A 65,812-nucleotide genomic window follows, 5' to 3' on the forward strand; every position below is an offset into this window, starting at 1 on the left:
TAAACTTGTGTAACCTTTGTCCAATGTCACAGAACCAGGACATTCCAAAAAGACGCCCCAGTATCCGCCGTCCGCCCTGCAGAGGAGGTCTTTCTTCAGATTGCACCTCCCCCTCTACAGCTGAAAGAGCCGTACACGGCGGCTCAAGATTCTCACTGCAGACTCTGAAAGAAGCCAAACCCTGCTTGAGGGTATAGCAGCAGCAGCAGTATTAGTAATATTAGTAATAGTAGTAGTAGCAGCAGCAGCAGTATTAGTAATATTAGTAGTAGTAGTAGTAGTAATAGTAGTAGTGGTAGTAGTAGCAGCAGCTGACCTCAGCCAATGTACAAACACAAAAAGAATTGTCAAGGTGACATAAAGTTAACTTACCATTCAGAAACATACTGTTGAAGCCTAAATTGTCTAACTTGTTCGGGAGCCTCTTCTTGTTCAGGGTCTCTGTTTCAAAATGGTATGGGTGCACCACTGAGTCAAAGTCTCTAGCAGCCATATTTTTACCAAGATACACACTGAACAGTGGTATTTTGACCAAAGTATTTTACAGACATTTCATTAAGACCCCAAGGTACCATGTCAACTTGTGGGGAAATGGGCATACGATGAGTCCTTTAAGGTATTTAAAGTAAAAGCACTGCTTTGCTCCCTCGGATTGATATATTATTGTATGTGACATAATTAGATTATTGACACTAAAACATCAGTGTGTAAGTAGCATGTCACTGTTGTAGCTGCTGGTGGTGGAGATAGTTTAAACCTGCAATTTAACTCAAATCCTCTGCAAAATTAATATATGTGGCCATCATCGTGTGGACTCAATAGGTTACCGTCTACATTAGCTGGTTTCGTAATATGAACTGTAGCTCATTCAAATTGTTGAGATTGTTCCATGAGGCATTTCATTTTTGGTTCAGTAGAATACATACAAACCTGAAATCGTCACGAAAGGCAAGAACTGGATAAACCAAAACCTTTGATTGTCTTTATATTAATCTGTATTTACGAAGGCGTTAAAAGTGTTTGTTACCAATTAATGTTCTAACATTTTCGCATTCCCATTAAAGATGTGTGTCTGCTATGATGTCGGATTGGCTTGATGTCGGATGTCGGATTGGCACAGATTCTCACAGGGTACCTTATTACCGATTCTACGGGTTATAGAGATCCATGATTTGTTCTATTGCTCACAGAGATGCACATGCCATATGATTTTATTACTTTTATGGATGAGTTTTCCTCAGAAAACAAATATGGGTTGCCACGACGCCCCTGTCACTTCTACGGTTGTCTGTTCGTTAACACACGGAAAGGGGGAAAATAAAAGGTAATTTACGTTTGCTTTAAAGTGCAAGCTTTATATTGCTTTATATTGTTCTGTATATTTGGTATATTTATATATACTCTGTATATTGTATATTTAGTATAGTTAGTATATTTAGTATATTAAGCATACTTATTGTTTTCTACGTTAGTAGATGTTTATTATAAGTTTATAATATGTTTAGTATATGTTCAAAATATTTATGTATTGTTATGTTAGGTTGTTGTGTGGTTTGTTGTCACAAGCATTTCAGTGCCCAGTCTGACTCTGTGTTGTTCTGTGCATCTGACAATACAAGACTTGAAACTTGAAACAGTGGCCTATCAGTGTGACAGAACCTTTTGGCCTTTCGCTACTATTGTGAATGTGTAGATATCTGTTTAATAACTGGTTAACCCTTGCATTTCTGGTTTACTTTCTATGATGATGGTGGCAGAGCCGTTACCTCTTAAGGCCGAAATATGCTTCTATGAATGCTTGACTGCATGGTCAAGCAGTTGCTTTGACGGACTTGTGAACAGTTATAGATCTCCGTCAGGTGATGGGTGTCGCAAAGTAATAATAAAAAAAAAAGTCTGTAGTACAAACTCCGTAGTAGATGGTCGTATTTGTACATAAAAGTTGTTTGTTTGACTTTTTTTTTGCCCTCGATTTTTTTTAAAGTTACCGAGAAATAGACAATGCAATGTAAAAAACCCGTTATTGTAACTGAAAAATACGTCTGAGGGGATTTGCAAGGTGTCTGAACCAGATATCTAATGTACGTTACTACCCACAAGGTAAACAGCGATGGGTTGGACCAATCACAGCCCTGCGGCTTGCGTCGACTGGTCGGATAGTTACAAGATTTGGGAGACGCACGCAAGAAGTGCTCGGAGGGGGTTCGCAACGACGCAATGGGCTCTTGCGTGTCGGCGTAAAAGGCCGACCATAAATCGGTCTTTAGTCACCACATGGTAATGATGATACTATAAGCTAACATGAGCTATTATCAGGGTTAGTATGGGAGAATTAACCCTTCAGTGCGTTACTTACAACTGTCATTACGGCAACAGTCACTCATTATTCAAAACAGGGGTGGATAAAGGTTTTTCTGTAAATGTGGCAGACCTGCCAACCTTGCAGAAAGTTTTTGAGTACCAGGGGAGTTTCAGTTTGGCAGGGGCTTTGCACGCGGCCATTTCCCCACTCACCGCCATATCATCCAGTTATTCAACATAATAAATCAGCTATGAGAAAAACAATCCAATCATATATTCTTGACAAGGAGTGATGAGTTTAACTACAGTGATCATTTTAACTATGATTATTGATATGCTAATCAAGTTTAGCTGATTAAGGATTTTTATAATATATTAAGGAATTATACTAGCATTTACATTGGAAATAACGACCTGTCAAACACATAAAATGTGCAGGCAAATGCATACGCAAAACAACTTTAACAAGTCTAGGCCTTTTCATAGAGATTTTCGTCACATTACGTGAGACAGGAACTGAGAAATTATATATGTTACAACTCTCCCCTTGTTGTAACTGTACCCGGTCTCCCGTACATTGCTACAGTCACCGAAGCGTTTCTGTCCTATGAAATGTGTCGACATGTATTACAATATATATTTTCAGTGCTACTTCGTTCAGGCATAACGCATGCGGGTTAACGTGTCATGGTGACTAGGTGCATGTTCGCGCCAATACCATAATGGCAAAGTAGGATGGATGGACGAGGAGGAGTGTTTGTAGTCGTCAAATAGGTCCTCCTGATGGGAATAACAACTCGTACTACAGAATCAGAATCAGAATCAGAATTCTTTTAATGGCCAAGTATATTTACATATACAGGAAATTATCTTGGTGGTTGGTGCATAGGACATAAAACACATAACATAACAACAAAATAGCAAAAACAAGAATAAAAGACAAATACAGAATATTAGAATACTACAGTGTGGAAAAGTTACATTTCTGGAAACTGAGAGTGTAAAAATGAGTGGAAGAGGCAAGGGAGCGCCAGTCTGCTGGCATGTTATTGTTAACTGTATTGGCGCATGCGCCGTGTATCTTCCATCTCTGTTTTGTACCTGCATGTCTCCGGTGCGTTCGCCCGGTTTGCTCCGTGTACAGTAAAGTACCAACTACATACTTACTCTCGGTTGTGAGTTATTCCTAACTACTGGCGTGGTGGCAGCGCAAGGTCACCGAACCCAACCTCACGTCAACCATTCCCATCATAACTCGGACGCACGAGTCACCAACTGAGAAGGTAGTTGGCTAACTTATCTATCCATCTGCATAATGGCAGCTAACGTTAACCGCGCACCGAAACAGTGGTGCCAACAAGAGACTTTGAATTCTTTTGAAAACTGGAAGCAGAACTTACTTTACACACTGTCTTTGGATCCATTGTTTGCCCCGTTTCTCGTCGAGGGGGCGACGTGGACTAAAAAGAGTAAAAATAACGTTTTCAGAGGATTCAGAGATGACGGCGATAACTTGCCTGCAGCTCGTAGACGGAATGCTCAACAGAAAGTGAGTCATTTGGAACTGATGCTAGGTCAAATTGCCAACTATTGTCCCGTGATCTCACGCAACACTATTGTCAAAAATTCTATATCCATAGACAGTATCTGGCAAGCCATTCGCCTGCATTTTGGGTTTCAGACAACTGGCGCTCAGTTAATTGATTTTGTGGATATACACCTGGAAACTGATGAGCGACCTGAAGATCTATATCAGCGCCTTATGGCCTTCACAGAGGATAGCCTTCTCAAAGCCAATGTATTGACTCACCACAGCGAAGTTGTGTCTGAGGACGAGGAGCTATCCCCCTCCCTCGAGAACTTCATAGTTGTGACATGGTTACGTCTAATACACCCTGAGTTACCCAAACTCATCAAACAGCGCTATGGCACTGAGTTACGCACACGCACACTGGCCTCTATTAAATCAGAGATTTCTCAAGCCCTTGACTCTCTCCCCAACGAAATCCGCTCTGCCGACAATGCTAAAATCATGCGTGCTGCTGCCACTAGCCGGGCATATAGTAGCCCATTGCCACGCAGGCCCTCATATGGTCCCTCTGCTAGAATGCCAATAAGAACTGGCTCCCACGAGAAATCAGGTCCCCTTTGCAAACAAGCAGGACGCCTGAGCAACACACACTTCCTCAGCACATGCAAATACTTACCTGAGCAGGATCGAAAATTCTTGCTTAAGGCTAGGCAAATTGTTTCTGTGCTTGACGGAGACCCTGATGATGACACACTTGTGTGCCATGACTTCCCTGATGAGCCACCTCCTCATGAATTCCCAGAGCCCACACAGCCTCACACTGCTCGCTCTGTTCAAGTCCGTCAATCTCCATACATTGACACTTTCTGCAAACACCACCATGCACGCATCATCCTTGACAGCGGTGCAACGTGCAACATGATTAGACTATCTGCTGCTCGCCGGCTTGATGTCCACATCACCCCCAGCTCCCAGTCAGCCCACCAGGCTGATGGTTCCTCTCCCATGAAGGTGGTTGGCGAGACCCGCCTCACATTCTGTCGCGACTCAAAGTCATTTCAGTTTGATGGCCTGGTAGTGGAGAACTTGGTACTAGCAGGCACCCCCTTTATGTCCACAAATGACATTTCTGTGCAACCTGCTAAAAGACTTGTCACCTTGGGCGATGGGACAGCATTTCCCTATGGCTCTACTGGTAGCCATCATGACATCAATACCGTCTGTCGCACCATTGTATTGCGTGCTCCTCCCACGTCCACCACAGTATGGGCGGGTGAATTTGTAGAGATTTGTCTCCCACCTGATGCCCCATCTGACTCTGCATATGTCATGGATGGATGCACAACGTGTACGCAGGTGTGATGTGGCACAGACCTGGCCTCGCCCTGGGGTCGTATCCAGTGTCGCAGGGAGGATCCGTATCCCTAACCTCTCTAATGAGCCTCACATCCTGAAGCGCCACCAACACTTTTGCCAAGTGGATCTCCTCTCATCCCCTACCACTCCTCACCCAGTACCTGCTCCTTACACCAGCATGCCAATAGTCAGACACCTTTTGTCACCAGCTACTGGACCTAAGCACTCCCAGAGCGTCCAATTGGATCCGGACAACTTGTTCTCTCCTGCCATCAAGCATAGGTTCCGTACATTACTGGACCAACATGATGAGGTATTCAACCCTGCTATCCCTGGTTACAATGGTGCCCTAGGCCCTTTTGAAGCCAAAGTTAACATGGGTCCTGTTGAACCGCCCCAACGCCAGGGCCGCTTACCTCTGTATGGCAGGGACAAACTTACTGAGTTACAACAAAAGTTTGATGAGCTAGAGAATCTCGGGGTCTTCCATCGTCCAGAGGATGTGGATGTGTCGGTGGAGTATCTCAACCCTTCGTTCTTAGTGAGGAAACAGAGTGGCGGGTATCGTCTGGTGACTGCCTTCACGGACGTTGGCCGATATTCCAAACCCCTCTGATGCCTGACGTCGATAGCACCATACGACAAATAGCCCAATGGCGACACCTGATAGCAACTGACCTAACCAATGCCTTCTACCAGATACCACTAGCACACAAATCCATGAAATACTGTGGCGTCGTCACCCCTTTTTGTGGAGTCCGTGTCTATACACGCTCAGCCATGGGCATGCCTGGTTCAGAGACGGCTCTTGAAGAACTCATGTGCCGCGTGCTAGGAGATCTACTTCAAGCAGGTGTCGTGGCAAAGCTTGCTGACGATTTATACTGTGGCGGCAACTCCCCAGAAGAGCTGTTGAAAAACTGGTCTTCGGTTCTACATGCGCTCAGCCGCTGCAATTTACGCCTTTCAGCATCTAAGACTGTCATTAACCCTCGCTCCACGACTGTATTGGGGTGGGTGTGGTCCCAAGGTAAACTTCAGCCTAGTCCCCATCGAGTGTCCACACTAGCTGCTTGTGAGCCTCCGAAAACTGTGGTCCTTCATCGGTGCCGTCAAAGTAATGGCCCGTGTGATTCAACACTGCTCTGCCCTCCTTGCCCCTCTGGACGATGCCATAGCCGGGAAGGCATCACAGGAGAAGATCACATGGACTGACGAACTACACTGCTCCTTCAATAAGGTGAAAGAGTCACTCTCCTCGAGCCGTCCTGTCACTCTGCCGCGTCCAGATGACCAGTTATGGATTGTCTCTGATGGCGCTGTGAGAAGACCTGGCGTAGCCGCTACCCTGTATGTCATGCGCAACAACAAACTTGCTCTTGCTGGCTTCTTCAGCGCCAAATTGCGTAACCACCAGTTGATGTGGCTGCCCTGCGAGGTGGAGGCCCTCGCTATTGCAGCGGCTGTCAAACACTTTGGCCCGTACATCATCCAGTCTTCACACAGAGCATGTGTCCTGACAGACAGCAAGCCATGCGTACAAGCCTATGAGAAGTTGTGCAGGGGTGAGTTCTCTGCGAGTCCCAGAGTGTCTACATTCCTCTCTACGGCAAGCAGATTTCAAGTATCAATCCGACATGTAGCGGGCGCTGCCATTCTCCCGTCTGATTTTGCCAGTCGCAACCCCCCTGACTGTACTGACATGGCATGCCAGGTGTGCATTTTTGTGCAAAACACACAGGCTTCAGTTGTGCGCCTACTGTCTAGTGAGGACATCTGTCTAGTGAGGCTGGTCGCGCAAGACTTCCATTCACGAGCAGAACGGCATGGAGATCTCTGCAGTCTGAGTGTCCGGATTTGCGTCACACCCATGCACATCTTATTCAAGGAACACGGCCATCTAAGAAGCTTACCAACATCAAGGACGTCAAGAGATATCTCAACATAGTATCCATAACCAGTGACGGTGTGCTCATCGTGAGACGTGACGAGCCCCTCTCCGCTTCACGTGAGTGCATTATCGTTCCTAGGCAGGTTTTGGACGGTCTGTTAACTGCTTTGCACTTGCAGCTTAGCCACCCCACAGCGAACCAGCTGAGAAAGATTGTAGGGAGATACTTTTTTGCCCTTGACCTTGACAAGGCTGTCAGCCGTGTCACTGATGGCTGTCATTCGTGTGCGGCCCTCAGACATACACCCCAGGCCATTGTAGAGCAGTCCTCATCCGACCCTCCAGCTGCCGTCGGCATCACCTTTGCCGCTGATGTCATGAAACGTGCACGCCAATTAGTACTGGTAGTACGAGAGTGTGTGACATCCTTTACCGTGGCCATGCTTGTGGAAGATGAGTGTCACCAGACTTTGCGGGATGGACTCATCAGGTTATGTGTGGAACTACGCCCCCTAGATGGCCCCTTTGCCGTGATCCGGACAGATCCGGCCCCTGCCTTTATGGCCCTGGTAGCTGATTCGCTTCTCGTTCAACACAGGATTTCATTAGAGCTAGGGCGAGCCAAGAACCCCAATAAAAACCCTGTCGCAGAAAAGGCCGTGCAGGAGTTGGAGGAGGAACTGCTCAGGCAGCAGCCACGTGGTGGTCCAGTATCAGCGAGGCTCCTAGCCATAGCAACTGCTTGCCTGAACTCCAGAATCCGTTCACGCGGCCTGTCCGCCAGAGAGATGTGGACATAGAGAGACCAGTTCACCTGCACTCAGTTGCCTCTGGCTGATGAGGAGCTTATACGGCTGCAGCATGACAAGCGGGTACAGAATCACCCTTATAGTGAGAAATCTAAAGCTCCTAGGGGGAAGACCCTACTCCCCACTTCAATCGAGGTTGGTGATCTTGTCTACCTTCACGTGGATCGCAACAAATCATGCAGCCGCGACCGATACCTCGTTGTTTCTGTCAAGGGCCTCTGGTGTGGTTTGCGCAAATTTGCAGGTTCACAGCTTAGAGACCTCACCTATCGTGTCAAGACAAGTGACTGCTACAAAGTCCCAGCCACCTGCCCCGATGCCAGCCGTGTCTCCAGCTTCGACGACGCATCAGATGACGACGACATGATGGCTTCAGCTATGCCCCAGGTGGTATTCCCCCAGATACCCCCTCCTCCCGCCATCCCCCCCGAAATAGCATCAGTGCCCACTCCAATGGGTCAACACCCCTACTCCACAGCCGTATCCTGTGAGTTGCAGGAGGCTCCTGAGTCTACACAAGCTGACCCTGACGTTGCGCCCCCCTCACCAAGGCGTTCCACCAGGCAGCGTCGCCAGCCCTCTCGTCTGAGTGACTATGTCATGGACTTGTGATGGACTCTTTGCGTATCCCTTTTCATGAACCTTACTTCACTGCTCCTTGTATGTGTAATGCCATACTGTTCTCATTCTCATGTGTATAGCTGGTGTAGGTTTAACACAGCTCGTTTTGAGTCCTGCCCATATAACATTTAGCTAGTTTGCCTGTATGGGTGGTCATTTTCAATAATTGTGTGTTACAGTTTGAGTTATTGTGTTCTGTAATGTAGTGATCTGTTGACATGCTCTCTCACACAGGTAAGCGGTGGGAAGAAGAAAGGTGGTCACGCCAGTCTGCTGGCATGTTATTGTTAACTGTATTGGCGCATGCGCCGTGTGTCTTCCATCTCTGTTTTGTACCTGCATGTCTCCGGTGCGTTCGCCCGGTTTGCTCCGTGTACAGTAAAGTACCAACTACATACTTACTCTCGGTTGTGAGTTATTCCTAACTACTGGCGGAGGTAAAGGACTCGGAAAGGGGGGCGCAAAGCGTCATCGTAAGGTTCTTCGTGATAACATCCAGGGTATCACAAAGCCCGCTATCAGGCGTCTTGCTCGTCGTGGTGGTGTGAAGCGTATCTCTGGCCTCATCTATGAGGAGACCCGCGGTGTGCTGAAGGTGTTCCTGGAAAACGTTATCCGTGATGCCGTCACCTACACCGAGCACGCCAAGAGGAAGACCGTCACTGCAATGGATGTCGTCTATGCTCTGAAACGCCAGGGTCGTACTCTGTACGGTTTTGGAGGTTAAGAATCAATCATCCCCTTCTGAAACTAAAATCAACGGCTCTTTTAAGAGCCACCCAAATACTTACGTAAAACATGATTCCAAGTATGTTTCTATTGAAAATTAATTGTTTATTACAGATTGGTAGTGTTAAATGACTAATACTAATACTGAAAATATTAGATAATGTACAACATACCGCGCAACAGCCATTATAAATGCGTAATGCTTTCTTTTAGTGAACCATCTCGTTTTAGGTTTTCATTTAAATGTACTTTCACTGATAACAGCCATGCTTACCATTAAACAGTAAAACTATATCTATATTAAGAATCAGTCCCCTTCTGAAACAAACCAAAGGCTCCTTTAAGAGCCACCCAAATATTTGTATAAAAGATTATTCCAATTTGGAAAGTTACTTACAAGTTGGTGGTAGAAGTTGTCCACCTTGCCTGACTAATTCAATTTGGATAAATTATCAAACACTGAAATCAAATAATACATAATGCACAATACAACACGACGAACAGCCTTGAATGTCTGATTGTAATGAAATGTTACCAGTATTTAGATTTCCTCGCTATAAAACAACTCGTTATGAATCAGCAATTTCCCCGCATTTTTAATGGTATTCATGTTCTTTGATGTGTTGCTGTAGGATGGCCGGCCTCGTGGCAATGTAAAATGAACTGGAGGCAGTGTCTCAGGCGTTGATTAGAAAATGGCAACTGTTTATTGTCCAGTGGTAGCCGGCAAAACACGCCAGAATGGAGAAAACAAAACGCAAAGAAACAAAAACTCCAAACAATAATACTCAATAACTCCAAACAATAATGCTCAATAACTCCAAACAATAATATTCAATAACTAAATCCAAGAACTAATTCAGCGGCAAACTCGTAAAGTTACTCTCCAAAATCGTGAGTCAAACTTCACCCTGCCGCTCTCCAATCTAACAATTTACCTGTCACGTCAAAAGGGGTGGGAAGTTGTTTCCCCTCTCACTCATTGCTCTCAAGATCTGTTCTGCGCGGGTTTTTTATTACCCCGGCCTAAACCAATACACACATCATAATAATCAATCATCATTCGCACTTCACATAGTCAAACTAAATATAACTCCATAGCTTATCTAGAGCAATACCCACAGGTTTTCTCACAGACAATAATTGAATATATTTTCTTTATACCCTAACTAATTACCAATGATCAGACACCATCACAACCCCTTTTATCACACCCACTTGGCATGTCCCGTGTGACGTTCCGTACCCACAGTTCAAAGGTCTCTCCCGACTTTCACTCGGGTGGTTCCCCCGTCCTGCAGACCGACGTCTACACGCCACCGTACAGCTGCGTACACCGCCTGCCACGCCATGACTGGCAGGCTCTTTAGTCACAGTATGTATGATGTGTACATCCTTACGGATGCCGTCCTGCTCGCGGAGAAATCCGCTAGTGGTGTTTCTGTGAGTTCTGTGTGAATAAACGGTGTGCTCGTACCGCGCAGTGTCCAGTGTGTTTATTTGTACCTTGGAATGGATTACCGGTGTGGTAACAGGCAGCCGCACCGTTACATTTCCCCCCTCCTCTACAGACGACGGCTGTCGTCCCAGGGAAGAACACAGCCCTTCGTGTCTAGCCGAACAGACTGGAACACTTCCGCCAATCTGGCCTTGAAGTTGATGGAGATTAGGATGTCTCGTCTTCCATCACGGGTCCAGGGACTGCACCACTTTATCCGATCTTTGATGTTGTTGCTCTAGTTCCTGTAGCCGTGTCATCAGCGTCGTCAACTCTCCCACTGCCCCTTCTGCTGGGTTTGTGGATGCCGAGGCCTCACCTTCATCCACTGGCTTTGAGCTGGTGCCCACCTGCTCCTCTGGCTGTGGACGGGCATCGCCGTCTTTAGTTGTCTTGCGTCTCGGTCGCATCTTCGACACTGCCCCCGGTTGAGGCTCCCGTTACTTCTGACACCAAATGTAGGATGGCCGGCCTGTAGCCAGGATGGCCTCGCGGCGATGTAGAATGAAATGGAGGCAGTGTCTCGGATGTTTTGTGGCAATGGCAAATGTTTATTATCCTTTCACAGAAGTACGGTGGCCGAGAGGTGCAAACCAACATTACAAAATCTGAAACACTTTTACAAAGCTTGAGACAAATTTACATTTTGGAAAAAAAATTTACATATCATAAAACAAAATTACATTACTATAAAATAGGGTGATATTTGAATGAGTAAACCCAAAATAACTGTATTACTGGTAAATGAAATAGGTGACAATCGCCACAGGTCTGTCCGGTTAGAACAAGAACGGATGTCAAGTCCCAATGATGATTGATTTATTTCCACACACACACTCGAGACTTGAATTGAATGATAATGAACTGTGAATATGATTATCCGTGTAAAGGACTCATATCCACACTTGACTCCTTGAATGACCGTGATTGAACCGTGAATGACAGTGAACTGACTGATAGAATCCGTGGTTTCTATGGAAATATATAACAAATATATACAAATATTAACAATCAAATACGACAAGAATGAAACAGTATATACACTATGAATATTACGGCTATGATTAACTACGGATATGTTCCTTTCACACCGTGCCGCGTAACGGTGAACATTCCATTTATCCCGTAATAACAGTTACTGATTGAAGTGACAGTAACAAGTGAAAGACAAATTATACAGATGACACATATCACAAACACTCACATTCTCAATGACGCACGGCAAGAATGAAAGTGAATGTCTCTGATCGTGATATTGTCCGATGTGCTCCTTGATGATGACTTCTCCAACTCCGCTCGACTTGACCCACAACATGGCCATGAGGAGGGTCGGCCTTATATAGTGGAGAGATGACGGGGGGCCTTGAAACTGTCTTGAAACTGTTGAAGTGGCCAAATGGTCAGTGAAATTCCACTGTGCACGAGCCCCACGGAACTCTGGGATCAACTGATAGGCTGACCTCTGCCTGGACCCCAGGTCCCGTGAATGGCCTGCACAGTGGGGTGCCCCAGCTGGGTGCAACTGGTGGCCTTTTTAACAATTACCATAACACATTTACAAGTCCTGAAACAAATTTACATTTCAGAAAACAAATTAACAAGACGCAAAACACTTTTACAAGTCCCGAAACAAATTTACAAATGACATTAACCGGAAAGGGAATGTACCAACTCCATGATTGACGTGGAAGTGATCATAGACATATATAGGTATATGTCGCTACACAATGGTAGTCCTTTGGAGGATAGTAGTCCCTCACATTGCGCATGTGTCATATTGCGACACTGTCGACAGCGAAGCCGCGCATGCGTCACAACGACAGATCCGTTTTCAATCATGGAGAAAAGGTAATACTTGGGGACTTGTAAATGTGTTATGGTAATGTAATTTTGTTTTATGATATGTAAAAATGTTTTCCAAAATGTAAATTTGTCTCAAGCTTTGTAAAAGTGTTTCAGATTTTGTAATGGTTTGCACCTCTCGTCCACCGTACAGAAGGCCAAACACGCCAGAATGGAGAAAAATCGAAAAGAAAACAAAAACTCCAAACCATAATTCTCAATAACTAAATAAACCCTAAACAATTCAGCTCCAAAATAAACTACTAAGTTAAGTAAACAATTCACCTTCGTCGTCTACAGGGGTGGGAAGTTGTTCCCCTCAGACTCTCCCTTTTCTAAGACATGTTCTGCGCCGGTCTCTTATTACCCCGGCCTAAACCATTGCACATCGCAAATCAATCAATAAAAATAACAATCTTCCGATTCTACAATAAATACTTTTGCCTATAATGATACCCACAGGTTCACCCACAGACAATCATTATATCGAATTAATACAAAGCACTTCAAATAACCCACTAACTTGGCGTGGGCACGTCTGACGTTCCATGCTGAACAGTTCAAAGATCCTTTCCCGACTTCCGATCGAGTCGTTTCCTCCGCCCTGAATTTGGAACTCACTATGAAACCGCACGGCAAGTAGGCTACTCCCGCCACTGTACATCCTTGTTCAACGTTTGTATGCGTTGAATGGAAGGCCATTCAGTCCCGGAATGTTCGGTGTGGATGCGGTGCTGATCGCGGTGAAATATGTGGTTAGTGTTTGTGTGCAAATAAAACATGTGTTTGTAATCCGCGCTGTCCAGTGTGTGTTTCAGCCAAGGGATGCATTTCCATATTGGTAACGGGCAGCCGCACCGTTACATTTGCATTACGGGGATGAACTGCGTCAATCGCACAGTAGGAGTGTTTTTAGATAAAAGCGTTTAATTGCAAATCTATTAAGCTCATTCTTGCCGTCTGTATATGATATGTATAGTTTTACGATCATGCTTATGTGCGTACTACAATGCGTATTGCTTTCTTTTAGTGAGCCCTCTCATTTTAGGGTTTCATTTAAATTGACTTTCACTGATAACATAGTCATGCTTATCATTAAGCAGCAAAACAAAAGTTCAAAGAACAGGGGCCCCCTACGTAAGCATAAACGCAAAAACGTTTTATTTTTTTACTCATCTGTTTGGTATAGTATAAGCAATACAGGACATCTCCTAAGGGAACTGTAACTCCTAACACGAAGGCACGCGCACATGAAAAATCATGTATGTCTAAAGAAGGGGAAGTGCGGGCTAAACTATCTTTCTGTAGGCAGAGCCGGCTTATTAGACGGACCCGCCCCTGCGCATTGAAGTAACCAACCATCGCCTGGAATTTCGGTTGTGGCTGGCCTAGGTGACGTATTAGCATAGGGCGCTATATATATATTGAGGTGGCACGTCACCATGCAGTACCGCAGTTCTTTTTGAGTCCTTATAGAGATAAGATTGAATCATGCCTGAGCCAGCAAAGCCCGCCCCGAAGAAGGGTTCCAAGAAAGCCGTGACAAAGACCACCGCTAAAGGAGGTAAGAAGCGCAGAAAGACCAGGAAGGAAAGCTATGCCATCTACGTGTACAAGGTCCTGAAGCAGGTCCATCCTGACACCGGCATCTCTTCCAAGGCGATGGGCATCATGAACTCTTTCGTGAATGACATATTTGAGCGTATCGCTGGAGAGTCTTCCCGTTTGGCTCACTACAACAAGCGCTCCACCATCACCTCCAGGGAGATCCAGACTGCAGTACGTCTGCTTCTGCCCGGTGAGCTTGCCAAGCACGCCGTATCTGAGGGAACCAAGGCCGTCACCAAGTATACCAGCTCCAAGTAAAGCGTTCCATCGCGCATTATAACCCAAAGGCTCTTTTAAGAGCCATCCACATTGTCTTTGAAAAGCAGTTTCAACAATATCAAAATTACCATGATTTTTTTTTCAGTATATTCGACAGAGTGTTACGCTTATATAGTTTCGGAAAATGAAGTAGCAGACTTCTATATGAAATATGTTTGCAATATCTGAAGGATTTATCAAGGCTGAGGGTTACAAGGTGTCAGCAACAGTCTACCTAGTGCGACAATTGAAACGGCAGCCTTCAATGTGAGACATACATAAGATGCGATACACACGGCTAAATCAGATTGAGTTATTAATTGCGTGCTACAAAAATAAGTGTGTATGGTGCAGATAATTTAGCATCTGTCAGTCCGAGGAGAACCAGTGTCGGCCTGAAGTCCAGGACAGTAAACCCAATGTCTTTCAATCGTGCCCGCACAACATCAGCTATAATATAATTGTCGTAGGGTCTATAACAATGAAACGCAAAAAGCAACCGCAAAGCTTTTCGATATCATTAGGGTGTTACAGAATATTTCGCAGTGTCTAAAACAATGTAACCGTTTAGGCGTAAATATAAGTTTTGCGTAGAGTGCCGTCATCTACCAGTGGTTGTGCACATTGATTAGCAAAAATTAGTTCTTAATTAAATGCCACAAAAGTGTGTATGGTGAAGGAAACAAACCCAATGCAGGTCAACCGTGACTACTAAGGGGGGGGGGGTCTACGTACTGTATATGCCAAACGGGTGAGGTATTACCGTCCACTCAAATCATGGGCGCGCCAAATACTTTGAATACTGAATTACAAGACTTGAGGGAAAAAGTGGCAATTTCAACAACATGGAATGTAGTTTTTAAGTAATTGGGTGGCTCTTAAAAGAGCCTTTGTTCGATATTTTAGAGGTCAGATTTATTTGGACTTCTCGGTCTTCTTGGGCAGGAGCACAGCCTGGATATTGGGCAGCACACCACCCTGAGCGATGGTCACTCCGCCGAGCAGCTTGTTCAACTCCTCGTCGTTGCGCACAGCCAGCTGCAGATGGCGGGGAATGATACGACTCTTCTTGTTGTCACGGGCAGCGTTGCCGGCCAACTCGAGAATCTCAGCAGTCAGATACTCGAGCACAGCAGCCATGTACACCGGAGCACCAGCTCCAACACGATGGGCATAGTTGCCTTTGCGGAGCAGCCTGTGAACACGGCCCACGGGGAACTGGAGTCCAGCCCTAGATGAGCGAGTCTTGGCCTTAGCTCTAGCCTTTCCTCCAGTTTTGCCTCTGCCGCTCATTTTAGAGTTTCAGTCAGTTTTCCTGAAGACTGAAGTGTGGAGGGCGAGTGAGAGATGGGTGTGGCTTTATTCTCCACTAGCTCAGCGGTGCTCATTGCTTCAGTGGTTTTGGCAAGAATGCTGAGAGCCAATCAACGTGTAGGTCTGTGCTGGACGCCAAAGTCACTTCAATTTGCCGCCTGCTGGATTTTCTTCTTTCTTTTAGCGCGTGATCTCCAAAATCACTGAATATTTGAACGCATGAAATAGTTAAAACGACACATTCCAGTTTAGGTTGCAGCTTGGTTTCCAGATATGTCACTTCAAAGGTCACAATAAACAGGAAGTCCCAAAATCTCCATGTATTGCGAAAAATATTAAAATGAAACAAACTGAAGTGGTTTGGTGATACAAGTCTATTAGATACTTTGTATCATGTTTGATTTATAAAAAAAAGAAAGATGAGCAGAATTATGCAAGCCTATTTCTATTATTTTGGGATAACATCAGCTGTATGTTGTTTACCAAATATAATTGAATAACGTATTTGAGTGTGATTAATTAACACCACAGTGTTTATTTATTATCAGTAACTCTGGCTAAACTTAACTTAAAGATTAACTTTCCTTTCGGGCCCTCAAGCAGGTGAATAACTACTGTCATACCATGTGTGTTCATTGCGAGCATAAAATATGACTTGTTGATTGGTGGTGATTTAAAACCTTGATAGACTTAACATCAACTCAAAATATTGAAAACGTAGCTTGAGCTTGAAGCATAAACTATTCTTTACCACGTAATTTTTTTAATGGAACAATGCGTTTCAAAGACCGCACACCATCACGGGTCGTTGGATAGCGAGAAAGAGGGTTACATACACGACTACTATAAAGAAAGATCCCGTAGCCTTACTATGAAAACAACTATAATAAAGTTGACTGTATGACATTAAAATAATGGAGCTACCAAAGGCCATGGATCCTTCTAATGTTTAGATCGGCCATAATAATTTCATTGCAGACAAAGAGGATTGGGTATTACCGACCACTCAAATTATATGTACTTTGAATACTGAATGACAAAATGTGAAGGGGGGGCTTTTGTGACCTTTACAACAACTTGGAATGTACTTTAAAAAAAATAATTGGATGGCTCTTAAAAGAGCCTTTGTTTGAGATTTTAGGGAGCAGATTTACTTGGATTTCTCAGTCTTCTTGGGCAGCAGCACACAGCCAATACCATAATGGCAAAGTAGGATGGACGGAAGAGGAGGAGTGTTTGTAGTCTTCAAACAGGTCCTCCTAGTGGGAATATCTACTCGTACCACAGTGTGTAGTTGTTACATTTCTGAATACTCAGACTGCAAACATGAGTGGAAGAGGCAAGGGAGGTAAAGGACTCGGAAAGGGGGGCGCAAAGCGTCATCGTAAGGTTCTTCGTGATAACATCCAGGGTATTACAAAGCCCGCCATCAGGCGCCTTGCTCGTCGTGGTGGTGTGAAGCGTATCTCTGGCCTCATCTACGAGGAGACTCGTGGTGTGCTGAAGGTGTTCCTGGAGAATGTCATCCGTGATGCCGTCACCTACACCGAGCATGCTAAGAGAAAGACCGTGACTGCCATGGATGTCGTCTATGCTCTGAAACGCCAGGGTCGTACTCTGTACGGTTTTGGAGGTTAAAAATCAATCATCCCCTTCTGAAACTAAAATCAACGGCTCTTTTAAGAGCCACCCAAATACTTACGTAAAACATGATTCCAAGTATGTTTCTATTGAAAATTAATTGTTAATTACAGATTGGTAGTGTTAAATGACTAATGACGAATACTAATACTGAAAATATTAGATAATGTACAACATACCGCGCAACAGCCATTATAAATGCGTAATGCTTTCTTTTAGTGAGCCATCTCGTTTTAGGTTTTCATTTAAATGTACTTTCACTGATTGCATAGCCATGCTTATCATTAAACAGTAAAACTATATCAGGATATGTAATACCAAGTTCAAAGTACAATTGTATGAGCTGATCCATACCATTCTTATGTAAAGTAGTATGTATTGTTACACCACGTTCTATTGCTCGTAGCTTGACTATTCTCTCCCTTGTACGTCGCTTTGGACAAAAGCGTCTGCTAAACGACTAAATGTGAATCCATGTTGCATGTAGGTGGCGAATAGACCAAGAGTAGTGGGTTTGCAAAAGTATTGTGAGGTAATGCAAAATGTAGGCTATTGCGAGGGAACGCAAAGGTAAATGAAAAGAAACCAATCTCACCATCAAAACCCCACTATGATACTCAGGGGCTCCCTACAAAAGCATACACTGCAAACCTTTTTTTAGTTTTTCCTAATCTGTTTGGTATAACATACAGGAAAACTGAAGATAACTGTAACTCCCGTAATACAAAGGCGCACGCACATGGAAAACAATTATGCTTATCAAATTCACATCTTAGTATTTCTGACATGTAGATATTTTAACTGAAGATAATAAACATTCGGTTATTGAGTCATATGCTGCAACTCACTTTCATGGATGCACGTATAGACTACTTTCATCTTTCCTATACAGACTTTGTCAGTAATAACGATGAACATTTATTGAAAATATTTATCACTTAGAATAAGGCTTAATTAATGAGGGAGGTATGGTATATTGACTTTATTTTAGTCATGTCAAGGTAGCTCAAAACGTGCGGGAAGATAACAAAAGAAGGGGAAGTGCGGGCTAAACTATCTTTCTGTGGGTGGAGCCGTCTTATTCGACGGACCCGCCCATGCGCTTCAAAGTAACCAACCATCGTCTGGGATTCTGGTCATGGCTGACCTAGGTGATATATTAGCATAGAGTGCGGTATATAAATAGGTGGCACGTCATTATGCAATATTTCAGTTCCATCTGAATCCTCATACAGATAGCATCATGCCTGAGCCAGCAAAGCCCGCCCCGAAGAAGGGTTCCAAGAAAGCCGTGACAAAGACCACCGCTAAAGGAGGTAAGAAGCGCAGAAAGACCAGGAAGGAAAGCTATGCCATCTACGTGTACAAGGTCCTGAAGCAGGTCCATCCCGACACCGGTATTTCCTCCAAGGCCATGGGTATCATGAACTCGTTCGTGAATGACATCTTCGAGCGTATCGCTGGAGAGTCTTCCCGTTTGGCTCACTACAACAAGCGCTCCACCATCACCTCCAGGGAGATCCAGACTGCAGTACGTCTGCTTCTGCCCGGTGAGCTTGCTAAGCACGCCGTCTCTGAGGGAACCAAGGCCGTCACCAAGTACACCAGCTCCAAGTAAAGCGTTCAACGCTTTCTAACACAAAGGCTCTTTTAAGAGCCACCCACATTGTCTTTGAAAAGCAACTTCAACATTATCAAAATTGCCGCGTGTTTTCAGGATATTCCGTTAGAGTGGGGTATGCTATCTACTTTCGGAAAATGAAATAGCAGACTACAATTAAACAGCATTGCAATATCTAAACGATGAATCATTTTGGCTGAAGTTTAAAATGGAACAGCCTACCTAGTTTTGCAATGTCACCATACTATGTGAGTAAGTGTAGATGACTCTATACAGTGTCCGCAACAAAAAAAGCAACCCCAACGCTTTCAGATGTCTTTTTCGTTAACAACAGGCGTGTGGCAAGGAGTTGCAGAGTCTGTTTTATTTTCTGTTTTTATTTGATGCGCATGAAAGTAGACATCACTGTGCACGTACATTCTTTGCTGCTGTAGTGTGTATGGTATATAGAGAATTTAGCAGGAAATAGAAACAGACCACTTAATCTCGGTTATTCTAGTGTCGGCCTTAATTACGTCCTTCCTGAAGCCGGTCATGCTTTTGACTTGTGTAGGAAAACCAGTGACGACCTCAAAGCAGCAAACCTAGTGGGTTTCAACCGTGCCTTCTACTAGGGGGCTAAACGTAATGTAGGATAGTATAGCATGTGCGTGGGCTATTATATAGCGTGTGTACAACACTGGAGGAAATTGGCCTTTTTCAGGAGTTATTGAGGTGGCTCTTAAAAGAGCCTTTTGTTTTTCTTGACGTTGTCGGGATCAACTTAAGCACGCTCCCCGCGGATGCGACGGGCCAGCTGGATGTCTTTGGGCATGATGGTCACCCTCTTGGCGTGGATGGCGCACAGGTTGGTGTCCTCAAATAGACCAACCAGGTACGCCTCGCTGGCCTCCTGAAGAGCCATGACAGCAGAGCTCTGGAAGCGCAGATCGGTCTTGAAGTCCTGGGCAATTTCCCTGACCAGACGCTGGAAAGGCAGCTTGCGGATCAGCAGCTCAGTGGATTTCTGGTAGCGACGGATCTCTCTGAGAGCCACTGTGCCAGGCCTGTAACGATGAGGCTTCTTCACTCCTCCAGTCGCTGGTGCGCTTTTGCGAGCAGCCTTGGTGGCGAGCTGCTTTCGCGGAGCCTTTCCTCCGGTGGATTTACGGGCGGTTTGCTTAGTTCTTGCCATTGCAAAGTCTGCTTCAGTTAAGGAAGTGGCCGTTCACAAGCAAGCACGGTATTTAAAGGTTACAACCTCGACCAGCCCCCTGATGACGTTTACTTGTTGGTTGCCGCTGATTGGTGTTCAACGCCCGGCTTCTGGTGGCGCCTAAAAATCAAAGTACAAAGCCCTTCTCCTACTTTACGAGCGTTTTTGCGATTATTCATCTACAGAAATTCGTTCAGTACATAGGCATGACGTACAAAATCTATAATCTTATCCAGCAATTACAAGCAGTGCTTGCTGCATTTTTTATTTACACGTTTGTCAATATCTTTATATATAGGCAGTCAATGCCGTATGCTATTAAACCTTAATTATATTGGTATTATCGAAATTATGAAACCAAATTTCAAAGAATAAAGGGTCGTTATGATAGGCAAAAAAAGGCGGCAGGGAGACAAAAAAATCCGGCTACTAATTTATTTGCCCTCCACCAGGTGAAAAACCAAAGGAGAGGAAAATAAACAAAAAGACTGATAATCTGAATTGCAAATATATCTCATACAGCTTATACTTACAAAACAGCTGTATATGTAAAGCCAGTAGCACAGCTTAGGACAAATGTCCCTAAACACAGATGACAAAATTATATTAGAAATCACACATCTCTGAATATACTATCGCAGAGCACACCCTACACATTGGTATGTATGACAGGCACGGCTTTTGTGGTGTGCCAGTGTGAACATTTTGGTTAACATCATCGGCTTTGGCTATTGATATAATATTTGTATATATTAAATTATGGGTAGTCTGTACAGCCCATTGCGTATGGAAAGGGGGTCATACTTAACGACTGCACTACTACTAACAGCTTTTTCTCTGTCGGCATAGATGCATTCAAATGAAATTGAGTGGCACTCAAGGAGCCTTTTTGATTGCAATATACAACGACGTGCAAAATCTACCACTTAGATTTTACCACCACCAGTGTAGAAAGAGATGAAATCATATGAAATGTTGAGTTGCTCTTAGAAGAGCTTTGACTGTAACATACAGTATGACATGCAAAATCTACTTTTTCTTAGATTTTACCATGACAAGTGTTGGAAGAGATGCATTCATATGAAATTTTGGGTGGCTCTTAAAAGAGCCTTTTTTTAACTACATTGAGCAGCACGTGAAGTGCAACATTTACTTCTTTTTAGGGGCAGCCTTTTTCGCTTTGGTGGCTTTAGGCTTGGCCACCTTGGGTTTCGCTGCTTTAACTTTCTTGGGGCTCTTAGCTGCCTTCTTGGGTGCGACGGGCTTTGTGGCCTTCTTGGGTGCGACGGGCTTTGTGGCCTTCTTGGGGCTCTTCGTTGCCTTCTTAGGCGTAGCGGGTTTCTTGGCTTTCTTCGGAGACTTCTTTGCAGCAGGTGCGGGCTTCTTCGCCACTGCCTTCTTGGGCTTCTTTGCTACAGCGGGCTTCTTTGCTGCCGGCTTCTTGGCTTTGACGGGAGCCTTCTTCGCAGGCTTCTTCACCTCTGCCTGTTTGTTCAGCTTGAAGGAGCCGGACGCGCCAGTTCCTTTAGTCTGAACCAGTGTACCCTTTGAGACGAGACTCTTGATGGCCACCTTGACACGAGCGTTGTTCTTTTCCACGTCGTATCCACCAGCAGCCAAAGCCTTCTTTAGGGCAGCCAGAGAAACTCCCTTCTTCTCCTTGGATGCAGTAATAGATTTGACGATGAGCTCGCCCACACTCGGTCCGGTTTTTTTGGGCCGTGGTGCCTTCTTCTTGGGAGACTTAGCAGGCGGGGCAGCTGGGGCAACTTCAGCCATAGTAACGTGATGTCTTACGATCAGAGTACGAGACAGTTGTGTGAATGAGTACCACGAGTAGCCAGCGGGTTGTACTTAAAATCAGCATGAGAACCGTTGAGACTCAACTGAAAGAGCTCTCCGTTCCTCTCTTCCGTGATGGACTCGCTTGTGTTTTCTCCACTCGCATTTTGTAACAAAATATGACTAACGAAACAAAATGTAAGGATATGAAGATGTCGGTTGTAAAGTTCACGGCTTGCACTTTAAAGCAAACGTAAACTACCTCGCATTTTCCCCCGTTCCGTGTTTTAACGAACAGACAACCGCAGAAGTGACAGGGGCGTCGTGGCAACCCATATTTGTTTTCTGAGGAAAACTCATCCAAAAAAGTAATAAAATCACATGGCATTTGCACCTCGGTGAGGAATAGAACAAACCTGCACCTATATAACCCGTAGAATCGGTAATAAAGTACCCTGTGCGAATCTGTGCTTTTCAGATGGGATCTGTTTGGACTTAGTGAAACACATGGATGCCAGACATATTCAGCCGATCCGACATCACAGCAGACACACATCTCTAATGGGAATGCGGACATTTAGAACATTTATTGGTAACAAACACTTTTAACGCCTTCGTAAATACAGATTAATTTGAAGACAAGCAAAGGTGTAGCCCATATTGGTTTATACAGTTCGTGCGTTTGGGACGATTTCAGGTTTGTAGGTCAACACTGACACTTATCCTGAAAAGACATCAGGTTCAAATGAAAAAACTTTATCTGTACTGTATTTTTTTTTTTTTTACTCTAATTGTAACCTGTACTGGATACAGAATGTTATGTTTGTCTGATATTTTCTGAGCTTACAGTGTTATGCACACTACTGTAGTAGCATGAAAACTGGGAACTGTTTTGTTGTGATTCTCCATGTTGACTGCTTTGGTTGTATGAGAAATTAATAATATTTTCTGCAGCATTGGTCTTGTGTAATGTTTAGTGAATTTATTGTATATTTGCACTTTCTCTGTGTACTTCACTTACACTACTCTAATCACTGAGAAGTAGAATTGCAAAAAGTGTGAGGTTGCTTATAGTGGTGCAAATCTGGGCCGATGTTTTGCTCCTTGAGTGTAAGGTTTTGATAATTGTGTAATACTTTTGATTTTAGTGTTTATGCAATCGTAAAAAACTGTATTGTATATTTGCACTTTTTCTGTGTACTTCAATTACACTACTCTAATCACTGAGAAGTAGAATAGCTAAAAGTGTTTTAGGTTTGCAACAGCAGTGTGTAACTTATTCAAACAGAATGAAGTCATATGAAACGTGTGTGTATGGTAACATATTGGTTTTGATAAATGAGTGTATAGTTTTTACAAGAGTGTTTCATTTAGCAAAGGATGTGAAGTGTTCTGCTAATTTGGGTGTGTGAATGTGCTAATTGTGTGTAGTGTTTTGGGCCCTTTTTTAACAAATGTGCTTAAGCAATCGAGAAAAACTGTAATGATATTGTTCCATATATCATGGTATAGTGTAGGCGTGGATAGGTTGCAGGACTGGGAGGAAGTTAAACGATAAGAGATATTACTTACTACAGGTGTACATGTTATAAGATTGCATGCCTTTGCATCATCCGGTATTTCTGTTGGATTGCCTACACACTAAACCCTGGCCTTACTAGCAAGGCACAATAGACTTACAGTCTAAACTAGAAGTCCCACTTAGTCCAGGTCATACTCCATCATCTGCAGTTGGCTGTACGTAACGACGATGAGTTGAACAAATTGCTTGGTGGAGTCACCATCGCACAGGGTGGCTCAGAGCTGGTGGTTAACTTACATTTTCTACTCCCCTGACGTTTGATGGCAGTAGTTACTAGTTACGATTTTACACAAGCTTTTAAAGTACAACACATTGTTAAAGAAGGCTTCACAGAGACCCTGGCCTGAACAACAAGAGGCTCACGAAAAAGGTTAGACAATTTAGGCTTCAACAGGACGTTTCTGAATGGTTAGTTAACTTGATGTCACCTCGACAATTCTTTTTGTATGTTTATGCATTGGCTGCGTGAGGTCATGTGGTCTTTCTGGCTGTATCGAGGACAACCCAATGATAGTGACTTCGAGTGTCTAAATATAGTGTGTTTATGTACGAGTATGTACAAAATACAAGTCACTGGCTGTGAAAAGCTAGGTTTCTGGTGTTTACATAAATGCAAACGTCATTGAGCCATGCCTGCACTTGTAAAAAAAAAAAAAAGCAATATAAATGTAAACGATTTAAAATGTATTTGTGCCAATTGGGGGGAAATGCGTGGGGGAGGGGGGTAATGGCACTTTCAGCAACTTGGAATGTACTTTTAAAAAGTAATTGGGTGGCTCTTGAAAGAGCCTTTGTTTGAGATTTAGGCAGGCAGATTTACTTGGATTTCTCGGTCTTCTTGGGCAGGAGCACAGCCTGGATATTGGGCAGCACACCACCCTGAGCGATGGTCACTCCGCCGAGCAGCTTGTTCAACTCCTCGTCGTTGCGCACAGCCAGCTGCAGATGGCGGGGAATGATACGACTCTTCTTGTTGTCACGGGCAGCGTTGCCGGCCAACTCGAGGATCTCAGCAGTCAGATACTCGAGCACAGCAGCCATGTAGACTGGGGCACCAGCCCCAACACGATGGGCATAGTTGCCTTTGCGGAGCAGCCTATGAACACGGCCCACGGGGAACTGGAGTCCAGCCCTGGAAGAGCGAGTCTTGGCCTTAGCTCTAGCCTTTCCTCCGGTTTTGCCTCTGCCGCTCATATTAGGGATTCAATGGGTTCTTCTGAATACTGAAGTGAAGCAAGTGAAAGAGGGGAGTGTATTTATTCTCCTCTAGCTCAGCGTTGCTCATTGCCTCAGTGGTTGAGGCGAGAATACTGAGAGCCAATCAACGCGTAGGTCTGTGCGGGACGACAAAGTCGCTTCATTTTGGCGCCTGCTGAATTTCCTTCTTCCTTTTAGTGCGTGATCTCCAAAATCACTGAATATTTTAACGCATGAAATAGTTAAAACGACACCTTCCAGTTTAGGTTGCAGCTTGGTTTCCAGATATGTCAGCTTAATGGTCACAATAAACACGGGAAGTCCCAGAATCTGCATGTATTGCGAACACTATTAAAATGGAACAAACTGAAGTGGTTTGGTGATACAAGCCGGTCTATTAGATACTTTGTATCATGTTTGATTTATAAAAAACAAAAAACGATGAGCAGAATTCTGCAAGCCTATTAATATTATTTAGGGATAACATCAGCTGTATGTCATTTACCAAATAGAATTGAATAACTTAGTTCAGTGTGATTTATTAACACCACACTGTTTATTTTTTATCAGTCACTCTGGCAAAACTTCACTTAAAGATTAACTTCCCTTTCGGGCCCTCAAGCAGGTGAATAACTACTGTCATACCATGTGTGGTCATTACGAGCATAACATATGACTTAATTGGTTGGTGGTGATTTAAAACCTTGATAGACTTAACATCTTCAACTGAAGATATTGCAAACGTAGCTGGAGCTTGAAGCATAAATGACTCATTACGACTTACTTTTTTCTATTGGAACAATGCGTCTGGAAGAGCGCACACCATCACGGGTCGTTGGATAGCGAGAAAGAGGGTTGCATACACTACTTAGAAATATCCTGTAGCCTTACTATGAAAACAACTATAATAAAAATGACTGTATGCCATTAAAATAATCGAGCTACAAAAGGCCATGGATCATTCTAGTGTTTCGATCGGTCATAATCATTTCATTGCAGTCAAAGAGGATTGGTATTAGCGTCCACTCAACTTATAAGCACTTTGAATACTGAATAACATGATGTGAAGGGGGCTTTGTGCCCATTACAACTTGGAATGTACTTTTAAAAAGTAATTTGGTGGCTCTTAAAAGAGCCTTTTCTTGAGATTTAGGCAGGCAGATTTACTTGGATTTCTCGGTCTTCTTGGGCAGGAGCACAGCCTGGATATTGGGCAGCACACCACCCTGAGCGATGGTCACTCCGCCGAGCAGGCCTGTTTACAGTACTGTTCTCTGTGAAATAAAACTTTTTTTGCTGCATATTTGTGTTATGTTTGACTATGAAAAAAGTAGGATTACACTACACAAGGAGAAATGGCTCATTCTCCAGAGTCATTGTCATTCATATGGTGTGTTCCATTTTCTATGATTGTGTTTTCAATTTCGCACATCAGTGTGCTGTAAATGCTTGGGAGTGTGCAGCAAATGCTTAGTTGTGTGTACTTAATGAATGGTATGTGTGTGCCATTTGTACCAAATGAAAACACGAGTTCCATTTTGTGAACAGTTACAGTTTTTCACGATTGCTAAAACACATTTCTTGAAACAGTCACCCATTTTCTCGAAACTGTAAACACAAAACCTCATCTTCAAGCACTATTTACAAAACCTCTGAATCCTCTTGCAAAATGAAACTTTCGCCTCAAAACTGTTTTACCTGTGCTCAAAATCAAACACTGCTCTCAAATCATAAACAAAGTGATCAAAATGATATACACTTTCAAGCAGTCAGTAAACAATACACCAAAAAATAGAAAACACATTGTTCAAAACACAAAGTTCTCAGGGAGAAGTACATTTTTAATCTCAAAACAAATTTCATATTTATCCGTCATTGTCTTTTGATGAACAAAAACATGTTCTCTCATAGTAGCTACAAATTTATCAGAAATTACTACTCTGCTTTGCTCTAATTTTTGTTGGTTTTCTCTCCTCCTTGTACCCCTATAGTACTGTACCCTGCATCTCACTACTCACACTCACTCTTGTTCTTTGTTGATATGAACCTGCAACCAGTCAAAATCTATTGAGTCAGTACTGTTACTGTAACAAATAGAAAGCACAATGTTCAGGGCCATACAACTTGTTTATTGTACATTATACAGCCTACAATGCACTGTAGGCCTACTACAGTATACACTACTATAGTAAAAGGGACAAAAATCAAAGGAGTCAACATGTCATCAATGTGCTTCTTCTTGTCTTTGGGCTGGGTCAGGCCAGAGAACTTTGTCGACATCACAAGCAATATTTTCTCTCCTGAGGCAACGGGGGAAGAAGCCTCTAATTTCATCAGATATTTCCACTCTTTGTCTTCCTCTGTACTCATCTTCCTCTTTCTTGCCCTCTTCCTCCTCGTCGCCCATCTCGCATACGCACTCGTCCTCGTCCTCTCACATTGTTTCTTCTATCCATTCTCAGACTTTCTCCTTCCCACCCTCAACAACCTACTTGCTCTCTTAACTGGCTTATATTGGTTGTGTCACATCATTTGATACAAGTGAAATCAATTTTGAGTGGTTGTGTTTAATCAATGACATGTTTTCTCTATTTGTATTTGATTGTTTCCACTTGTGTTTACCAGTATTGATGACAAGTGCATTAGAGTGCAGAATGTGTTTTGAGACTAAGAATGTGTTTAGAGTTTTGCTGAAAAGTCTAAGTGAGATCTGAAAATTGTGTTTTACCATGTGAAATAGTTTAAGGTATTGACAACAGACTCCACAATTAGCTAAATGAGTTCAGGCAACTGAGAACTTTTTTCAGCCAATGGATTTTAGTGTTTTAGCAATTGAAAAAAACAGTTACAGTTTGATGGCAAAGAGTCATCTTGCAAAGGGAGTGTCAGGTTTAGCATTTTCTGTGTGAGGTTTTCAGTTTTGTGTGTGCAGTTTTGAGAAAGCCTTTATTGTTTTGAGAAACGTGTGTTAACAATTGTAAAACACTGTAAAGCTTTGAGAATGTAATTTCTGTTTCAAGAATTGAGCCAAAGCTATAATAATCAAAGTTTAACTCATTATTCATCACTGTAGTTAAACTCATCACTCCTCGTCAAGAATATTGTTTTTCTCAAAGCTGATTTATTATGTTGAATAACTGGATGATATGGCAGTGAGTGGGGAAATGACCGTGTTCAAAGCCCTTGCCAAACTGAAACTCCCCTGGTACTCAAAAACTTTCTTCAAGGTTGGCAGGTCTGCCACAGCTTACAGAAAAACCTTTATCCACCCGGGTTTGAATAATGCATGACTGTTGCCGTACTGAAGTTGTAAGAAAGGCAGAAAGAGTTACAGTTTTTCTCGATTGTTTACACACAAAAACTGGAACTTATGAGACAATGACCACAACCTGTAACTCATGTGCCAACTCCCTAAACCAATTCTGCTAAACTATAAGCACAATTATCTGCTTTAGACCCAGATTTTAATTGTTAGCCACACTTTCTTCAAAACACAACACACAATTATCTGCTTTAAACACAGATTTCAATTGTAAATCACACTTTCTTCAAAACACAACACACAATCCTCTCTACTTTGCACACTTCATCAATGCCAAAACCTCCTTGTGTTCAGACAGAACACACTGCTATTCAAATGGCAAAAATTCCATTTCCAAGGCTGTGCAATTTGAAATCAAAGCTTTAGCAATATAAGGGCCACAGGTGAGCTCCTGTCCAGTTTGGAGAACAATGGATGGCAACATGAAAGGTAGAAGAGATCAGAGAGGCAGAGGAGTGAGGGTAAGAGGACGAGGACGAGGACGAGGAGGACGAGGAGGAAGAGGAAGAGGAAGAGGAAGAGGATGAGCAAGAGCAAGAGCAAGAAGGAGAGCCATTATCTCTGATGAGATTCGGGCCACTGTGGTTTGACCATGCAGGAGGCTGGCCAAAGGGTTCAACCAAACATAAGCCGCTTCTCAGTTGCATCCATTCTCCGGACATTCAGAAGAGAGAATAGGAAAAAAACACTACTATGACAGGAAAACACTAGTTTGAATGCCTTATCAGGAGCATAGTGTTCTTGTTTTTAGAGTATTTTACATTGTACTGTATTTGTAAAATTAAACAAATACAAAGTGCAACCATCGATGACCAAGACATATTCCTAAACATAAATACAGTGAGCCTAGCCACAGTGGACCATGTTCTAAGGCGGAACACCGCAAGAATGAAGCAGGTGTACAGGGTGCCTTTTGACAGAAACTCCGACAGAGACAAACAATTATGCGATGACTATGCGCAAGTAAGTCATATACATTTCCACAACGGATTGCGTCCTATCAGCACTGACACATTATTTTTAAGTGTTTCACAACACTGTGTAGGTCTATTTCTGATACAATATTGTCATGTTTGTTTCAGAGAGTTCTTGAGCTAGAACAGGATGCAGCCTAGTTTTTTTTTGTCCTTTTTTTATTTTACATTTTTCTTTCTTTTTTTTGTTGACTGTACTGGCCTATATCCTATTGTTTGTTCTGTGCAAATCATTTACACATTCAGTTGTGTTTGCTGTGATGTATAGGCTACAGCACTTTTGGAAAAAATAAAGAAATATTTTTGTTGTTATTGTATATTTGTTTGTTACTTTATATTTGAGTAAGAACATACAGTTATATTTTACAGGAGTAAGCGTACAGTAACACTGAACATGAAAAGGCATAATGCTCCTGATAAGGCCTTCATAGTAGTGTTTTCCATTTACAGTTTTTCTCGATTGATTACATTCAAAAACTGGAACTTATGGCACAATGACCACAACCTGTAACTCATGTGCCAACTCCCTAAACCAATTCTGCTAAACTATAAGCACAATTATGTGCTTTAGACACAGATTTCAATTGTTAACCGCACTTTCTTCAACTCACAACACACAATTATCTGCTTTAGACACAAATTTCAATTGTTAACCACACTTTCTTCAAAACACTAAACACCATCCTCTCTACTTTGTACACTTCATCAATGCCAAAACCTCCTTGTGTTCAGACAGAACACACTGCTATTCAATTGGCAAAACTTCCATTTCCAAGGCTGTTGTGCAATTTGAAATCAAAGCTTTAGCAATATGATGGCCACAGGTTAGCTCCTGGTTTGGAGAACAATTGATGGCAACATTGAAGTGAGAGGTGATCAGAAAGGCAGAGGAGTGAGAGTAAGAGGAGGAGGAGGAGGAGGAAGAGGATGAAGAGAAAGAGCAAGAAGGAGAGCCATTATCTCTGATGAGATTCGGGCCACTGTGGTCAACCCTGTGGTCAACCATGGTTTGACCATGCAGGAGGCTGGCCAGAGGGTTCAACCAAATATAAGCCGCTTCTCAGTTGCATCCATTCTCTGGACATTCAGAAGAGGGAATAGGTAAGAAACACTACTATGACAGGAAAACACTAGTTTGAATGCCTTATCAGGAGCATAGTATTCTTGTATTTTCCATTGTACTGTATCTGTAAAATTACGTAAACAAATACAAAGTGCAACCATTGATGACCAAGACTAATTCCTAAACATCAATACAGTGAGCCTAGCCACAGTGGACTGTGTTCTAAGGCGGAACACCTTGAGAATAAAGCAGGTGTACAGGGTGCCTTTTGTCAGAAACTCCGACAGTCAAACAGTTATGCTATGACTATGTGCAAGTAAGTCATATACATTTCCACAACTGATTGCGTCCTATCAGCACTGACACATTACTGTACTGTATTGCAATCCAATCCAATGTTACAGTTTTTCTCGATTGCTTACACACATGAAGCATGCCTCGTTTTCTCAAAACTCTAAACACAAATCCCTAAACCACTCACACAAAATGCAACAACATTCACAACACTGTGTAGGTCTATTTCTGATAGCACATTGTCAATATTGTCTTGAGCTAGAACAGGATGCAGTAGTTTTTTGTCCTTTTTTATTTTACATTTTTCTTTCTTTTTTTGTTGACTGTACTGGCCTATATCCTATTGTTTGTTCTGTGCAAATCATTTACACATTCATTTGTGTTTGCTGTGATGTATAGGCTACAGCACTTTTGGAAAAAATAAAGAAATATTTTAGTTGTTACTGTATATTTGTGTGTTGTTTTATATTTGCGTAAAAACATTATACAGTTATATTTTACTAAAGGAGTAAGCGTATAGTAACATAATGTTCCTGATAAGGCCTTCATACTGGTGTTTTCCCATTTCATAGTAGTGTTTTCCATTGAGCACATCAGTGTTGAAATGGACAAGGACCTTTGATTTATTCTTTAGGAACCATGCCGATGCCTGACTTTTAATGTTGTGTGACGTTGTTGAAGTTCAAGTTCAACATTAATAGCGATTGAATTACCCTTGTGTCGTGTAATCGCTAGCGGTAAATAAGCGTTAATAACTTGAATGACTGATTAAGGATATATGTTACACATCACAAACACACGTAATCGATGGGTTTTGGGGGAAATTAGGTAATTGGTTAGCTTACATTTACATTAACATTTAGTCATTTAGCAGACGCTTTTATCCAAAGCGACTTACATATGTGTGACTTACAATGTATACACATTTTACATTTTACATTTACACTGATGGCACACTGCACATCAGGAGCAATTAGGGGTTCAGTGTCTTGCTCAAGGACGCTTCGACAGGGAATTGAACTAGCAACCTTCTGATTACTAAACGACTTCTCTACCACTGTACCACTGTCGCTCCTGCCTAAATTGCAGTATCTTAGGCGAGCTAATTGACCTGGCTAGCTATAGCGGAACTAACAGTGCTAGCTTTGTGTTTGGTCATATAGCTTCGTAAAAGTTCAGTTAACAAGTTACTTGTGTGTTTAGTTGTATGACTTCGTAAAAGTTCGTTTAATAAGTCAATTGAGCATTAAGCCACCTGACTATAATGGGTCTATTCATATCAGCATGCTAACGTTAGACTTATTAGCAGCCAGGCTAGCTAGCTACTATGTGTTCCAATGGATTGTTGGTCTAAGCGTTAGCTTCAGTTAAGACCTACGTGTACCACATGAACAACTAACCGAGTCAATGTAGACATATAAAAAGTTGTGTAGATAGCTTTATTCACATAAGCCGTATAACTTCACAAAAATAATAATAATTTAAAGAAAACCGATCGTTTGCATGTGAGGCGATCAACACAACTTCTCAACTAAAAAGTAAAGGTCCTTGTCCATGTCTGTTGAAAAGTTTTATCCAACCAGAGACCGGATTAAAGTGACGACATCCGGTTTTAATACACATTCCTTAGCCATACGTTTTCCCTACCGACAGTATTATCAGGAACATGTGGTGACTAAGAGATACCGGCTCTGCCACCATCATAGAAAGTGAACCAGAAATGCAAGGGTTAAGTCTAGGCCTTTTCACAAGGATTTTCGTCACATTAAGTTAGACAGGAACTGAGAAATAAAGTATGTTACAACTGTCCCCTTGTTGCAACTGTACCCGGTCTCTTGTACATTGATACAGTCACCAAAACGTTTCTGTCCTATAAAATGTATCGACATGTATTACAATATATCTATTTTCAGTGCTACTTCGTCAAGGCATAACGCATGCTGTGGCGCATCACAGTGACGTACTATGTGCTGCATGTTCGCGCCAATACCATAATGACAAAGTAGGATGGACGGAAGAGGAGGAGTGTTTGTAGTCTTCAAATAGGTCCTCCTGGTAGGAATATACACTCGTACCACAGAGTGGAGTTGTTACATTTCTGAAAACTCAGACTGCAAACATGAGTGGAAGAGGCAAGGGAGGTAAAGGACTCGGTAAGGGGGGCGCCAAGCGCCATCGTAAAGTGCTTCGTGATAACATCCAGGGAATCACGAAACCCGCCATCAGGCGTCTTGCTCGTCGTGGCGGTGTGAAGCGTATCTCTGGCCTTATCTATGAGGAGACCCGTGGTGTGCTGAAGGTTTTCCTGGAGAATGTCATCCGTGATGCCGTCACCTACACCGAGCATGCTAAGAGAAAGACCGTGACCGCAATGGATGTCGTCTATGCTCTGAAACGCCAGGGACGTACTCTCTACGGTTTCGGAGGTTAAGTCATCCTGTTCTGGAACAAAACCCAAAGGCTCTTTTAAGAGCCACCCAAATACGTCTGTGAAACATGATTCCAATTTGAAACGTTACTTAAAGGCTTATGGAACAAGTTGTACAACATTTTTGGCTGATTTAATTTGGAGAAATATTCGAACACTGACTAAGTAATTATACAACAGCCCTCTATCCATTTTATTTCAATAAGTGCTGACCAGTATTTTCTCGATTTCCCCGCTTTTGAAATGCATTCGTTATCAATCAGTGATTTCCCCGCTTATTTTCTTTTGTTCTCACTAAGACATAAAGCTTTAGGAATTCCCTTTGTTTCGAACTTCGGGAATGAAATGCGTTAATTGCACAGTAGGAGTGGCTTTGGATAAAAGCCTATTAATGCAAATCTATGACGCTCATTTTTCCCGTGTATACAGTATATGTATAGTTTTACGATCATGTTTATGTTTTGCCTCCTACATCACTTTAATGCGTAATGCTTTCTTTTAGTGAGCCCTCATTTTAGGTTTTCATTTAAATGTACTTTCACTGATTATATTGCCATGCTTATCATTAAGCAGTAAAACTATATCTGCATATTTAATGCCAAGTTCAAAGTACAATTATATGAGCTGATCTGTGGCGTTGCATGTAAATTGCAAATAAACCAAGAATAGTGGGATTGCAAAAGGATTGTGAGGTAATGCAAAATGTTAAGAGATTGGAACGCAAAATTAAAACAATCTCACCACCAAAACCCCACTATAAGCATCCCTACATAAGCATACACTGCATAAGGTATAACAAGAAATACAGGACAACTCTCAAGATAACTGTACCTACCCTAACACGAAGACACGCACACATGAAAAAGCATGTATGTCAATTTGGAAAACAATCATGCTTATCAAATTCACATCTTAGTATTTCTGACATGTAGATATTCTAACTGAAGAAAGAAAATGACATGCGGTTATTGAGTCATGTGCTGCAACTCACTTTCATGGATGCACGTATAGGTCACTTTAATCTCTCCTATAGATACTTTGTCAGTGATTACGATAAACATTAATTAAAAATATTTATCACTTAGAATAAGGCAAAATGAATGCGTATATTGACCTTATTTTAGTCATGTCACAGTAGCTCAAAAAGTGCGGGAAGATAACAACAGAAGGGGAAGTGCGGGCTAAACTATCTTTCGGTGGGTGGAGCCGGGTTAGCAGACGGACTCGCCCCTGCGTTTCAAAGTAACCAACCATCGTCTGTGATTCTGGTAATGGCTGGTTTAGGTGATGTATTTGCATAGAGCGCTGTATATATAGAGGTGGCTCACCAATACGCAGTACCGCAGTTCTGTCTGAATCTTCATACGGATATCATCATGCCTGAGCCAGCGAAGCCCGCCCCGAAGAAGGGATCTAAGAAAGCCGTGACCAAGACCACCGCTAAAGGAGGCAAGAAGCGCAGAAAGACCAGGAAGGAAAGCTATGCCATCTACGTGTACAAGGTCCTGAAACAGGTCCATCCCGATACCGGCATCTCCTCCAAGGCCATGGGTATCATGAACTCGTTCGTGAATGACATCTTCGAGCGTATCGCTGGAGAGTCTTCCCGTTTGGCTCACTACAACAAGCGCTCCACCATCACCTCCAGGGAGATCCAGACTGCAGTGCGTTTGCTTCTGCCCGGTGAGCTTGCCAAGCACGCCGTCTCTGAGGGAACCAAGGCCGTCACCAAGTACACCAGCTCTAAGTAAAGTGTTAAACGCTTTTTAACCCAACGGCTCTTTTAAGAGCCACCCACATTGTCTTTGAAAAGCAACATTCTCAAAATTACTATGTTATTTTCAAGAAATTCGACAGGGGGATACGCTTATCTAGTTTCGGAAAATGAAGTAGACTCCTGTATGAAACAATATTTTCAATACCTGTACGATGAATCGAAGTCTGAGTCTGAAAATGAAACGACAGGTTTCAATGTGCGACATAATTGCAATACACGGCGTGTGACATGTCTCACATGTCTAGGCCTAGAACTAATTTTGTATACGGTGCCGTCATCTATCAGATTTGGTTCTTAATTATATGCCATGAAAATAAATGTGTATGGTATAGACATACCACACTCTCGGTAAGGCACTGTTTAGGCCTACAACTAAGTTTTGCATAAGGTGCTATCAATCGTGTGCATGTCTTACAATCGTCCCTGCACTGCAGTGATTCATACTTTATATACATACTTATATATATATATATACATACTTATATATATACACATACTTATATACATACTTTCATTACTAGGAAAAAATACACGTACTGTAGCATAGGTTGAAGCGTACAACTTCAGCTATAATTTGCTATAATACAATTGTTGCCGGGTGTAAAACAATGTAACGCAAAAAGCAGCTCCAACGTTTTCAGATACCACAAGGGTGTTGCAGAATATGTCGCACTGTGTAAAACTATGTAACGATCTTCGTGACGCACTTTAACTGTTTAGACCTACAGCTACAACAACTATTGCGTAAAGTGGCCACCGGTGGTCATGCACATTTTTTAGCATTAATTACATGCCACAAAAAGTGTATGGCATAAATAACTTAACCCAAGCCTGAAATGTAAACAAGCAATACCCTCTGTCATATGTATGAAAATCAGTGCCTTCCTCAAAACCCAAATGGTTTCAACCGTAATTTCTAATGGGGGGAGAAATATACGTACTGTAGCTCAGTACAGTATACTATAATATTACGTGTGTGCACTGGACAGAAAATTAGCTTTTTTCAAGAGTTATTGAGGTGGCTCTTAAAAGAGCCTTTTGTTTTTCTTGACGTTGTCGGGATCAACTTAAGCACGCTCCCCGCGGATGCGACGGGCTAGCTGGATGTCTTTGGGCATGATGGTCACCCTCTTGGCGTGGATGGCGCACAGGTTGGTGTCCTCAAACAGACCAACCAGGTAAGCCTCGCTGGCCTCCTGAAGAGCCATGACAGCAGAGCTCTGGAAGCGCAGATCGGTCTTGAAGTCCTGGGCAATTTCCCTGACCAGACGCTGGAAAGGCAGCTTGCGGATCAGCAGCTCAGTGGACTTCTGGTAGCGACGGATCTCTCTCAGAGCCACTGTGCCGGGCCTGTAACGATGAGGCTTCTTCACTCCTCCGGTCGCTGGTGCGCTTTTGCGAGCAGCCTTGGTGGCGAGCTGCTTTCGCGGAGCCTTTCCTCCGGTGGATTTACGGGCGGTTTGCTTAGTTCTTGCCATTGCAAAGTCTGCTTCAGTGAGAGAAGTGCCCCTAAGCAAGCAAGCACGGTATTTATAGGTTACAACCTCGACCAGCCCCCTGATGACGTTATCTTGTTGGTTGCCGCTGATTGGTATTCATAGCCCTGCTTCCGGTGGCGCCTAAAAATCAAAGTACAAAGCCCATCTCCTACTTTACGAGAGTTTTTGCCATTATTCATCTACAGAAATTCGTTCAGTATATAGGCATGACGTACAAAATCTATAATCTTATCCAGCAGTTACAAGTAGTGTTTGCTTGCATTTTTTAATTTACACATTTGCCAATATCTTTATATTTATAGGCAGTCAACGCCTTATACTACTAAACTTTAATTATATTGGTATTATTATCATTGGTGAGACAGAGACATTGCATTGTGATAAAGATGACTAATTAATTAGTGTGAAACAGGCTCATACTTTTTACTCATATTTGTAGCCTACTAATGGCAATTTATTATAATTACATTACATTTAAGACGAGGAGCCACCACAAGCCTCGAGACCAGAGGAAAATGTGGACCAGGAGACGAAGATGAAAGGACCATGCTAGAAAGTACAGGGATAAAGAGCCACATGCTAAATAATTGTAATCTTAAAAAAAGTATAGGCTATTTTAGAGATCCTTTCAAAGATCTTGCCTGAACAAAAATAACATACCACTGCTTCTAGTGGGCCTTACAATAGTAATGATAATGGTAATAACAATAATATATAATTGGACAGATGATGAGCCAAGTACATCAACTGCAGACAAAGACAAAGAGCCAGAGCCAGACCTAGATAAGAACAGAACAGACTTGGAAAATAGGGAAAGGAGAGACGACACAGAAAGTCAGGACAGGATGCCAACAAGGGAGGATATTGAGATGGAGAGTAAGGTAGAAACCATGAATAAAGATTTAGATTTTTTGCAGAGATTGAGTAATCCATCAGATCCAGCTCATGTACAGAGCAGTAATCTTAAGTACAGTCAGGCCTTTATCACATTTCCACATTCAGTCGGGCCTTGGCGTCCTATTGTGAAGTTACCAAAAATACAGAAGGGCACTCTTTTCAAGCCCACTGATATGATGACTGGCTGGAATATTCTCCACAGAATGATACCATGCTCAAATGAATTGCTGTATTTGAGTGTTTTATTTATTACTATTAATAAAGACCCTGTTCTCAGTTCTCCATACAGTCTGTGTGATTTTTTTTTGCCAGGGGAGGTTGCACTTTTTTCAGGTCAGAGCAATGGCCCTTTAAAATTCCTGTGAACGTCCCTGCTATCTGCAACATACACCTCTCATTTCTATTTTTACTTCACTGTATGTAGCTTAAGTTTTCTGATACGTTAATTTAAATGCAGTCTGTGCAGTCGTAGAACATCTCTAGACAAAGAGTTTGTCGAAACGCGTACCCTTTATTTACAACATGCAAACAGAGGGGACCTAGTTAATTAAGTGTCTTTAACCATCATTGAGTGCATATTTCAACATCACTTGTCACTGTTTGCACTATATGTTTAGTATATTTGACATTGAGTGCATATTTCAACATCACTTGTCACTGTTTGCACTATATGTTTAGTATATTTTACATTGAGTGCATATTTCAACATCACTTGTCACTGTTTGCACTATATGTTTAGTATATTTTACATTGAGTGCATATTTCAACATCACTTGTCACTGTTTGCACTATATGTTTAGTATATTTGACATTGAGTGCATATTTCAACATCACTTGTCACTGTTTGCACTATATGTTTAGTATATTTTACTCTATATTTAGTATATTTATATATACTCTGTATAATGTATATTTAGTGTAGTTCGTATATTTACTATATTAAGCATATTTATAGCTTTCTACTTTTGTATAGGTTTAGTATTTGTTCAGAATATTTATGTTAGGTTATGTTAGGTTGTTGTGCGGTGTGTTGTCACAAGAATTGCAGTGCCCAGTCTGACTCTGAGCATCTGACAATAAAATACTTGAAACTTGAAACAGTGGCCTATCAGTGTGACAGAACCTTTTGGCCTTTCACTACTATTGTGTAGATATCTGTTCAATAACTGGTAACCCTTGCATTTGTGGTTTACTTTCTATGATGATGGTGGCAGAGCAGTTACCCCTTAGTCACCACGTGTTAATGATGATACTATAAGCTAACAGGAGCTATTATCAGGGTTAGTATAGGAGAATTAACCCTTCAGTGCATTACTTACAACTGTCATTTTGGCAACAGTCACGCATTATTCAAAACAGGGGTGGATAAAGGTTTTTCTGTAAATGTGGCAGACCTGCCAACCTTGAAGAAAGTTTGAAGGGCAGTTTCAGTTTGGCAGGGGCTTTGCACACGGTCATTTCCCGACCTCCATATCATCCAGTTATTCAACATAATAAATCAGCTATGAAGAAATAATAATACAATAATATATTCTTGACAAGGAGTGATGAGTTTAACTACAGTGATCATTTTAACTATGATTATTGATATGCTATACAAGTTTAGCTGATTAAGGATTTTTATAATATATTAAGGAATTATACTAGCATCTACAGTGGAAGTAACCACCTGTCAAACACATCAAATGTGCAGGCAAATTCATACGCAAAACAACTTTAACAAGTCTATGCCTTTTCACAGAGATTTTCGTGACATTACGTTAGACAGAAACTGAGAAATTAAGTATGTTACAAAGGTCCCCTTGTTGCAACTGTACCCGGTCTCCTGTACATTAATACCATCACCAAAGCATTTCGGTCCTATAAAATGTATCGACATGTATTACAATATATCTATTTTCAGCGCTACTTCGTTCAGGCATAACGCATGCAGGTTGACGTGTCACAGTGACGTACTATGTGCTGCATGTTCGCGCCAATACCATAATGGCAAAGTAGGATGGACGGAAGAGGAGGAGTGTTTGTAGTCGTCAAATAGGTCCTCCTGATGGGAGTAAGAAGTCGTACCACAGTGTAGCGTCGATACATTTCTGAAAACTCAGACTGTTAAGATGAGTGGAAGAGGCAAAGGAGGTAAAGGACTCGGAAAGGGGGGCGCCAAGCGTCATCGTAAAGTACTTCGTGATAACATCCAGGGTATCACAAAGCCTGCCATCAGGCGTCTTGCTCGTCGTGGTGGTGTCAAGCGTATCTCTGGCCTCATCTACGAGGAGACCCGTGGTGTGCTGAAGGTGTTCCTGGAGAACGTTATCCGTGATGCCGTCACCTACACCGAGCACGCTAAGCGAAAGACCGTGACTGCCATGGACGTGGTCTATGCTCTGAAACGCCAGGGTCGTACTCTGTACGGTTTTGGAGGTTAAAAATATCGCATCCCATTTTCAAACTAAAACCAAAGGTTCTTTTCAGAGCCACCCAAATACTTATTAAAACATGATTCCAATAACATCTGAATTTGAAATGTTAATTACAAGTTGGTGATGTAAGTTGTCAATTGTAAAGATTAAGTCAATTACCCCGTTTCGCAACACAGCTAGTTATGAATCAAAGCTTTTCCTCTGTTCTCATTAGTTGTTTACGATTAGATAAACATTAGTCAAAAGTATTACACAATTTTCTAACCTTACTCAAGGAGCAAACATCAGCCCAGATTTGCACCACTGTAAGCACAATGTCAGCTCACACTTTTTGCAAAACAATACACACAAGTGATTTGCTAAACACTTAGACACAGAAGTATATCAAGATGTCACTTCCTTGCAATTCCAAAGCACTGACTGTCAAATTATCACACCTATCAAGTGCCCAAACACATGATTGCTTAATTGTAAACACACCAAAATAGTTTAAGCACTATAGAAATGCAGCAGGTGAGTTCACCTGTCTAAAACCAAAATGGAAAGAGTCAGAAGAAGAGTGAGGGTGAGAGGGGGAATCCACGGAGGAGGAGGAAGAGGCGGAGGCCGTGCCAAAGGCCGAGGTGGAGGTGGAGGTAGAGGCAGAGGAAGACCTGAAGCAGGAGGAAATAGTGCTCAAAGAAGAAGAGGACCAAATGTATCAAATGTATTTTTAAAGGAGGAAGAGGGCCCATATGATATTTGCTGAGCTAACAGTGTTATGCACACTACTGTAGGGGCATGAAAAGTGGGACATGTTTTGTTGTGATTCTCCATGTTGACTGATTTGGGTATATGGAGAGAAATACAGTAATTATATTTTCATCAGTCTGCATCATTGGTCGTAAGGTGCCATTATCCACCAGTCTTATGTTAAGGGAGAAATATACGTACTGAATGTGCCAAGTGGATCTGTTACCGTCCACACTCAAAATTAGCGCGTCAAGTACTATTACTGAATGACAAGACGTGAACAAAAGAGAGAAATAGCAATCTCAACTAAATGGAATGTACTTTCAAAAAGTAATTGGGTGGCTCTTAAAAGAGCCTTTGTTATTGATATTTGTAAGGACAGATTCACTTGGACTTCTCGGTCTTCTTGGGCAGCAGCACAGCCTGGATATTGGGCAGCACACCACCCTGAGCGATGGTCACTCCGCCGAGCAGCTTGTTCAACTCCTCGTCGTTGCGCACAGCCAGCTGCAGATGGCGGGGAATGATACGACTCTTCTTGTTGTCACGGGCAGCGTTGCCGGCCAACTCGAGGATCTCGGCAGTCAGATACTCGAGCACAGCAGCCATGTACACCGGAGCACCAGCTCCAACACGATGGGCATAGTTGCCTTTGCGGAGCAGCCTGTGAACACGGCCCACGGGGAACTGGAGTCCAGCCCTAGATGAGCGAGTCTTGGCCTTAGCTCTAGCCTTTCCTCCGGTTTTACCTCTGCCGCTCATTTTCTAGCTTCAATGGCTTCTTCAGAACACTGAGTGTAGTGATACTTTGAGGGGTGTGATTTTATTCTCCTCCAGCTCAGTGTTGCTCATTGCCTCAGTGGTTGAGGCGAGAATGCTGAGAGCCAATCAACGTGAAGGTCTGTGCGGGATGCCAAAGTCACTTCAATTTGGCGCCTGCTGCATTTCTTTCTTCCTTTTAGCGCGTGATCTTCAAAATGTACTGAATATTTTAACGCATGAAATAGTTAAAACGACACATTTCAGTTTACGTTGCAGCTTGGTTTCCAGATATGTCCGTTTAATGGTCACAACAAACAATCAAACATGAAGTCCCAGAATCTCCATATATAACACTATTAAAATGGAATAAATTGAAGTGGTTGGGTGCTACAAGCCGGTCTGTTAGATACTTTGTATCTTTTTTTAATTAAAAAAAATATATTAGCTGTATGTAGTTTACCAAATAATATTGAATAGGCTATTTTAGTGTGGTTTATTAACACCTCACTGTTCATTTATTATCAGTCACTGGCTAAACTTAGATTCCCTTTACTTTCGGGCTCTCAAGCAGGTAAAATTACTACTGTCATACCGTGTGTTCATTGCGAGCATAACATATAACTAAATTGCTTGGTGGTGATTTAAAACCTTGATAGACTAATATTTTCAACTGAAAATATTACAAACGTAGCATGAGTTTCAAGCATAAATTACTCTGCTATCACCACTGGTATAGTAGGAACAGATGCATTCAAATGATTTTTTTGGGTGGCTCTTAAAAGAGCCTTTCCGTTTAACGTGACAACATTGACAGGGCAGGGCGCGCAACATTTACCTCTTCTTAGGAGCAGCCCTTTTAGGTTTAGCAGCTTTAGGGGTTGCCACTTTGGGTTTAGCAGCTTTAGGCGTAGCCGCTTTAGGTTTGGCTGCCTTGACTTTCTTGGGGCTTTTTGCTGCCTTCTTAGGTGTGACGGGCTTTTTGGCCTTCTTAGGACTCTTTGTTGCCTTTTTAGGGGTGGCGGGTTTCTTCGCCTTCTTCGGAGACTTCTTGGCGGCCACCGGCTTCTTAGCCACTGCCTTCTTTGCTGCAGCGGGTTTCTTCGCTGCTGGCTTCTTGGCTTTAGGTGCTACCTTTTTAACGGGCTTCTTCTTCTCCTCTGCCTGTTTCTTGTTCAGCTTGAATGAGCCGGAGGCGCCAGTTCCTTTAATCTGAACCAGCGTTTCCTTAGTAACAAGACTCTTGATGGCCACCTTCACACGAGCGTTGTTCTTTTCCACGTCGTATCCACCAGCCGCCAAAGCCTTCTTAAGCGCTGCCAAAGAAACTCCTTTCTTCTCTTTAGATGCGGTAATAGCTTTGACGATGAGTTCTCCAACACTAGGTCCAGTTGTCTTGGCACGGGGTGCCTTCTTCTTGGGGGCCTTTGCAGGGGACGCAGCGGGGGCTGGAGCAGCTTCTGCCATTCTATCGTCTGTCTTGAGCACGGGCTACAACAGGATGAGTGAAGTAAAGGGGAGCCAGAGTGAACGGTCTTTATTAAAGTCTACATGAGAACCGTTTAGGCTCACTCGAAAGCGCTCTCCTTGTCCTGCCTCTTCGAAGGGATCGCTTGTGCTTTCTCCAAGCGGGTTCGGTGAAAAATATGAGCGGAGAAACAACATTTACGAATATAAAGATGACGGTTGAAAACAGTCCAGCCTATACTTTAAGGAAAACACACGTGGGTTTATGATTTGCCTTAATCCCTGTTGCAACGAACTGGGAACTACGTAAGTCAAGAGGGAGATGTGGCAGTCCGTCTAAGTTTCGTGAGGAAAACATGCCCATAAAGACAGTTAAATCGTGCTTTGTATCTACAACAATGTGCCCTAGACCCAGATATGAGCCCCATTAACGCGTGTATATAGTGACGGGGTTGTTTATGCGAATCTGTACTTTACCAACGGGAGCTATTTGGACACAGCGAAACACAGTTGACAGACGGTTCAGTCGATCCGACTACGTTGCACAGACGTGTAAATATTAGAGGAGCAAGCTCTGTGAAATGGAAGGCATTTGGCAATGAAAAACACTTTAAATGACTAGGTGAAGCGATATGGACTTCAAGACAAAACCAGTAAAGAGTAGTCATGTTTGGAGCCCGTCTACTGCCTGTGCCGTTACATGTGTATTATGCGGAATGGGTTTTAAAATACAAATCTAGGTGAAGGATTTACTTGAAAAGACACAATTTGTAGACTTGTTTTGCTTTGCACATTTTGACTAACAAACACACAAACTAATACAAAACCACATAAACAAAACACCAAACTTGAGAGCAAGTATCTTGGATCCACACATAAATAGCTGTTAGCTGTTAAAGATCATATATTTTAGTTGGAATGCCTTCACACAAAGCCTTTGACTGAAATGTGACAGAAGGACTTCAAAACTATCTCCTCTCAAGCTCAGGCTTAGTCATACCCCTCTGGAGAATACGTTTAGCTACTGTCCACAAATTAAACTAATTCTAGTCTGCATAGGTGAGTGTGTGTATGTATGTATGTATGTGTGTGTTTGTGCGTGCATGTGTGTGTGAGAGAGTGTGCGCCTGTCTGTCTGTCTGTCAGACAACGTTTTTGTCAACACTGGCACCACATAAGTATCGTAATTTGAACGTCCTTATACGTTTTTAAGGAGGGGTTGTAAAGGTACTCATATCTTCGGACCTCTTCTGTTATGTTTGTTCATAGTCAACAAGAATAAGCTTGTGAGACAGTCTGCAGGATATTCATAAAGTATGTTAGTATGTACAGTTGAGACAACGTATCGTCTCTTTCGTCTTCCGGGTCACGACCTGGCAGGGAGGGAGGGAGGAGGGCGGCGGGATCTCAAGCATGCGCAAAGACGCAAAGTCCAGTTCCTTATCCAATTCACCGTTACATGCCGCAATAGTCGAACTATCAACTGGATCGGATCGAGTTATCCAGGGGTGTTAGTCCGACTATGTGCGGTCCGACTACGATCCGACTAAGGTGCTTACATGAAACGGATAATGCGATTTCAGTCCGACTTAAGGCAGTTATTCGAATCCATGTAGTGTGTGGGATTACTGTTAGTGGATAGAATGATAGGTCTATTCGGCCTCTGTGTCACTCACAGGGACTCCTGGCCTGGACATAATGAAGGAGGCATACAGTAGTCTGCAAAGTGTAGGTATCTTTGACTCTAGGTGTAGGATTTACGTGAAAAGACAGCTTTGCAACAGATGATTAAAGTTTTTCTCGATTTTGAAAACAGGGCCTGGTTTTTCAAAATACCCAGATCCTTTGCAAAATGAAACACTCTTGTAGAAACTAGGCACTAATTTACAAAAAACATAATTTGTTACACACACGTGTTATATGACTTAATTATATGACTTATATGACTTAATTCTGTTTGAACCAGTTACACACTGCTGTTGCTAACCGAAAACCCTTTTAGCAATTCTACTGCTCAGTGATTAGAGTACTCTATGTGAAGTACACAGAGAAAGTGCAAATATACAATACATTCACCAAACACAAGACCAATGCTGCAGACTGATGAAAATATAATTTATTTATCTCCATATACCCAAATCAGTCAACATGGAGAATCACAACAAAACATGTCCCAGTTTTAATGTTACGAGTAGTAAGCTCACCAAATATCAGACAAACATAAAATTCTGTATCCACTACAGGTTACAATTACAGTAAAAAAAAAAGAATCTGAAAATACAGTACAGAAAATACTAGACATTATGTCTTCAAATTAGGGCTACCTGAGCCTGTGGTCGGAGATCGTAAACCCTCCACCGCCATGCCGAGAAAAACTCTTCGATTGGGTTTAGAAACCGAGAGTATGATGAAAGGTATAGTACTGTATACTGTGGATGGTGTTGAAACCAGTTCTGGACCAGAGCAGAGCGGTGGATTGACACATTGTCCCAGATGACAATGTATTGCATGTATTGTACTCCTCCCCTCTGGTAGACGCTACAGATCACTGTTCGCCAAAACCTCCGGACACAAAAACTGTTTCTTCCCCCTCGCCGTCTCACTACTGAACAACTAACCCACTGTAGCATATATATTTATATTTATATATTTATCCCTGCACTTCTCGCACTCTCCACTTCTTCTTTGCACTACTGTTGTGCAACATTTCACAGCTACTGTATATAGCCATTCCGCCTTGTACATACTTTCTTAAACTCCTTAGTCCATTGAACTGTTGCACTGTTTGTTTGTTTGTATTGTATTGTATTGTGTTGTATATTTTGTGTAAGCACACTGAGAGTCACTTTACCAAGTCAAATTCCTTGTTTGTGCAAACTTACTTGGCCAATAAAACCTGATTCTGATTCTGATTCTGATTCTGATGCATGTGGTTTACTGCTGTGACGGTGTTGTGTAATCAGTCCAAAAAGGTGAGAATGTGAGGTGTGTTGTAAGGTTCCATATTGGCATGACAGAGGAGGACCCCATTCTGTGTAATGCCAGCGCTAAGGGTGATGTTACCCCCAAGTGGCCCTGGGACATTGATTTTAGCCCTGTGGCCAATGATATTTCTGCCTCTCCTTCTTGCTTTTGTGAGGTTGAACCCTGCTTCATCTATGTATATAAATTCATGCAGGATTTCCTCAGCATCCATCTGTAAAACTCTATGAAATACAGTGAAATACAAGATTGTGTAGTTCAGATCTAGTATACAGTACATTTAGATGTAACAAGGTTACACGTGCTGTATGCAACATCACAGTGGTAAAGTGAACAATACATACCTCCACTTATTCGCAGCCGCAGCCATTTGACCAGGGGTCTCAAACAAGCAATTTTATCCGGCCCGTCGACTCCTCAGAATGTTGCAAAAAGTTCCATTGCTTTGAATGGGCCACCCCAACGTTGACCGCTGCCATTGGCAAGTGGTTTTGCGCATCTAATTCACATCTTTCATATCATTCCGCAAGTAGTCCAGTCATTTAACGTAAAGGCAAGTAATGGGTTGCTACGCAACACCTGCAACTTTAAAGTTGTATTTGTGTAAAGAACAATTTTTTATTAAGTGACAGGAATTACTTTGTGTAAAAACAATGCAAGGCCATACCACAGCTAAGGATGTATTTGAGCTACTGGGTGACGCAATTGAGCATGCTGGTCTGTCATGGAAGTCGCTCTGAGGAATAACAACAGGCGGTGCACCATCAATGATCAGCATATCAGTAAATTATTAATTTTAGATCACTATAGATGGAAAGATGCTGTATTTTGACAGACAAATGAAATCATACACTTGAAATATATTTATTACAAATACATTTATTTTATAAAATAAAATAATTCAGATGTTTGCTTGAACTTTATTCAGTTTTCTGCTTTGTTTTGTTTGATTGCAGCCTTGTTACCAACTATACAAAAGTGGTGCAGTACAGCATTTGCTTTGAAATGTGCATGTATGAAGGAAAAATATGTGTAGTTATCAATAAAGACATTATCCCACTATTACTGCTGTATATGTAAGTCATGGGCTGTCAATGAGACAAAGTGATCCAAAAATACATCTATAACAAACACCTTTATCCAAAGAGCATCTTGCATTGCCCATGAATTTAAACCCAGGAGTAGTCTTTAGAGGTGGGTATGTGTCATAATTGGAGTAATGAGGGGTCATAAAGGTCATAAAGGGTTATTAATATGACAATTTGGATGGATGGTTAGTTTTGATCTAGGTTTGGGTGACAGGTTGCTTGTCATTTTGGATGGATGAGACAGGTCCTCTGCCCTTTCTCCCCCCTCCACACAGGCAGTTGACCCCCCACAAATGGTGGGAATCGCTTTGATAGTAAGGTGTTATCTGAGAGGGTGAGATTTTCCCGGCGTAGCAATGGTGTTTCTGACCAGGTGTATCCTGTTGGCATAGCAGGGGTCAGGAAGACTGGCTGGTCTAGGCGTGAGCACGGGGTTGATAACAGAAATTTGGTGTTGAATGATGTCGTAAACCGGGGTTACCCAAGTAAACCATATGGGTTATCAGGCGCTCAAGCATAGCAACGTCTTGTCAGCCTGTGAGATGGCAGTCTTTCACTCTATTATAGGAAACTTTAAGATGATATACACATAATCCCTATGGTCTAATGGTCATGATACCGGCTTATTCAAGTCTAAAAGACTTAGTTTTGTAAGGCTTGACCCATAAGACATTTGTTCATGAGATGCTAGCTCAACAAAAGCAGATATAGTTCAACAGCACACACACACACACATGCATGCACGCACGCACCCACAGACACACAGACACACATACACACATACAAACACAGAGACACAGAGACAGATACACAGTATACTAATAGTTATATTATAAACAATAAAACAGAGGTATTGTGTAATATGTGACTATATGTTAGTTTAATCCCAAAACAGCGTGAGACATTGAAGACATACAAACACACACACACACACACACACACACACACACACACACACACACACACACACACACACACAGGGGTATTCTGAGGTGTTAGTGGTTTCAAGATGAGATATCCGTGGGGAGTCCTGCTTCAAAAGGTTGGGAAAGGATGTCAAAAGGCTGCGTGACCCACACACACCCACACATACACACACACACACACACACACACACACACACACACACACACACACATCAGAATCCGATTCATTTATTACATGCTTTCAATTATATCACTAATAAATGAATATGATTAATAGCTACTCATAGTCTAATGGTTAGGGCTATCTATAATATATTGAGAATGCTATATATATATATATATATATATATATATATATTTATAAATAATGTTATGGGCCTGAGTAGGGTATATTATGTTGCAAATGACATCGTCTCAAACGTACAGATATTAAACACTGGTGTTTGGACTTTATGGAATCGGGGTAAACAGCTAAAGATTATAACCCAGCCATGGTTTAACCAGGAGTTATTAGGTCCAAAATATAGCTATATAGATTTTGAAATGTCATATGATGGGCCCCGTAACACGTCGCGGCCTACTAAGGTGTTAAGAGGGGCGGCATGGTTGGGCGCATCACCGTGAGGCGTGTTTTATGGCAATCCATCCAAGTGGTTAAATACAGCTTCACCCTCGTTGGATCTTTAAGCGCGGATTTCAAACAGTCTTAAAACACCACGACAGGACAGCCAGACGAACGATGGACGGTATTAATTTAGGTGAGTTGAATCATTCGCAATCAGCCCGTAGCTACGTAGCTATGCTGGCTATATGACTCTGTGGATGTAGTGTGCCATGCTAGTATGCCTGTAAACTAACTATTGTTTAATATATAGGTTTATTTCTTTATTTTTAGAAGACGCCGAGGAGTTTGGACTAGCAGTGCGTAATTATGAGAAGAGACACGATGCATTGTGTGAGTTGACTGTATCAATATGGTTTAACATGGTGTAATGCGTTTTAAGCTATAATTAACATTTAGCTTGTAATTAACTATTTTGCAGTGTCCGAGCCGATAATCAACAATCAAAACAGCGATGATGTAACCCATAATGTGTATTGTAAGTACCAGGTCTGTTTAAAAATAGTTTAAAATAAAAAATGTTGATGATATGAAGATGTATAATGCATGTATGATATGTCATTCAAGTCTCACCAGAGCTAGTCACCCCGTCAATTAGAGCATACAGCCATAACGGAGACCCCGGACAATCTGCAGGTAATTACGAGCCATAGGTGTATACATTTGTAATTTTATTAATGATCTAAGGTGTACATGATTTACACTAATGTCTCTATATTTATCGACAGAATTATCCGGTCTTACGGAGCTTACACAACGAGTGGGCCGGGGACCATATCTCGAGGATCTACTATCGCGAGACACCCCGTGGGCTGACTTATTGAAACGGACGAGTGTGGATGCCGTGGAGGGACAACCGGCTGGCGGCAATAAACGTTTTAAACCAGCGAACGAGGGGGGCGTAGTGGTGACTGGTGAGTGTGTTGTGTTATACAGTCCCTGTTACTGTGTGTAAGGATAACTGGGTATACATGGGCTTTTAAAGGATGTTCATGTATAAATGGGTTATTACAGTTGACTGTTCGTGAAAGTGAAACTTATACCACAAACAGACACTAGATGTCAGTGTATCACATGCTCAGGTCCAATGACAAATTAGCAGGCTATATTACACCATGGGTACTCATGATAACTAGATGATTCATGTCTATTATTTTCAGAAGCCCAAATACATGAACAAGTCTTCAACGCAGACGATGGAGGATTGGCGCCGGTGTTTGATGACAACTACCGCTGGACTGATGCAGATATCACATTATGGGACCAAGTAGTGTTTGGCGGTGAATCGGGGTACTGCACGCCCGAACCAGTACCTGGGGATGATGGTCAAACGCCAGCCGAAGAGAGAACAACCGGCGCTGTGATATCTGACCCGGCGACAGACGTGGATGTAGTGAACAATCAGAACTGTGCTATTGGACTGTTGACATCCACGCCAACTAATCATACAGCAGTGACGACACGCCAACCCCCGGATATACAACCCCCAACCACGGCCCTAAGGTATGCGCGGGGTACTACATCCAATGTTAATGTGATTAATACAGGTAGTGTAGATAATAGCAACCAGATGCATAGACAATTAGTGGCTCGTGTGAATTATTTAACACACCAAGCCCGTAGCGACAGGGTTGCTAGAGTTAGTTTGGATAGTGAGCTGAGCGCCGTAAAGGCTTTACTGACAACATTAGTTGTTGATGTGGGCGTTGTGAAGGCGAACCTGGTGAATCAAAATCTCGATGTGAAAAGTATGGTTTCGCTTATCAGAGAAGTTCATAATATAGGGAGCGTGGATTGGAATGCTATGGGTCGAGCCATACTAGGATTGAAAGAGACTCTACGGCTGTAATATGATATATATGGCTATGTATTGATACATGTTTATTTCCTCACAGCTACCAGGTCATACCTCAATGTGTATATGGCTATGTGTTTTTCCCCCTCTTATGGTGTTTACTTTTATTATTTGTAATGATTTTATGCAATTAGGATGGTATAGTGTACTGTATGGTTTATTATTTTTATCTCTGATGTAATAGAGTGTATTGCTATGTGGGTGTGTGTGTGTGTGTATATGTGTATGGGATATCCTCCATTTAAACTGTTTAATAAGGGTTATACTTTTTAAATATCCGGTCTGGTGTCAAGATTATTGGGTAGAGATCATCAGTATGTTTTAAATGGTGGCGTGTTGAGTGGGGTCAGGTGTATAATCATGTGGCGTACAAACAAACGTAAACGCGGGCTAGATCATAGTCATAGTAATAGCATTACCATGAGTGAAGATGTCAGGCAACTGAATGCACTGCTTAATACCCACTGGCCTGATAATAACACATCACACATAGCTGCGCATGTTGTAGAGCCAACGGGTGATGAAGCAACTAGTAATAGCATTACCATGAGTGAAGATGTAAGGCAATTGAATACCCTGATTAATACACACTGGCCTGATAATAACACAGCACACATAGCTGCACATGGTGTAGAGCCAACGGGTGATGAAGCAACACGGATTCCGGGCCATTGTACAGGGATGTATCAATGACCAGGGTTCATTTGGTAATAGTGTATGCTCTGACGCTGGTAATAGCCTTGTTATGAATATAGCTATCAGACAGATGAATGCCATGCTTAATACACATTGGCCAAATAACAATGCTACCAACATAGACACACATAATACATATGCAAGTGGTGATGAAAGTGCTCTGAACATTAATGTTGCACCCAGGGTTATCAATGAACATGCTTCAGTTGATAATAATCCAAACGCTGGTGTGGGTACGACACCATCAACTAGTAATGATCGTTGGGATGGTGTGTTGGGTGTTAGTAGTGTTTCACAGAGGGGTCATGGCATCCCAAGGCCTGTTAGCCCTCTGGTGTTTAGCAGGCATAGTCTGGATAGTGACGCCATAGAGTCGCTGGTACGACAGGGTGGTTATGTGGAGGACTATCGGATTGAGGGTAGACCGCGTTTTAACAGTCTAGTAGCCCACAGACTTTTAAACTTCAGGGATGTTGTGGCCACAGATATGGCAGCATATGTGAGTCATATACATGATGCATTGGCGGGGATTGTGGATGTGTCAAGAATTCTGGGTGGTGAAAATGGGCTGCTCAACATAACACTACGGGGTTATAGTCTCACGAGTGACGTGAATGTGTTGCTAACCCCTGCAAATGGCTATGGTTTAGAACATCTTATTAATGGCATTGAGAAGGTTTTACAGAGTAATACGGCCATCTTGACTGATAATTCTTTAGAGTTAACAGTTGCTATAGCCCGCTGTAGAAATGGGGGTGGGAGACCCAGTCGAAAATTGCGTGATCTAGCACATGATGAAGTCATTAAACAGAAAAGAATGCACTTATTCAACCCTGTTAACAGGTCAGATAATTTGTGTTTTGCCATGTGTTTAGCAAATTATCTAAACCCCCATAGTACGTCAAACAGATTAGAGGCTATTGCAACAGACATGCAGATGCGTGCAGGCTTCACCCCACAGCAGAAGATTGGTTTTAGTGATATTGCCATATTCGAGGCCCTGTACAGTGTTAAAGTGGTGGTCTTCTACCGCGGAGCTGATGCCAAATTACTACATTATCAGACCGACGAGAAACCCAATGATGTCATAGCTCATTTATACCTACACAACGAGCATTATCATGGCATTCTGAATCTGCAGGGTTTCATGGGTGTATCGCAGGTCTGTAAGTTTTGTTACGTTGGTTACAGAGACAGCATGTACCACCGGTGTAAATACATATGTGATGTGTGTCACGATGTTGATTGTCATAGGATGGGTGGGGGGTTCAGACATTGTGGTGATTGCAACCGTTATTGCAAGTCTGCTTACTGTTTTCAGAAGCACAAACAACAAGTCCCCAGGGGTCGTACAGGTGTTTTAGCAGCCCCTTGTGATATCACTAAATATTGCAAGACCTGTCACAGACGCTATATGCTGTCTGTGGAGCAACCTAAACCACATAGGTGTGCCCAAGCGGTGTGTCACCATTGCAGGTTGAGGTTGACCCCCGGTGATAACCACACGTGCTACATACAACCTGTCAAACACCAAACGGTCGACAACAGATATATATTCTATGATTTTGAGACACGCCATGAAGATGGTAAGCATAGGGCTAATTTTGCGTGCGCCATAACCTGTGGTGGTTATGAGTTTACAGCTGAGGGGTATGGTTGTGTAGGCAAGCTTTTAAACCATTTTAGATGTTCCAAGTACATTGGACATACATGGGTGGCCCACAATGCCGGAGGGTTTGATAATATATTGCTTCTGGAGCAGTTCACTAGGATTGGGGTCACCCCACATGTGATAATGGGAGGGTGCAGGGTCACATATATGTATGAGGAGCGCTTCAAACAGAGGTTTATAGATAGTTATTCCTTCATACCTATGCGTTTGGCTAACACCCCCGCTGCCTTTAACCTGGTCACTAGCGCTAAGGGCTATTTTCCACATCTCTTCAACACCAAGGACAACAATGACTATGTGGGGGCCTATCCTGATAAGAAATACTATGGTTATGGGAATATGTCAGACAAGGATAGAGTGAGTTTTGATGCGTGGTACAGTGGCATCCATGATGGTGTGTTTGATTTTCAAAAGGAGTTGTATGCGTATGGCCGAAATGATGTGGTTCTGCTACGTGAAGCATGTCTTAAATACCGTCGTGAATTCATGGAGTCTACGTCCATAGACCCCTTTAATCAAGTTACACTACCATCGTGCTGTATGGCTGTGTATAAGACACACTTCCTCCCCAGAGACACACTGGCGTTGACGCATAACAATGCTTACATTAATCAGCATAAAGCCTTCTCCAATGTGTCAATTGAATGGCTTGAATTTGTGAAAAGTCACCGAGGGGTGCAGGTGAGCCATGCCTTAAGCGAGGGAGAGGTCATGTTTGGGAAATATTACCTAGATGGGTACTATGAGGAGGGTGGTGTGAGATTTGCGCTGGAATTTAACGGGTGTATGCACCACGGTCATGATTGTCGTTACAACCCTCACCATATCCATCCCCTGTCAAAAGTACCATACAGCCTCCTAAGAAAGCAATTTGATGACAAAGTACAAACATTGTCTAAGGCCTACGGGTTAAAGGTTGAAATCATGTGGGAGTGTGAGTGGAAGCTGGCCAAACAACATGATGGTGATGTTATTGCGTTTATGACCACATACATACACCCTGAGCGGTTGAAGCCCAGAGAGAGTCTTTTTGGGGGTAGGACAAATGCTTACAAATTGTACCACAAAGCCCAAGCTGATGAAAAGATTCGCTATGTTGATTTTACAAGTCTTTATCCCTATTGTCAGGCTCGAAAAACATATCCTATAGGACACCCGCAGATCATTCTGAAAGATTTTGGACCGCTTGAGAATTATTTTGGGTTGGTCAAAGCCACTGTCTACCCCCCGAGGGGCTTGTTACACCCAGTGCTCCCATACCGTAGCGGGGGTAAGTTAATGTTTCCTCTGTGTCGTACCTGTGTAGAAATGGAGGAGCAGCTTACACCGTGTGCGCATAGCAATGCTGAAAGGGCTCTTTCAGGTTGTTGGGTCACTCTTGAACTGTTGAAGGCTGTTGAGAAGGGTTATACAGTTGTTAACATTGATGAGGTCTGGCACTTCCCACAAACATCAGATTCGCTGTTTTCAGACTATGTGAAAAAATTCCTGCAATTTAAACAGGAGTCCAGCGGGTATCCAGCCCATGTGACGTCGGAGGTTGAGAAACAGGCCTATGTTGACAACTATTTTGAAGAGGAAGGGATTAGGTTGAACCCCCAGAAGATAGCTGTCAACCCTGCCCGTAGAACCATTAGCAAATTACTTTGTAATACTTTATGGGGGCGTTTCTCTATGCGTGAAAATCTTCCCACAACTGAAATTCTCAAAGACCCTGAGCAATTTGCGAAACATATATTTGGTAGCGAATATGAAATAACTCATTTTTCATTTGTCTCAGAGGATGTGGCCTTGGTACAGTGGCGTCATGCTGACGGCGTTGGAGGGCAGACCTCCAACATAAATGTATTCATTGGTGCGTTCACCACGGCTCATGCCCGGCTTGAACTGTATAATGTCATGGATAGGCTAGGCGACAGGGTGTTGTACTGTGACACTGACAGTGTGATTTTTGTTTCAAAAGATGGTGATTGGGAACCACCACTAGGGCCGTATTTAGGGGATCTCACAGATGAGCTGGGTGTAGGCGATCATATTGTGGAGTTCTGTTCTGGAGGGCCGAAAACATACGGATACCGGACAGCTCTGGGTAAAACTTGTATGAAAGCTAAGGGCATCACCCTGAATGCTGAAAATTCTAAACTCATCAGGTTAGACACCCTGATTGACCTGGTTGATCATCACGTGATCAATCGCAACAGCACACACCACATCCTAGCCCAGGCTGACAATATTGTGCGCAATAAGAAGGACCTCACTCTAAAAAATAAAGTAGTTGTTAAGCGCTTCAGAGTTGTGTACAACAAGCGTGTGTTATGTCCTGACTACTCAACGCTGCCATACGGATACTGATTGTCTGTGGGGTATGTTAAAAATGGCTTTGTTTAATACTGGTTTGACAGCTGTTAATAATTTTGATTTCAGATTACAACACCCTTTTTCATGTATGGTCAGTGGCCCCTCCAATTCGGGGAAGACCTATTTTGTGAAAATGTTAATAATGTATGCTGACCATGTGATTTGTAATAAAATTAATAATATTGTATATATATATAACTGTTGGCAGCCTCTTTATGACGACCTGTTGAAAATGAGACCCATTCATTTCATACAAGGGATCCCTAAAGCCCTAGATGACGATGTGTTATTACCAGTGTCCAAAAACAATTTATTGGTTATTGATGATGTCATGAAAGATGCCAGTAGTAATGAGCAAGTTGAAAAGGCATTTACACAATATGTACACCATCGTAATCTCAGTGTTATATATCTGGTCCAGAATCTGTTTTTTCAAGGTAAATCCAGCCGCACTATCAGTCTAAATACAAACTATCTAATATTATTTAAGAATGTACGTGATAATAACCAAGTGGCCATCTTGGCTAGACAAATGTATCCTGGTAATACAAAATATTTTATGGAGTGTTTTAAAGATGCTACAGAGAAACCGCATGGCTACCTCATGGTTGATTATAAAACTAAGACACCAGAGTCATTCCGACTCAGAACAGATTTACTTGCAGCACATCCGGTGGTCTACATCCAGAAAAAGGGTTAAAATACAACCATGTCAGGGCTGGTGCGGCGAAACTTGTCGCTTTTGAAAAAACTACTTAAAGCTAAACCGCACCAAAGGCGGGTCATTTTACAAACAGGATCAGATGAGTTAATCCTGTCTCTATGCGAAGTAGCATTGAACATTCTCCGAGGTACTATTCCCCTCACAAGCGGTCAATATAGAAGATTGGTAAAAAAGAAGTCATTGATCAAGCTTATAGCTGATAAGAAAATTGGTGTGGGGAAGAAAAGACGTACAATTAACCAACAGGGTGGTTTTATCCTACCCCTCCTGAGTGTGGCAATACCATTTATAACTAGCCTCATAGCATCAAGACGTGGTTAAAAGGGATGGAGTATGCTGAGAAAATGTATTTGGTTCGACAGCAACAGCTGGATAGCTTAAAGCATAATGAAACACACCCCAATCTAAGACAGAGTGCCGAAAACGATTTGGATACAGCTATAAAAAATGTTTTGAGTAGGACCGATATGGAGCAGCATGAAAAAGCTAAACTGTATACGGCCCTGTTGCAGAGATATTTGGCACTGGTTAAACAGGGGGCTCTCGAGACAAACACTTTAAAATTAAGTGTACCCCAAGACCAGGCAAACACGGGTCTCGCTACCCCATTAATAACCCCAGTTACAAACAGTGGGGTGGATGATGACCCCAAGATTGTAGCCATTTTAAAAAATATACCCTTGAGATGTAAAAAGAATGCCATGCATATATTAGAGAAGATGCTTGACTCTCAAGATACAGCATGCTGGACTGAGTCTGGTGAATTTGTTTTCAACAAGATGATTGTTCCTGGAACACATATAATTGATTTGGTAAAAAGTGCCACAGCGCCTCAGAAGATTAGACATAGGCCTCGGGGTTGGGTTGAATTTCTGAGCGCCATGGGAATGTTAAATATACCCATGTCCACAGTTCCTAATAGGGAAGTTCAACAGTTGGTTGCATCTTTGAAAAGACCTGCAACACCCAGTTATGTTACCCCTGGTAGAGTTTTAGCAAGAACAGACCTTTTATCAGATGATGTAGATGTTTCGCGGTGGTTGAAGTTTTAATTATGTATTGATTATGGGTATTTGTGTTGTATAATGAAAATAAAAAACCTTTGTGAAATATATGTAAATAGGCCTATTATGTGTATTCTGTGTATAACAGTAAATGCATCAAATCACCCTGCTATATGACATTTAACCATGTTTATGTTCATTTTTTCATCAATAAAAACCCTTAAACCGTTGTTTTTTGTCTTTTTCATTGTTTTATTTGGTTAGAAAACTTTGCCCCATCTTGTACATGTTGGATGCAGCATAACATATTAGAACTACATTTACATGGTTGTAGCTTTTTCACAAATGTTGAAACCATATTATCATTTCTTAACAAATCATGAGAATATTTTGACATTACATCTATATAGTTTAGACCGTTCAACATGTTATAGATAAAGAAGACACAATGCTCGCCACATGTGATGGCTGCATAGTCTTGGACCTGTCTGTTTGAGAATTGTATGGTAGAACAGTTAGTTTTTAAAAATGTGTAGATGCCTGTGGGGAACAGTGGGGAGTTTGGTTTGTTACCAAAGCTGTCGAAAAAACAGCCGGAGCTGGCATCGGTTATGTATACAGCGAGCCAATGCTCACCAGCCTGGTCTGAGTTATGGGTGTTGATTATAACCGACACCGGTAGTCGCTGTAATGGGTTGCGAGGTAATTGATCGCATGCTAAAACCCCCAGGAAATGGCTGTTTTTGGAAAATTTCGCCATAATCGCCGATAGTTGTAGTGTATTCATGGCCTCAGTAATAATCAATTAGTACCTGTCTACGATTTGAGACCTCTATTATACTGTCAAATATGGCATAAACTATTAAATTTATAGTGCTGCGTAGTGGTTGTCTGAATCAGGTTTCTAATCTGATATTACCCGACTTAATTAATGATAGATGTTGACCACAGTCTTCGTCAGGTGAGAGATTGAAGGCGTATAGCGTATAACCGTGTAAAACATTTTCACAGTCTATCAACATGGCCCTATTTTTTAAATGTCTGCCTGTGGCTAAGGCCAACTGGTAAAATTCTCGCACAGCAGCCCCCTGTAAATACTGAGGTTGTAAAGGCTTTGCTGGCTGCTGTAACCCATCCACATACAGAGCCAGAAATTCTAAATCATAATTGTTGAAGGCAAATGGATTCTTATCATAGGCGCCTGTAAATGCATCATTATCAACCATTGCTATTATAATAGATTTGGGTAAGGTCCCCAGAAAGAGATTTTCTTGATTGGCAACCCTAGTACCAGTGGGTATTGAGAAATTCTTTAGACAGACCCGGTCAACAGGGTATTTAGCTGTTGCAGAGAGTAGGGCATGCGCGTGTCCAAGTCTTACGGCTGCTGATACAGATGCTTTTTTCACAAATAGTGACGCCGAAACCATACTAATTTTATAGTCCACATCATCAGCCCTCATTAGACAGAACTCATCCTTTGCCCGGGTCAATCTGATTCTGATATCCACATTATTCAACATCAGTTTTTCTTGAAAAAAGATATCACTGTGTATGGGGGTTAATAGTTCTACAACTCTACTGTTTGCTGTGAATGTGGCTCTCTTCCGCAGACCATGTTAGCTCCTAGGGGGTCTGCTATGTCCATACGACCGGCTGTGTCTTTGTAAAACAAACCCGCCGAGAATAGCGATTCCAGAGTCTGTCTGTCATAATTCATGAGACATTCTATGATGCAGCGATATGGATAGGTATTTGACCCCTGTGAGATCAGTCGATCACCCAATGAGACGTCAACCTGTGAGAATATTGTTGAGCCTGGATAATTCACTAACCCCACCTTGGCGGCCGCATCAATATTCGAGCCATCCGGTTTTGTGATTTTGATCCTTGTATACAAAAGTGTGTTATTCAAATCTATATAGTCATCACCATTCCCGGCAATGAAAAATTCCAGGGGCGATGTATCCGACAAAGCTGTTATAGGTGATATCTCAACATAAGTCGATTTTTCAATCGTTGTTTGGGTCATAGGTACTGTAAAAAGATCGAGCTCCGACTTAACGCACTCTTCAGACAATCCGTGTATTAGCGCCATAATCAGAATATATTTTTAAACTTCTTTTTCACACTAGCGCTTCTACGTTGTGCATCAGGCGTCTTCCGTTTAGTCACTGAGCGTTTCTTAGGTTTGCCCCTATTTTTTATTGCTGTCGAGACACGCCGCACCCCTGGAGGTCTTTTCGACCTGGTACGACTCATCACAAGCATGCCTGAACCAGCCTGGGCTTGGTCTCCACGATGATTCACAACCCTAGATATGACATCACCAACAATATTTTTAGCAGCAGCTTTTAGATGTGGTTTAGCAATCCCGATTCCTTTTCTCAATAGAGGCATAGCCATGCGAAAAAGCCCCCTGAATAACCCCCCAAGACCAGCCCCATACATAGTGGTACCCCCAGTAAACCCTGGCATAAAGCCACCAGCCTGGTTATGATAATAGGCTACATATCGTTGAGGGTCCGCTGCTATGCTGAAGGGCTTCATTGTTTTAAAAATGATGTGTCTGTTTCACAGGTCTAAAATGGAGTTTTACAACGACCTTCCCGTACTTAAAAGGCACGTTGTAATTCTGATCCGTCTTGACTTCAATGGCTATATCACTGATATGTCTTTTAGAGACACGTACGTAGTGTGGTTTGTCGTAGTTGATAGTGATTGTATCTTTGTTTTTACCGCTTATTTGTACACATCTTAGGAGGGGCACAAAGTGATCACCCACGATTTGATACTCTATGATGTCAGTATATACAAATAATGCATATTCCCCACCATACAAATCAGCCACGTGCTCTGCATATTTTCTGCCCTTGCTAGAGGTCACGTTTGGATCGATGACCACTGCCGCGTCGAAGCCTAAAATTCTACTGAGTTTCCCATAAAACACTAGCGTCATCTCCTGTTTTGCAACAATAAATATCTTGTTGACAATATCATCATAACCTAATTTTATACCAAAAGCATTTGTATGTTTGTTGATCTCGTCAAGTATATCAGGGATTTTTGCGTAATACCCCACACGAAGAATGAAGGCTGTTGACACCTTGCTTACTTTGTCAGTGAGGATTATCCTAGCATCCTCATGACTAAATGTTTCCCATGTTCGTGGATATTGAAACTCACATAACCCTACCTCCCATTGGCCTTTCATTAATAGGGCTCTAGCTAGATTAGTTCGATACTTGGAAATTTCATTGTCGCTATACACACTCTGAGATGCATTACACGGCAGCGTTACATAAAAACCTCCGTCATCCATAACTTCGCTGATGTCAATGAGTTATGCTGCGCCCCAAACCGTGGCTTTTAAATGTTAACCACGTCTTTTTCAGGAATCCAACTGTTAAACTTACTAGGCCAGCCCAACCATTTCACTAACACCATATGTATCGACCCCTCTTTTTTTCTTTCTAAAATAGATTCCATTTTAAAGGGTTTATCGACATCAATATGTATTTTTCTGTAATTCTGGTTCATAAAATGAACCGTCTATTATATCCCCGTCATAGTCTTTCAACCTATAGACCGGTGGTCTTCGTGCTACACATTCTGTTATGGTGAAAAATTCATGCGTGAATGATTGTTCATAACCTTTGGTGAACGGTGCTCTGGCTTTCGATATCCTGACAATATCACCTGTTTTGTATTTAAACACAATGGGGTCACTAGCATCTTTCATACCGTATAATGTTTTAAACACTTGTGATTCGTTTTCTCGCGATACATCTCTAGGCCGCATCTTGATACTTCGATGTTTACTATTGTTATATGAGGACACCAGATCTTGTATTGTATCCACATAACGTTTAGAATTGGCAGATGTTAAATACCGCCACATTCTACTTTTAATAGTTCTATTGAAACGCTCAACAACACTGGCTTTTAATTCGCTCCCTGTAGCGAAATGTTGTATGCTGTGTTCACTCAGCACTTTCTGAAAATGTTTGTTGAAAAACTCTTTCCCCCGATCTGTTTGTATTTTCAGAGGCACACGGCCCTCTTTTAAAATATCATCAAATACCCTAGCAACCTCTGCCCCAGTCTTGGTTTTTAAAACACGGATCCACGCATATTTACTGAAGACATCTATGCACGTCATCAGGAATTTAACGTTGTCATTCTCCTTTGAGTACATAGTCATATCCACAAGATCTGCTTGAAATTGTCTGTCTATACCATATACTATGACTCTGTTTCTTTTGTAATTAATCCGTGTGGCTTTGTGTAGTGTGTAGGCCTCCTCACCCGCTAACCATTCTGACACTTGGCTCGCTGGTACCTGGACCCCTGTGGCATTGAACACCGCGTTTTTCAAACGATCTCGGCCCCCGTAGCAACCCTCGCTTGAAGGATCGTAGTAAGCGGCTTTCAGAAGTTCTGCCATGTTAGACATCTGACAACAAATGACACAACACTGTATACAAGCATATGGTTTTATTAAATAGGCAGAGATACCTTTTTACAATAATGTGATCATCTACAATAACTATCCAAATATTTTAAAAATTTAATACATGTGTCAGAACGTTTATCTACCAGCGTATCAACCAAACTCTCTACTATTGTGTAAACATCACTCGTTTTACTTTTACTCAGATTAGCGGTACATATATCGACAACATATGTACATACAACAATGATATGACCCAGCTTGAAATCACCCTGATGACCCAAGATCAGGTGTTCTAAAATGACCCGTAATGAAATATGCCACGGTCTTGTCACATTAGCGCCTCTATGTACAATATCTACCCAATCAGTAGATAATGTCCTGGCTGCACACATTTGTTTTTTGAGACCAAGTAGTCGGTGTCTAGACACTGCAAAAGTTGTAGTAATATATCGTGAATCACTAACTATTGTATTACACAACAATGCATAAAGTTCATATTTCACACGTCTCTTGACATGCTCAGCTGCCCGTTTGTTTCGATGTAGATAATTCCCCATCTTGGAGCAGTGTTCAGGTTTGCTTTTTCATGACCCTCCAGGTCGCGAGTGATACTTCAATGCAGCCGCCAGCATGCGTCCATCGCTGCTGTAATAACGGCTCCAATGCGACCGTCGATGAATTCATAAGGCGCGTCGATGTAGTAGTCACCAACCTCACACTCTGCCAGCTCCCAGAGGATCATATCCACCGCCCCCAGCATTCTTAGCTTGAGTGGTATGACCCCTTTTGTAGTACAGACGTGTGTCAGGACCTGCAACATAGACGTTTGATAAAGTCTGGTTTTAACCCGGTCGCTGTTGTCGATATAGAACATCGAGGCCTCTTCAAAAAGACATCGATGCTGTAGTTGGCTCGGATGATCCACAACACAACCATTACAAACCTCCTGTAGCATTTTGGTGATAACACGATTTAACATGACAAATACACATGCTTTGATGATTTTGGGTGATAGCTCTGACATTGTGATTATGGCGGTAGGCGGCATACCATTTGAACCGCCTGCGCTGATATCATTGCTTGATGAGTCCGTAGCAACGCTAAAAACAGCCGGGTTGCACGTAGCCCAAGCCGCATAGTTGCCCATCCCTCCAGTCGCATTCCGTCTGATGGGCAATTCAAAGGTTGTAGGCCCCTTGCCTGGCATCCTGCGGGTCATCATGATTGGGGTGTCATCAGGCGATGTGGAGTTTGCGGCCTCCCCATCTGACTCGTCTTCCGAAGTCATGTATATACACTCCTGATCGATTGCGGATGGTAGGTCAGCGGCTGTAACGATGGTTTCGGAGGCTGTGTCTTCCATAGTATCATTGACTGCAGCGGCTCCGGAATCCATCATTGCTGTTGTGAGGCCAGTAGTCGTAGAAGGCATGGTAATTTCTGTAACGGCATGGATCGGTTGAGCCCCCTTTTTCAACGTTTGAAAAGGGGTGTGTACGTCACTGTAGGGGGGCTCCCTGTGACGCTATCCACATCATGGATATCAGAATAACCGTATTTTAACCCCCGCGAGGCGGTCTTCAAGCAGAAACCATTTAAACAAAGTATCAATATTCTTGAAAACACGATCCCCATCCGTTTTCGCCATACCCATGTCTTTCCAGATTTTAGCCCTAGACATTTTCCAGCCCTCAGCACTATAGGTAATATGTGGCATATCGTTTGTAAATGCCAGCCCTGGCTCGGCCAACTTATATAGTGTCACACAGCGCTCTGTATCATCAAAAATATAGCCAGCTATGAGACCGTCAGGTAATGCCCATTCATATCTCAGACTACCTGGTACTGATAATACCAATCTAGTGTTACAAGCCTGTGGATTTGTTCTTTTTCTAGGCGCGCCAGTTATTTCAGAGTCCCTACTGATAATGCTAGTCGGTGTGGTCACAGTTGAACCACTATTCATTGCAGCAGCCATTATAGTCTTTTTAGCAGTATCTCAAATGCTTTAACTCCTAGCTTTGTAGATCTGGCATCTAGACTCTTTATACACAGGCTAAAAGAAACCCAACCCTTTTACTGGGTCGGTCTTCACTACGTCATGTGTGTGTGTGTGTGTGTGTGTGTGTGGTGAGGCCATTTGCTTTTTTTATTATTCATCACCCTTTTTGATAAGCCATATGGTTTACTTGGGTAACCCCGGTTTACGACATCATTCAACACCAAATTTCTGTTATCAACCCCGTGCTCACGCCTAGATCAGCCAGTCTTCCTGACCCCTGCTATGCCAACAGGATACACCTGGTCAGAAACACCATTGCTACGCCGGGAAAATCTCACCCTCTCAGATAACACCTTACTATCAAAGCGATTCCCACCATTTGTGGGGGGTCAACTGCCTGTGTGGAGGGGGGAGAAAGGGCAGAGGACCTGTCTCATCCATCCAAAATGACAAGCAACCTGTCACCCAAACCTAGATCAAAACTAACCATCCATCCAAATTGTCATATTAATAACCCTTTATGACCTTTATGACCCCTCATTACTCCAATTATGACACATACCCACCTCTAAAGACTACTCCCAGGTCAGCTACTTGTTATTCAACAACACTAACCATTGCACCACTGATCACACATGGTACATTTGCAACACTCAAAAGTGGTTTCTACAGTTTTGTGATAGGCAAGCCAACAGATAAAAAAAAATCTGGCCCCCCACTGACCAGACTGGACGCTAATCGGCCCCCGGGTAATTTGAGTTTGAGACCCTTGCATTTGACCCTCTCTGAATTCCGCTCATAAGGCACTCGATAAAGTTGAGGATGAGAGACCTGATGGACATTAGTGAAAATGGCATGGTCACAGATAATGTTGGCTTGAATTTCTCTTAGCCTCTTGGGCCTTTATTGGCCAAAACCATGTTTATGATCTCTCTCTCTTGTTCTTGCATGAATAAAGGCCCCCTTCCTCCTTGTCGTTCTCGAACCTCAATCCTATTCGCGAAAGGCGAACCCTCAACCCCTCATCATCAATGGTGAGGAAGTGGAGAGGACCTCCTGCTTTAAGTTCCTGGGGGTTATGCTCTCAGAGGACCTGAAATGGGAGATGAACACAACCGCCACAGTCAAGAAAGCACAGCAGCGGCTCTACTTCTTGCGAACACTGAAGAGAAACAACCTGTCTCCCGAGCTGCTTAAGTCTTTTTACCACTGTTGCATTGAAAGTGTCATCACATACTGTATCACTGCATGGTACGTCAACTGCAGAGACAAGGACAGGGAATCCCTCAGTTGGGTCATAAGGTCTGCTGAGAGAATAATTGGACTTCCACTGCCTCCCCTGGACGACATCTTTAGGACACGCTGGCTCCGCGGGGCATGTGGCATTTCACCCTGCTCCCCTCTGGCAGGCGCTACCGGGCCACTACAGCCCGCACCTCCAGACTGCAGAACAGTTTCATCACCAGGGCCATCACAGAACTAAATAACCACTCAACCCTCCTACCCTCCACCCAGCACAACTGCACTCTCACTCTGTGCCATATATGATGTCTTGATGATCTCCCTATTTATGTTTTTAATATATGTATGTGTGAGTGTGTGGGGTTGCAAGCATGCTTTAATGTGCTTTAGTGCGGTTGAAGGGTGGATGTGGATGTAAGCATTGGTTTATTTAGTGGTTGCACAAGCCAATTTCGTTGTGTATCTAATGCACAATGACAAATAAAGTCTATTCTATTCTATTCTATTTTATTCTATTCTATGTAAAACAAAATACATAGAATAAACCACAAATAACCTACTGTAAAATGTTACAGGAAGGAGTATCAAAACTGCTGATATGGTGCATACAATAAGCAACTGATTACTGTAACTGTAGACAATTTTTTTAACCCGTTTCCTTGTCGAATGTCCTAATGACAGATGCCACTGTATATCTGATCGTCCGGGTCTGATGGGGTAAACGGTGTCATACTGGGCTTCCTCATCCTCCTAAGTGCCTGCAGTCTCTCTGGAGCGCTGGGGCTGGATGGTGGAGTACTGAACATCATCCTCTGATCCTCCTGCAGTCTCGGGTGGAGTACTGAACATCATCCTCTGCTCCTCCAGCAGCCTCAGCACATAAATCCAGTGGCATTGAGAATGTGAAAACTTCCACTGACCTCTTCCTCATTTCTCCTTCCAGAGGAAAGAACCCAACATGTCAGGAATATATGTATTAGATATAATGATTGATTGACAGGTCGGTTTATGGATTTGACTGCAGCACCCACCTCATCCTGTGGATTGCGCATGAGTCGCACACAATTCCAACCGCAATGACTCCAATGATGGAAAACAATAAATAGTTGTTAGGGACTGCAAATATAACAAAACAAAAATTAAAAATGCAATGAGGCATGAGACAAAACAAAAAAAACTAAAATGTGGCAATAATTGTGGGATTCACATCCAATGAAAAGGACATCTACCAGTGACAATCGGTATGGTAGAATTCCCAGCTCCATTCCCCCAACTGTGATGGACACAGCAGTAGAGTGATAAGCTCCATATTTATTCCTGGCCTCACAGTACTACTGTCCTTTATCCTCAGATCTGATGTTAGTGATGCTGTAATGCTGTCCTGATCCTACTGGAGTGGACTCACCCACCTTAAACCAGGTGTAGATCTCCACTGGTGGGTTGGCATCACTGCTGCAGGACATATTCACCGTATCTCCCACAAGGACATCATGAGATGGGCTGACAGAAACTGATGTGTTCTTTGGTGGAACTTGAAACGAAACAGCAGATCAAATTTCTCTAATAAATTATAAATTGGCTTGCAAAATTGTTCATGTGCTCTGCACATCAAACATTTCCTTTTCATTTAAGTTAATTTTGTACTCACCTGTGACATTAAGCTTCACTGGTGTATATGGATGTGCCTCATAACCAGTGGCGGTGCGTCAATACAGGGCGCAAGGGCGCCGCCCCTCCTAAAATTTTGAGATGAAAAAAAAAAAAAAGTCAAAAAACATTA

The 65,812-nt window shown here is 42.5% G+C and overlaps 11 protein-coding genes across 11 annotated transcripts; 4 read left to right on the forward strand and 7 right to left on the reverse strand.

Moving 5' to 3' along the window:
* Window positions 1-14,018: 14,018 nt before the first annotated feature.
* On the forward strand, window positions 14,019-14,465 carry LOC105896600 (histone H2B 1/2-like). Its single transcript, XM_012823373.3, has one exon. It carries the CDS (start codon window positions 14,070-14,072, stop codon window positions 14,442-14,444), a length of 375 nt encoding a protein of 124 aa, XP_012678827.1. The 5' UTR covers window positions 14,019-14,069; the 3' UTR covers window positions 14,445-14,465.
* An 855-nt stretch (window positions 14,466-15,320) lies between these two features.
* LOC105896602 (histone H2A-like) lies at window positions 15,321-15,737 on the reverse strand. Its single transcript, XM_012823375.3, has one exon. It carries the CDS (start codon window positions 15,735-15,737, stop codon window positions 15,360-15,362), a length of 378 nt encoding a protein of 125 aa, XP_012678829.1. The 3' UTR covers window positions 15,321-15,359.
* A 1,307-nt stretch (window positions 15,738-17,044) lies between these two features.
* On the forward strand, window positions 17,045-17,452 carry LOC105892726 (histone H4). Its single transcript, XM_012819035.3, has one exon. The coding sequence runs from the start codon at window positions 17,085-17,087 to the stop codon at window positions 17,394-17,396; it is 312 nt and encodes a 103-aa protein (XP_012674489.1). The 5' UTR covers window positions 17,045-17,084; the 3' UTR covers window positions 17,397-17,452.
* A 1,159-nt stretch (window positions 17,453-18,611) lies between these two features.
* LOC116219010 (histone H2B 1/2-like) lies at window positions 18,612-19,914 on the forward strand. Its single transcript, XM_031561827.1, has one exon. The coding sequence runs from the start codon at window positions 18,643-18,645 to the stop codon at window positions 19,015-19,017; it is 375 nt and encodes a 124-aa protein (XP_031417687.1). The 5' UTR covers window positions 18,612-18,642; the 3' UTR covers window positions 19,018-19,914.
* Window positions 19,539-20,236, reverse strand: LOC116219009 (histone H3). The gene has a single exon (XM_031561825.1). It carries the CDS (start codon window positions 20,192-20,194, stop codon window positions 19,784-19,786), a length of 411 nt encoding a protein of 136 aa, XP_031417685.1. The 5' UTR covers window positions 20,195-20,236; the 3' UTR covers window positions 19,539-19,783.
* Window positions 20,237-21,250: 1,014 nt separating this feature from the next.
* On the reverse strand, window positions 21,251-22,063 carry LOC116219008 (histone H1-like). Its single transcript, XM_031561824.2, has one exon. It carries the CDS (start codon window positions 21,992-21,994, stop codon window positions 21,365-21,367), a length of 630 nt encoding a protein of 209 aa, XP_031417684.1. The 5' UTR covers window positions 21,995-22,063; the 3' UTR covers window positions 21,251-21,364.
* Window positions 22,064-24,329: 2,266 nt separating this feature from the next.
* Window positions 24,330-24,790, reverse strand: LOC116219312 (histone H2A-like). The gene has a single exon (XM_031562498.2). It carries the CDS (start codon window positions 24,771-24,773, stop codon window positions 24,396-24,398), a length of 378 nt encoding a protein of 125 aa, XP_031418358.1. The 5' UTR covers window positions 24,774-24,790; the 3' UTR covers window positions 24,330-24,395.
* A 9,423-nt stretch (window positions 24,791-34,213) lies between these two features.
* LOC116219205 (histone H2B 1/2-like) lies at window positions 34,214-34,653 on the forward strand. The gene has a single exon (XM_031562311.2). It carries the CDS (start codon window positions 34,234-34,236, stop codon window positions 34,606-34,608), a length of 375 nt encoding a protein of 124 aa, XP_031418171.1. The 5' UTR covers window positions 34,214-34,233; the 3' UTR covers window positions 34,609-34,653.
* Window positions 34,654-35,453: 800 nt separating this feature from the next.
* On the reverse strand, window positions 35,454-36,160 carry LOC105896599 (histone H3). The gene has a single exon (XM_012823372.3). It carries the CDS (start codon window positions 36,110-36,112, stop codon window positions 35,702-35,704), a length of 411 nt encoding a protein of 136 aa, XP_012678826.1. The 5' UTR covers window positions 36,113-36,160; the 3' UTR covers window positions 35,454-35,701.
* A 4,352-nt stretch (window positions 36,161-40,512) lies between these two features.
* On the reverse strand, window positions 40,513-40,993 carry LOC105896831 (histone H2A-like). Its single transcript, XM_012823630.3, has one exon. The coding sequence runs from the start codon at window positions 40,939-40,941 to the stop codon at window positions 40,564-40,566; it is 378 nt and encodes a 125-aa protein (XP_012679084.1). The 5' UTR covers window positions 40,942-40,993; the 3' UTR covers window positions 40,513-40,563.
* A 96-nt stretch (window positions 40,994-41,089) lies between these two features.
* LOC116219199 (histone H1-like) lies at window positions 41,090-42,430 on the reverse strand. The gene has a single exon (XM_031562303.1). The coding sequence runs from the start codon at window positions 42,403-42,405 to the stop codon at window positions 41,773-41,775; it is 633 nt and encodes a 210-aa protein (XP_031418163.1). The 5' UTR covers window positions 42,406-42,430; the 3' UTR covers window positions 41,090-41,772.
* Between the last annotated feature and the right edge of the window lie 23,382 nt (window positions 42,431-65,812).

This window comes from Clupea harengus, chromosome 24, assembly GCF_900700415.2.
Source record: "Clupea harengus chromosome 24, Ch_v2.0.2, whole genome shotgun sequence".
In the NCBI taxonomy this organism is placed as follows: domain Eukaryota; kingdom Metazoa; phylum Chordata; class Actinopteri; order Clupeiformes; family Clupeidae; genus Clupea; species Clupea harengus.

Coding starts and splice junctions, on each gene's coding strand:
- LOC116219199 (XM_031562303.1), bottom strand. CDS start 42,405: ATGGCAGAAGCTGCTCCAGCCCCCGCTGCGTCCCCTGCAAAGGCCCCC.
- LOC105896602 (XM_012823375.3), bottom strand. CDS start 15,737: ATGAGCGGCAGAGGCAAAACTGGAGGAAAGGCTAGAGCTAAGGCCAAG.
- LOC105896831 (XM_012823630.3), bottom strand. CDS start 40,941: ATGAGCGGCAGAGGTAAAACCGGAGGAAAGGCTAGAGCTAAGGCCAAG.
- LOC116219009 (XM_031561825.1), bottom strand. CDS start 20,194: ATGGCAAGAACTAAGCAAACCGCCCGTAAATCCACCGGAGGAAAGGCT.
- LOC116219008 (XM_031561824.2), bottom strand. CDS start 21,994: ATGGCTGAAGTTGCCCCAGCTGCCCCGCCTGCTAAGTCTCCCAAGAAG.
- LOC116219205 (XM_031562311.2), top strand. CDS start 34,234: ATGCCTGAGCCAGCGAAGCCCGCCCCGAAGAAGGGATCTAAGAAAGCC.
- LOC105892726 (XM_012819035.3), top strand. CDS start 17,085: ATGAGTGGAAGAGGCAAGGGAGGTAAAGGACTCGGAAAGGGGGGCGCA.
- LOC105896599 (XM_012823372.3), bottom strand. CDS start 36,112: ATGGCAAGAACTAAGCAAACCGCCCGTAAATCCACCGGAGGAAAGGCT.
- LOC105896600 (XM_012823373.3), top strand. CDS start 14,070: ATGCCTGAGCCAGCAAAGCCCGCCCCGAAGAAGGGTTCCAAGAAAGCC.
- LOC116219312 (XM_031562498.2), bottom strand. CDS start 24,773: ATGAGCGGCAGAGGCAAAACCGGAGGAAAGGCTAGAGCTAAGGCCAAG.
- LOC116219010 (XM_031561827.1), top strand. CDS start 18,643: ATGCCTGAGCCAGCAAAGCCCGCCCCGAAGAAGGGTTCCAAGAAAGCC.